The following is a 72,089-nucleotide window of genomic DNA, read 5'->3' as shown; positions in this document are numbered from 1 at the left end:
GGCGGGCAACAGCTGGTTCCTACTTCCTGGGTAGGGCATCTCTCTTTACTTCCCAATGATAAATGGAGACCCCTAAATGCATTTAATCAGTGCTTTATCACCACATTCTCAGCCGAGATGTTGGCCTGCATATACAGCCCCAGAGACGGACAGACTTGCACCTAAGACCTGCTATAATCCATGTGAATAATCAATATTTGCTGGTGCAATGATCTCACTCTGGGAAATAATGCTTCTGAGCTAATTGAGCTAATGAGAATATATTAGCTATTGGTCTAGTGAAAGTGATGGCAGAGTAATCTAATTCCTACTGGCTCCTGGATAACCTTCAATTTAAAGGTAATGACATTAAGAAATGTTAAACTGAGTATGCTCAAGTGTACATGATATGTACTCATTAGGCAGTGCAAACGGCCATCAGTAAGTCATAATGATTCTGTAGAACACAGGGCCCATGGACAGAATCCAGACATTTTTGTGGACTTGCGTTGAAAAGAGAATACCTCGATTTTCCCTAATTTCTAATGAAATTTGGCATTTTCTTTCTTCATGGATATAGGCACCTACTTACAATGATATGCAAGGTACCTGTGACTTAGTCATTAATAGAAACTACTGATATTTTCGTATCACATTAAGTTTGTTTCCTATATCCCAAGATACTGTTTATATTCAACACTGCTTTGAAAATATGATAATGAGATCCACAAATAGATCTTGTTATTTCATACATTAATAAAGAGTATGTTGTTATATCAGTAATTAGCTTTTTTTAACATTTTGATATTAGTAGTTAAATATAACTGGTTTCCTTTGTATTCCTTTTGGGTTTTTTAAGCTTTAAGAAACATTATTGCGAGAAAGCATCATGGACTTTGCCTGACTGCAAGGGGGTTTATGCACAAAATGATTAGGGACCCTTTCTTAGGAAGAGGAACCTTTTGTTCCTGGTGAAAACTTTGCTATTTGCAATACAAAGTCTTTCTGTTTTTCTGACACCGGGGATCCTACCCTTCCCTTTCTATGGGGGAGAACTTGGAGTGGCTCTGCTGTCAGTTTACACAGTGAGATCTTACACCATATGTAACTCTAGAGGCTGGAGAGATGACATTCTGCCAAAATGGTTGGGAAACATGGAGAAACAGAGAGCTGGTGGCTGGACCATCTTACAAGGAGAAGTGACTTCTGTAAAATTGTATCATGTTGCAGACTGCTGCCTTTCCTCTGTGGCTATTCTGCTTCTCAACTCATGTCATATTAACAAAGTCTTAGACAAATAAACTAGCAAAATATAGGGGTGCATGGGCTGGTCTTTCTTCTTGCTGTCTGGTTTGGTTGAGGGATGGCAGTAGAGAAGGAAAGGAAGAAGGGATGGTCGGGGCCGAACTGTCATTTCATCTCCCAATATAAGCCCTCCTTGGTAGTGTGACATCGGTTAAGTAACACATCCTCTCTAGACTGTGATTTCATCATATTAAAATGAGAGGCCGGTTCTGATTCTGCGTGGGTCCTGGGTGCTGGTAAAGATGGAGCAGTCCTTTAGGGCTCAGGATTTTGCTCATGTGGCTCTGCCTCTCTGACCACCCAGACATAACGCCAAGAGGAATGGAGAGAATGGCTCGAACTCAACTTCCCGGGAGCCTCTCGAAAGCTGATCTAGAATACCACAGGGTCTGCTGGGTGTCGAGGGAGCACAGGGAGGCTCTTTGGCATTAGCTTCCTGGGGTCTTCAAAGGTGAAAAGTTGAACAATGTCACCAGTGAGGCAGTGCAGATTCCACTTCACAAGGACCTTTGGAAAGCAGACTCCTCCGTGAGCGTGCTCTTGGATGGCTGGTCTGTGTCTGTCAGTGAGGGAGTAGGCTTTTTGGGCCCAAGAGTAAGCCTGGTTCAAATGGTCATGATTTTCCCTAGTGCTTACTTTACTTTCTGTAGCCTGTCTCCTTTTACGTTTATTTTTTATTTTTTTACATTATTTCTGCCGATTTTAAAAATTGCTTCTTCTCGTGCACTTAGCTCTGAGGATGAAAATAAGCCTTTCAGATCAGGTTTTTGTGGCCGAAGCTGGGGAAGTAGAGAGAGTTACAAAGGAAAAATGCACAACGTTTGAAGTATAATGTCCTGGTTTATTTGGGTTTAATTGTGAAAGTGTGTGGTTTCTCAAGCTGCATATCAATTTATCACAATATGAAAATGCTTATGGTATAATACTTCGTGGAGACACCTTGACTCAGGAAGCAGAGGTCGCAGTGGTCTGAGCAAATAGCTTCAGTTACTTTCTGAAGCTGAAACCCACTCCTCTTGCTAGCAGCTACCTCTCTGTTATTGAATTCCAGGAGAAGAAACTGCTTTTGAGCTCTTAGACCGCCTTTAATGCAGCAAAAGATTAGCGTATTAGAAGTTCCCCAGCTCTACAGGATTTCACCTAGGAACATTTTGTTTGTTCTTAAAGCATCAAGGCCTTAATGTAGCAGAATTTCTAGTTGATTGCAATTTTCATATACTCTATCTTTAGGGAAAAAAAAGGTAAATGCCAATGAAGTACCTATTGGTACTTTGTTCAAGAAACCATCTTTCAGATCATGATTTGAGATTAGTGAAAAATATGTTTAGTCTCCTGTACCTGCTATCTTCTGACTATACTTTATGACTATGATTAACATTCAAAAATGACTGAAGGCAAAGCAAAACCTCAAATCATTAGAGATCCAGAAAGGTTTAAGAATAGCAAAGTTTGAAGCTCAATTTTTCTTGCTGAACAACCCTCATTATCAAATCTGATATTGAATATGCTGATTGATTTAACTTTTATTATCCTTCAGAAAAAGAGCCAAATCCTGTTAAGCTAGGTGCCTGAATGGAACAGCATCTGACCTCCCATTTAGCAGGAAAGACAGTATATTTAAGGCATATTTTGGAGGCTATAATATAAATTTAGACTTAGTCACCAGGGTAGCTAAGGAATTAATATCCACTTCATTCTTAATTTATTTGGTTTGAGTATTCTGCAGAACAGAAGAAAATTATGCTTAGGAAATACCCAACAGGATAAAGGAAAGACCTTTAACATAGTTTTTCAGCTTCAGAATGACAAAGTATCTAGAAACGAAATAAGAAAGTGAAACAAACTTTTTAGGATTTTTAGGTTCTGACCTTTATTCTTTGGGGCGGGGGGGAAGCAATGGTGGGTTGAGGACTCTTTTGATTTTCGGTTCATGTAATTCCCGTGATCATTGATAGGATTTCTGGAATATAACATTTTAATCCTTAGATCTGGAATGGCCCAAGAGTGGTATGAAATTTGTTTGCTGTTTCATTTTACTGGAGAATCTACAAGAATATTATTTACAGCTCTGGATTCCCCCCACCCCATCCATGTAGCATCTCTTTCAGCCTCAGTACTTTATGTCTATAGCAGGATGAGTCATAAAATCAAAAGCAAAATGTTCTTGTTTGCATCCCTGGACAGAGGAGCCAGTGTATTGCTCCGTGAAATGAGACAGTAAACCTAATACTTCTATGCCAAATGTACAAAAGTATATACTTTTGTAAATGTACTTGAAGATTTCAGTCTGGTGGTTTAATAGAATCTTAAGTACATGAACAATAGGAAGAGAGACATGAGAGGCAGAAATTAAAATGAATAGTTGCAACTCCATCTTATAGAATGTGTAACTTTAATCAGCTCTAATCTCACGTTCCGACCCCTTGTCTGTATGCCAGTCACTCAGAAAACTGAGCTGGGGTTTTATTCCACAGTATCTTGACCATGTCCCCTGCTCTGTGTGCTGTCCTTCTGTGTCTTAATGATGTGCAGTCATTTTTGCCTTCTTTGGAGATCAGCAATTTCCTACCCTCCTAAATCAGATGAGGACAGCCAAATGCAGCTTTTAAAAAAATGCTCATTTCCTACCCATTGACAAATGTTTATCAGTGGGCCAGATGTATGTGCTGAGAACATAAAGTGAACAAAATGGACACAATTCCTCATAGAACTTATGATCTACTTGAGAAACAGACTATGCAAAATGATGTTATTTCAAATTGATAGAAGAACTGCAGTGGAAAATTAGAAAGTACAATCTTTGAAGGATATAACTGATGTTAGTTTGGGAAGTCAGGACAAATCTTTCTGAGAATGACATGAAGATGATGTGAAGGGTGAGTAATGATTAGCTGGGGAGTGAGTTGGAGAGAAGTTTGTTCCAGGCAGATAGATACACAAGTATGAAGACCCGGGGCGGGGGGGGGGGGGGAGGGGGAAGAGGGGAGGGATAAGAATTGGGAACATTTGAGAAAGGAAAAGTGACCAGTGTGGGCGGACTTTGGTGTTCGTGTGGGAGTGGGGATGATGGGATAAGGTTTGAGCTACAGGAAGGGGTCAGATCATACAAGGTGTGTGGTCTGTTTTAAGGACTTGGCTTTAATCTTAAAAATGACAGGCCATTGCAAACTTTTAAGCAAGGGAACTACACAATTGGATTTAAGTGGCCAAGACCACCTTGGCTTCGGTGTGGAAAATCAATTGGAGGAGGCAAGAATGGGAAATGGAGTATTATTGCTTTAGCCTAAGACAAGATAATAGTGGTTTGGACTCCTGGGATAGCATGAAGATCGACAGGAGTTAGTAGATTCAGGTATATTTTATCAGTAAGGTAGATGGGACTTGGAAATGCCTTGGAAGAGGGGATGAGAAAGAATGGAGTGACAAGTATGACTTCTAGAATTTTGGCTAGTGCAATTAGGTGGCTGGAAAAGATGCCATTTGTTGAAATAGAGAAGGCTGAAGTTGGAACAGTTGGAGGGGGAAATCAAAATTTAATTTTAATATGGTTGAAATATATTTGAGACGTTCAAGTGGTAAGGAATTAGATAAAGAGGTCTCTGTTTAGAGAGATAAGTGGAAAATTGATTAGTACATAGATGCCACTTAAAGCCATGTGAAGGTATAAGATTTTACTGATACATAACATATGGTAAGAAAGAAGAAGCCCCAGGACTGAGCCATGAAACTCTAAAACCTAAAGGCCACATAGAGGAAGTTCTGTTGTTTAATGAGCCTAAGAAGGTACAAGTAGGAGAAATACAAAAACATTCAGGAGAATATGATGTCGTTGAAGGGCCGAAGAGAGTACTTCAATAGGAAAAGAGGTCAGTTTGGTTGGATGTGGTTGGTAGTTTAGTTAGATGATAACTTAATGATTTTGAGGTCCTTGGTGGCTTTAGTAAGAACAACTTTAGAAGCAGAGGCAGGATTTAGATTAGAGTAAATGGGCAATGAGGAAGCGGATATGAATGTGTAGAAAACCTTTTAGGGAAAGGTTGGCTGTGAAGAGAAGCAGAGAGAGGAGTGGTCTTTGGTGAGGGATGCAGGTCAATGGAGGACTTTTTAAAAAGTGGGAGATACTAGAGTCTGTTTGAGTACTGACAGGATTGAGAAAGAAAGAGGAGGTGTTTGAGGATGCAGGAGAGAGGGATTTAATGATGGGGTGGGGTAGCCTCCTCAAGAAGGTGAGAAGGGGTGGGTAGATCAAGAGTGAGTCCTGCCAAAATGCCATAGTTAAGAGTTGGGATTTTGCTAGGCAGGGGTTATAGAAGGGGGAAGGGGGAGTGCAGATATTTGCCCAGGAGTAATTTTAGTGATAGACCAATGATTTTGATCTGGGTAAGGAAGGAAGTGAGGGCGAGCAGGTCTTCACGAATAGAGAGAAATGGAGAAATCTATGGATTTAAAGACTTGATGAAGAAAATGAGTGCATTGGCCAAGACTTCCTACACAGGACATTGGCTTCCTCCATGCATACTAGGTCTTTCTCTTTAAACGGCCCTACATCCTTATTTGCATTGTGTATTACAAAATATCTTTAGAACTCTTCCACAAAAATTCTCATGCTTACAGACTAAAGTAGAAGAGTAAAACAAATAAGCATATCTTAAATTTCACTTAGTCTTGCCTCCTGTCTTAACCTACTTCTTTGTGGCCTGAGGAGCACTGATCATGTGTTTGTTGGAGAAAAATGTTTATTGGAACGTCAGGATCTGTTCACTTAATTCTGCTTCGAGTTAGGTGCTTGAATTTATGCGGTTCCCCTACGAATAAATTGTGTGTAAAAAAAAGAAATCACATTTTTTTTTTTTGCCTTTCCTCTACAGACCCTCTAGACACAAGTGTATTTCCTGACTAGATCAAACTAAGCCTTAATTATTAAAGTTTTTTCTTGTTGATGTCTTTTCAAGCTAGATCTTTGCACTTCATGCTTATACTTAGTTATTTGTTGAGTACCCATCAAATGACTGGCAATGTGCTAGAACATTTAAAAACTAATGTACTCTGGGGCAGGCATGCAAATCACGATTTCTTGTGGTAAATGCTTACATTAAGCAGTTATAGAGGACTAGGAGAATACCAAGGAAGGGAGCAATTGATTTGATTTTGGTAAAGGAGTTAGAAAAGGCAGCACCAGGGAAGGTGTGTTTGAGAAGGGCCCTTAAGGGTGAGTGGGATTAGGTGGCAAAGGCATGAATGAGAATGATCATGTTTGCAACCGGGAGAGTAGTCTGTTGTGGTTTGAGACTAAGTTGTGTGGATCCAGCTCTAGGATTTCAGTTTGGAAAGTCATGGTTGACCAAATTCTGAAGAGATTTAGGGTTGACCTAACAATTTGCCTATTATTCTATAGGATAGAAAGCTTTTACAGATTTTAAAATAGAGGACTGCTTTGATCAGTTCTATTTTTCTTGCTCTACTTCTGTTTTCCTTCTAGTCTTAATATATTTCGGTTAAGCAACAACTTTTCACCCCAGCCAAAATTATGTCTCACAACTGACACCACTACACTCCAGATGCCTCAACTTGCTCTGCTGATGTTGCCAGCTCTAATGTCTCCACTGACCCTTTTGCTTCTGTTGCCTGAGAAAGTGGACCTTGTCAGAACTGTGCCACCTAGGCCTGAAATGATTTTCTACCAGCCTTGCTTCTTTGAGTCAAAGTCCAGAGTGGGTGGGTCTGAATGGCTAGGGTTGGCCGTGTGACCACACCCTAGCTGCTAGATAGCTTGGGATGATGAATGTCCTGCTTTTCCAGGTTCCATACTGGGAGGCCATCTTTGCCTTGCATCAAGATTCCTAAAGGTAGAGATTCTACAGACATAAGTAAAGTTACAAATAATGATTAGCCTTTAATCAGCTAAAAAGGAAAAAAAAATGTTCATAGACCATGCTTTATGGATGAGGAAAGAAACTTATGTAAGGCCACAGTGGAGTAAAGCAGTAAAGGCAGGACCTGGACAGGAGTCTGACTCCAGAGTGCATGCTCTGAGCCACTATGTCCTGTAATTAGGCTGTAGAGCGATAAAGACTCTTTGATGGAGTGTGCACATGGATGATAGTGATGTACTGAGAGAGTAAGGAGGTCTTTGTGAAACAGAGTAAAGGGCCTGCAGGAGTCAGGCACATTGGTTTGTTGGTACCATAACATCACTAGAGTGGGGGGCAGGTTGGTATAGCCACAGTCTGGAACCCAACAGGGATGGCACTTCATCAGTTTAGAGCCTGTACTTCTTGGCCAACTTGAACAAGCAGCATGGCTGATGTCTGAGACTGACTTCTTGTATCTGTGGTTTCTGTTGATCTATTTCTCCTAGATCTTCGCCCTTTCAAGCCTCCCATATGGAACCCTAACTCCCTGCTCCTCCTGTGACTGGCTTTTCTGTGTTCTTCCTTTCGTCACTGAGAATTGAAACTCCAGTGAATCTTCAGAGGGCCTTTTCTGGGAGGAAAATCATCAGTGTCAGTCAGATCTACACACACCAGATGCAAAAGCAAGGGTAATAAAAGTGTGTAATTTCAGCTAAAGCCAAATCTGGTCATAAGATGCTTCTAAGAAGTTATTCCCTTTTCAAGTAAATTTTGAATTTTTTGGATCTTTCAATGAGAGTAAGTAAATCGAAAGGCTTCTTGTAAACACCAGTCAAAATGTTGCAATAAGTCATCTTCTAAGCTACATAAACAATCAGGCCCAATTACATAATTTCTATTTTTTTTTAATCTAGAAAAACAAAACCAAACCAAAAGGAGATCCTTGTGATAAGTCCTTATACTTCATCCATTTACAAAGTGTTGGTTTCTTAGTGACTCTAAGTTTGGAGGATATGATATCACTTTCTCTGGGAATCAGCATTTCCAAAGCATCTTTCTTCTCTTGTTTTTACCTTGTGGCATTATCCAGCTACCAATATCAGGATTTCATAGAGAGTTCTTTATCTACCTAGAAGTCCTTAGATTCTTAGTAGGACTTCCAGTTAAATTTTGTAAATGTAAGGCTATTGTTGAATGCTCCGCGGTAATAAATATTCCTTCCATTTGCAGTTGTCCTCGTGGAAATGAAAAGGCTCCTGGCACTTGAGGGAAATACATATCTAGACATTATATACTCATGAAATCCTTGGTCTTTTCCATCATGCCACTTATTCGTGTTGCTCACGAATCTGATACACCCTTTTCCTTTTCTTTCAGCCACTGCCAATATTTATCTTTCATTTCTTCTGTTTCCCACAATTACCCACCTCTAAACATTATCAAAACTATCCTCAGGCATCTAAACTTTAAATGAGATTGTGACTTTTCCATTTGGGCCTTGTTCCATTAAACAAATATGTGGGTGCTACATGATTTTGCAGCAGATACTGTTTATGTGGGAGTTGGATTTGTACTGTTTACAGTTAAGGAGGAAAAATTCAACACTTTATTGGACATGTACTAGCATGTGGGTGAGGTTGAAGAAAATAATTGAGTGTTGAAATCAAACACATGCCTGGGAAAATATTCCTTTCTGATGGGCCAGGCAGGAAAGGCCAACAGCTGGCACACATGGAGAAATTTAAGGATTGCACCTTCTTTTTTACAATATTCCTTCAGGACACTCAGCCCCCTAACTGGAACTGATTGCCCCAGATGAATTCAAGGCAAACTTCTATTCCAGAAGCAAGACATGTCACCACAGAACAAAAACCACATATCTTTATTTCATTGTGTAGTAGCTTTCCCATGGTACTAAAGGCCACTCATCTATCTACCATTTATCACCAAATCTCATCATGAATGGTAGTTATGTTCTGTATAGTTGCTATGAACACTGAATTAGTGAATGGTGAACCATTGCTCCTAGGGAAAATGTAGGGTTGGGTTCCATGCCCATCAACTCATTATTACATACTCTGTCCCGATGTGTGTTTCTATTTAAAGACACCTCATTTAATAGGTATTGTTGATTCACTGACGTTGAACTCACGGCCAGCAGCGCTGTAACTCATCCTGGGTGATGCTTGTTTAACACACTTATTTTCTTTATAAGGCACATCCCGGCCTTCTTGCACTTAGGAATCAGAGACAGCACTTAGCCACGATGCTTGGGGGCTATTTAAAAACAGTGAAGTCATCAATGAAAAGCACAAAAATGTAAAAAAAAAAATAGGCCACAAAATATAATGCAAAAAGATCCGTCTATACCATGAGAACCAAAGCACGAAGGCAGAGCACTGCCTTGTTAAACCACAGCTGGGGACATGTATGTTGGGTGACTCAAATTTTTTTGCTGCTTTCAGCATGTGCATGAATAACTGAAAGTACCCCAAGTATTGATTTTTGAGGTAACAAATAAATTTTAGTGAGCAGGCAAATTTGGAAGTACAGAATCTGCAAATAATTAAGATTGACTGTATCCATCCATCCATTGATCTATCCATCCATCCATCCATCCCTTTATTTTCAGGACATAAAGTACACTGAGAATTTCTAGTCACTTTATTTGGGAGTAATCTATATTGCAAATGTGACTGTGTTATCCTGGCCTTAAGACTATTGAAAATAGGCATTTCTGAGATCAAAGACTTGCAGGTCTTATTGACTGCTATCCTTCTAGCCATAAAAGAGAGCCTGGAACAGTGTAGATGCTAAAAAAATATTTATTGAGAGAATCAGAGTGTTTTGCAAATGGCACTTGTTGCATAGAGTAGCCTGTTTTTCTTTCTCTCATACTGACCTCAGGTAGAAACATCTCAGAAACCAAAAATCTCTCTACCATGTAGGTTATTTTTTGTACACAATCTTCAAAGAAGAGGATTAAAGTAGAATAACCTAATAAATACGAATCTATGGAATCAATGGACCTCACTTTAGCCGTCAACTTAGATAGATGAAAATCTGTCTCCCAATTTTCTCCCATCTCCTACTTCTACAAATTAAGAATCCACAACTTTCCTAAGAATTTATATCAGTATTTAAGAGTCCTGCCACCTGAAAATTTTTCTTTTTTGATGAGAGCTTTATATCTTAATATATGTTAAATTTTCCCTCTTTGTCTCTCTTTGTGTCTTTGTTTCTCTTCCTTTCCTCCTTGAATTCTTCTTCTCCCCACTCTCCCTCTCTTGTGCCAGGGTAAACAATAGCTCTATATATCAAAATCTCTTAGGATAACAGGGCTATAGTGTTCACTTTCCCAGGTGAAACTGTGTGTCAGAGGGTTTTTGTTTTTGTTTTTGTTTTTGCTCAATATTTATTTAGAACTGAATTGTGTTTAGTTCTTGTAAGCATTTATTTTTATTATTTTTTAATTTTTAATTTTTTTTTTTTTTTTGCCATGAACCAGTAGGTTGGAAATATTACCTCTGGGAGAGTGCCTTTGGAACTCTGTGTGTCGATCAAGTTGTTTAACGCAACATATGCCCAGAATTGTATAAAAAGCAAATAAATGTCCAAAAAATAAAAATGAAGGAGATTATATTTTTAGCATGCAGGATAAGTTATGGCATATGAAAGTAATTTATAGAGTATGAGATTGTAGGACATTGTACAATTTAAAAGAAGAATTAGATTTATAAGTACAGTAGTTCTCCCACTCCTTGGTCACAGGTTCAGTTACCTGTGGTTGACTGCAGTCCAGAGAAGACAGATGATCCTCCTTTGTATTGTCAGAAGGTCAGTAGTAGCCCAACGCTATGTCGCAATGCCTGTCATTTACCATACTTCATCTCATCACATGGGCATTTTGTCATCTCATATCCTCACAAGGAGGAGGGTAACTACAGTTTGGTAAGATAGTGAAGAGAGAAAGAAAGAGACCATAATCATATGACTGTTTACAGTATATTGTTATAATTCTATTTTATTATTATTCATTGCGGGTCACTCATTCAGGTTAAGCATCTGCCTTCGGGCCAGGTCATGGTCCCAGGGTCCTGTGATGGAGCCCCATGCCAGGCTCTCTGCTCAGCGGGGAGTCTGCTTCTCCCTCTCCCTCTGCTTGTGCTCTCTCTCTTTCTCAAATAAGTAAATAAAATATTTTTTTAAAAACTCCTCAGATATGGAAAGAGGTAATTATGGGGCTGAAATGAATTGCCAGGGAAGCTGCTGGGACTTAGTTGTATACACAAAGTTGTTCTAAATAGATTTCTTTTCTCGCCCTAGAGTTGAGTCCTTTATAACCCTGGAGGCAACATACTGCCTGGTATAGGGTGCTAATTGAATATCATTTTTAAAAGCTTGTTAAAGATTTTTATTTATTTATTTGAGGAGGGGAGGAGCTAACACCCTACTGAGCAGGGGCTTGATCTCAGGATCCTGGGACCATGACCTGACCTGAAGGCAGATGTTTAACTGACTGAGCCACCCAGGAGCCCCTGAACATCATTATAAACTTGGATGCTTGTGTTTGGGAAGTGTATGTGGTAGGGTTGTGGGGGCAAAGTTACTGAGAATATTATAATAGCTGCCATTTATTGAGTCTTTAAACCATTTTCAGGTATCATGATGTTATATTTTCCTGTTCTTATTTAATATTCAAAACTCTTTGAGGTGATATTATCTATTTTAATTATGAGCAAAATTCATCTTGGAGAAGATAATCTGCCCAAGATCATAGAGCTGGTTAATAGGGCAAATTGAAGTTCAACTTCCTTTCAGTCTTTTTCTGTGTCTTATATAAATATATTTTTTCATTATATTTTTTTTATATCTAGGTATATAAGAATATATGTATATAAAATATACATGGACAAAAAGTATAGGGACATATTTCTTTGTATACCTATACACACATAATTGGGATCATGTGCCATATAATAATTTTATGGTCTATGTTACCAAACAGGATATTTAAAATTCCTCAAAATCAACATGCTTAATGATTACTTAATGCTTTATGGAATATATGTTCTGTAATTCACCTATTTTTGGATATTTAAACAATTTCAAATTTCGTCAGTATTACAAATAATAGTGTGGTGAACCTTGTAGTTTTAAGAGTAACTGAATCCCACCTTATTTCCTCATAAGGGATACTTAAAAGTATAATTACTGGGTATAAACACAACTTTTAAGGCTCTGTATACTTACATCAAGTCATCATGTATTCCCAATACATGCACTTAATTTTCAAATAGGGGAGTGCCGGTATCAATCTCTGCATACAGTATTATTATTAAAAATCCCTTGCAATTTTTGGTTAAAATAGCATATTGGTATTTCACACTAGCAAGACAGAGTTAAACTTTCTTTTTATGTTTTTCACTTCATTCCGTCTTCCACAGCATCATGTCCATCATTTTGCTTCTTTTAGTTGGCTTCTATAACATGACTAAATTTTAACTGCATTCTTAGTATCTCTACTTTTTTGCCAAGTATTATGTGGCTTTGAAATTACCAAGCCAACATTTATGCCCATTTTTGTGGCATAGGGACATTGGATGCCATGTGGTTTATGGGAACAGCTCTGGATAAGTTACATTAGTCTTTGCCTGTCCCAGCCTCACCTAGCTGGTCCTGGTAGCCTCAGCCCTTCTAGAGCCATGGAACCAGTGGACACAAATGGATATGGTGTCTGTAGCTGCATTCCTATTAGATATAGGGTTTGAGAATAATGGTAGGCTGTCCAAGTGTCTGGAGGCTATTGTAGTCTTGGTCTAGCAATGGCTTATACTGAGGCCTTCCTATCCATGTGTGGCCAGGCAATCCCAGCCGGACTTCTGAATAGAATCCTGGCCTCTGTTCTCTCTACCGTATTTCCTCCATGTGGAAGGTGTTCTGGGGTTTACCCTGGATCCCTTGTCAATAGGTCAGGAGCCTCTCCTTGACTTGGCTTCCATCTGTCTAATCTCTAGTGGCTAACCCTGCTCCCTAACAAGAACTACCGCCTTGCAGAACCCATTCCTGCTTGAGATGGATTCGAGTTTGGCTCCTATCCTTTGGACTTCTCATTTTCTACTCTGTTCTTCTTCCTCCACTATAGGATCCCATACATTTTCTTTCTCTTTACTCCTCTCCTTCCCTACAGCTCTCTCCTCTTTTCCCATTGCAAGATTGGGTGTGTCTACACATCCAGCACAGTACAGAGCTGTGCTGCTGCTGGGGATTCAGATCTGAGCTTCAGGCTACAGTTTCTAAAAGTGTGATCTGGCCGAGGTATTTAGATTTTCTGCATCACAACTTGTTAGTCTGTAAAGTGGACTTTTATTTAAATCAATTACTTAAAGCAACATTTACTGAGTACGTACATTGGGGTAAGTGACCTTTGGTCTTTGACTTCGAGAATCACACCTCTTGCAGTCAGCCAATTCTTTCTACATAATGACAGTACATCTCCCATTTGACTTATTTTATCTTACTTATAATTTGTCCCATATGTTCAAGAATACTCCAACATTCCTTTAGAATTATATCCTATTTTACTAATAGCAGTGAAATTTCAATTCAGTGGAGAATATCTATAATTCATTATCGCAATGTAACATCCTGCTCCTCCCCACAATATCAGGCTGAGAGGACCTAAATGTTTCCAGAAATGTGGCTGGCTTATTAAGCTGACTTTTAAAAAATCAAATATAACTGTTAGAATATAAACGTTATTTTGGCTAGAAATTCTAAATGTCTCCTATAAGTATATAACATTGTAAAATAAGTTAAATTCTTCTTGATTCAAGCAATGAAGAAAATAATCTCTGGCCTACATGTTGCTTTAATTCAAGTGTGTGTGCACGTGTGTGTGTGTTTTAATAGACTTCAAGCTGTATTTAGCATTATTCCCACATTGCCGACGGAATATTTGTGCTTCATTATTTGTAGGGAAAAACATATTATATCCAGTGGGCTGAAATGGGGAATAATAAGCAGTAAAACCATGCTGAATAGAGTCCAGTGTTCAACTTCGATATTCTGAATATTCTCTGGCTTAAAGAAAAAGAATATGGATCAAATGTAGGCACATTTTTTCCCCTAATATATATGTGTATATGTCTATGTAAGTGTGTGTTAATATCAATGTGTGTATATACTGTTTTGTTTTTTGTTTGTTTGTTTGTTTTCTGGAGCAGCCTACCTCTATCGTACTAGAGGCTCAAACCTTATACTTCTTTTGAAATGACTGAGCAAAAACGAGGCTGATTTATAAACCTGCCAATATCCTGGCATCCTAGAGTGTGATGCTTTTCTAATCTGGAGATTGATGACCTTTCAAAGTGATTCTATACACCATGCCTGGTTCAATTTTTGTTTCAGAAAATAAAGAACCTAGTTATTTTTTTTTCCTGATACTGCTTTTCAATCTTTTTATGGGATTCCTATATTGATTTGCATTTTCAAATGTTTTTCCATCTGAATCTCCTGCCATTCTGAATGATTCCAAAGGCCTTATTAAGATGGAAACCTCTGTGAAGTTTGAAGAAATTACTTTTTATTTACAAATTTCAAACAAAGCATTACTATAATGAACAGTCAAGTCCTAATAGTGCATTTGTACATTAATCTTTAATACTTTTATAGGAAACTTAGAGCTTAAAAAAAAAATAAAAAAAAAGACCACATACTCCAAGTCAGAGCGTATTGTCTCAAGTCTGGAGGCCTCCTTCATCCAGATACCAGTCCAGACCCACCTTCCTCTCTATTCCTTGCTTGCTCTCTTCTCCTTGGTTTAGCATCCAGTGATATTGAGGAGGAGGGGCAAGGATGGGGTGACTGGGGGTGGGAGAGGAAGAGACAGTTAGTTGGCCAACAATCATTTATTGGATGCCTGTTCTGTGATAGACACTACTCTGGATCCTGGAGATGCAGCAGTGAATGAAAGAGACAATCCCTGCTTTCCAGCAGCGGACTTCTTCTCCTCTTAACCAGAATAGTGGGGGCAAGATGCAGGAGATCAGTAGCACGAAAACTTTGTTGCTCCTAATCTCATTTTAATTTTGAGTGGAAGATGATACTTAGCATTTCTTGCATGTCTCTACTCTGAGGCAGATTTCTAGAGGCTTTCCCTATATGTAATAACTGAACACATTCAACATAAAAATTGTAACTGAGCTAAAAAAATCAGTCCATCTCTTTGAGGGACTCTCTTCTCTCCAGTAATAGTGGTGGCAGTGTGCTCACGTTACCTTAAAAGTTTCTCTTGTCTTCTTGTTCATTCTGGAAAAACCAAGCTTTTGCCTTGTGTCTTCCAAGAAATTCATGGAATCTACTCCTTACCTCATACAACATGTCTTCTAAAAATATAAATGAATGAATACGTGTTTAACATTTAGTGTTACCATGAAAGTTAGTGAGGTTTGGTTTTAATGTCAAGAATATAAAATTCAAGGCTTTAATAAAAGTTCCACGTATATGTATCCTTATTTTTTTCAGCATGTAATTGAATGCCATGGGGTATGGTAGTGGAGACTTCTGTTAACAAATTTAGTTTGAGTGGATTATTTCAAACAGCTTAAATATGCAAAAATAATTTTTCTACTAATCATATGTACAGTAGTTATTTTTACAAAGGACAGCATGATGGCTTTTATTAACAATCTCTATCCATGAAAGAATGTCTACGTATCTTACCAGTAAAAGATCATCACATTTATTGTGGATGTTTCAACTTAAGGCATGTTGAGACCAAAGAAAGAAATGTAATTTATAAATAGAATTGAAATTAGAACATGTTTTCTTTCTGAATTTCTAGAAATTGTTTTTGGTAATTGACGACTATCTTAGTCCATTCAGGCTGCCATTAACAAGACCCTGCAAGCATTTATTTCTCACAGTTCTAAAGGCTGAGAAGTCTAAGATCAAACACCAGTATGGTTCCTTCTGCTGAGGACCCTTTTCCTGTTTCATGGCTTGTGACTTCTCTTGCCATCCTCACACGGTAGGAGGGGCAAGGGATCTCTGTAGTTTCTCTTTTACAAGGGTACCAATCCCGTTCCTGAGGGCTTTATCCTCAGGTGCTAGTGACCTCGGCACCTCCCAAAGATTCTACCTCTTAATACCATCATGTTGGGTACTAGGATTTCAACATAAGAATTGGGGGGGGGGCGGGTACAAACATTCAGAGCATGTCAGCAGCTATATTGCTTAACCAGTAGACAGTCATTTCTTTGTAGTAGATAAGGTGGGATCCTGCATGGAATCTGAGAATGGGCTAAGGTGATATCTTACCATTTCCTCTGACTGGATGATTGTCTACCCTCCCAGTCATGACCCTGATATTGGGAGTAATAGGAAAGTAATCCAAGGATAATGACAGCATAAGGGTCTCTTTTGGCTTTTGGTGAAATAAATTCACCATTCTAATCTTACAACAGAACCATCAGATGATAAAACAGATGTTAGGCAATAATGTCATTTTTGTAACGTTTTAAATTGGATGCTAACGTGAGGTTCATTTCAATGGGGAATTCATGTCATGTTGCAGATCTTTTGAAAAAAGGCATTATAACTCAATTCCTACAGATGCTCATTAAAAGTATTTTGAAATTAGAGCATTATATGATTGTGAGATCCTTGGGCTCCCTGCAGACTTGCATTGAAATTGTGTATCTTTATTACTCTGTGTTTATTGTATGTGAACGTTTTCTAGCAGAGCTTGAACTTCATGCTCACACTGAAATGTTTACACTTAAGCAGGAAGGTTTGTTGGCAGTGTAAAACCACACTAAAAGGAGTGGTACCATTATTTTAAAAATGAGCTTTTACAGTATAAGGACCAAAACGTGAAGTGACTTCTACCCGAGGCAAACCTTTGGAGGTCTATGAACCATCTTGATACATTTATGTGTAGACAGCAAACTCCCAATAAAGCTTGCTGAGCCATTGACAGTATGTGGGGCACTTTGCACCTAATAGTGTTCAGTAGTGTTCCATCAGCGATCTTCTCCCCAGTCAACTCCCCAAAAGACAAGCATATGAAACAGTCCTTCTCATAAAACATTTATAATCCAGGTGAAAAGTTCCAAAAAACCAATAATTTAAGAACATATTTTAAGTTAATTGGCCATCAAAGGAAGATAATATAGGACACATGGATTTCAATCTCTGAGACACGAGAGGGTATAATTCATTTAGTCTTGGGTAAGTGGCCATCACTGAACAAAATGAAATGGATAAGGTTAAAAACAAAGCTAATGAAAAACCTCCTCATTTTTTGGCTTCTTTGTGTCAAGTCCTGAGGCAGTTACTTCACAAGCATTTCATTAAATCTTTATAAGAATTCAAATAAGCACAGTTATCCTATTTTATAGATGATGATACTGAGGGTTGGAGAAGTAATTGTTGAATATCAAACATCTAGAAGGTAGCAGAGCTGCAATTTGATTTAATGTCTGTTTCAAATTAATATACTCTGCTGTTTTTCTAGAGTGTAATGAGATGTTTGTTTATTGAGACTTAAAATGTTTACAATTGGGGTGGCGGAGGAGCTACAAATTGCTAGAGTTAGGGATTCTTGCCAATCAATGAACACCCTATGAGTTAGAATCATAAGTCATCTTTGTAAGCTCTCTGAGGCCCAGAAAAATAACTATTTTTTGAGAGTTTTGTTTTAGTATTACAGGCAGATCTTTGAGCATTCAGGTAATGATGTAGGTGATTGACTAAGGAGTTATGAGGGCTACAAAGAGGAAGTAGAGGCAATAATAGAGACATTTCTGCCTTTCTGTTAGACTATGACTTTGACAAGGAGAGTTTTTAAAAAAACATGTTTGATGGAATACTATTCATTGAGGACAAATCTTGCCAGTCCAAGGTACTAAAGGAATCCAATGTATCTTTAAATTTTCCATGTATAAAACATTAGGTTGGGAGGCATGGAAAGTAAAAAAGAGAATTTTAAATGCATTTAGGATGATTCTGGAAAGATAAGTACTACTTTGACCATGTGTGTATCTTTTGCCTTTTGCTATAACTGGTTGAGTCAATAAAATTCTCAAAAAAATTAGTCATTGTCCAAGTGTAGTTTTAGAACTTTTAAAAGAAGGGGTGTGGACGAAGGCCTAAAGTATACTTATTTTTGGCACAAAATGCTTCCAGGTGGTTAGTATTATTGATTGCAATGGAGTTCCCATTTTCAGAATACCAATAATGGAATTCCTAGAGGAAGACAAAGGCTAGGATTCCAATCTCTTAGACACGTGAGCTCTAGTAGTGGCTGAGGAAAGTGGTCATTATTCTTTGCATGATTGTGGTTGCTGAGAATCAAAGTTCATTCCAAGCTAGTCTGTCCCAAGTTGACATACTGAACTTGGGAGGTTTTAGAGAAAAAAAGAAAGAAGCTGGGAAAATGCTGGAGGCATTTCAGCTTTTATTGAATGATAGACTAATCACATGCAAATTTGTATTTAAAAAAAATCACAAACTTGAGGACTCCTCATAATAAGATTGCAGTCCTATTCCTTTTGAATGATGTAAGTATATTTCCACTTAAAATAATAATAATCTGTTCCCAACAGCCTCTTTCATATATTAACCTCTATCAATGTTACCTTTGAATAGTTCTACAACCTCCCATGGTGCAAATGTCTCTGTTTAACTAACACTCTTTATTTTATTACATTCAAAATGTACTTGTGAAAATGAAAGTGCTTTGTATTGCTATTATAGCTCCAACAATGTGATTATTTAGCACTTTTCAGAGACTGATTTCCTCGTTAGTATTTATACAGCCCCATGTACCTGCTACGAGCATTAGAAAGGTGCAAACAGCATTGGAAGGTTGGAATTTTTTAGCATGTTTTAGAGCAAGAATGACAAGGCCTAACAGAGGAGAACAAAAAGTAACGTTTCTATAAAGTGACATTTTTAGGCTCTTATTGACAAACCCTCTGAACATATGTGAAACATTATCAAAATAATCACCCACTACCTCTGAAAACCAAATTTTGGTTGAAGAAGTCAAGGCAAAAAAAAAAAAAAAAAGAAGAAGAAGAAGATGAAATCAAGGCCCATCCATTTTGAAGGCTCAGTGTTGCCTGATGTTTTAGCAGAATATCCAAATGCTCATAGAACACCAAACATAAATGTGTTTAGATGAGGACAGATTTCCTAGGTACTAGCCATGGATCCATCCTTAAAAATTTCCAGCTCCAAAGCTTGTGAGTTTATTTCAAACTTAAATATTTCCTAAAAGAAGAAATTGCTTCCCAACTGAGTTACCACTATAGAAATTTCTGCCTTAGATTTTCCTGGAAAGCTGAATCAAAGGTAACCAAGAATGACCTGGCTATAGTAGTGTCTACAACCTGGGATCCTTGATCAAAACCTGATGAAACTGTATGGGTTCACATTTCCAACTTTCTCTGTATTTAGAGAGCAAGGCAGGCTGAAAAGTCCCTCTGTGGAATGCATTTTGCACCCCATTTGCCATATATATTTTCTAGCCTGGAGAACATGACTTGAGGCCCTGCTGGCACTTGACCCAGTGGTAATTTGAGACCAGCAGAGTATTTTGGTGAAGGTAGGCCTTCACAAGGAGAACTACAATCTCTGGCATCATGATTCCGAGCTTTTCTTGCTGTTTGACTCTGAAATACAGTCAGAGAATGGTTAACAAACTATAATGCATCAATGTAATGGAATATTCCATAGTCTTTATCAATCGTAACTAGGAAGAAAGTGGAGAAACTTACCACTCTATAAAATAATTGAAAAATCACGTTACAAATTGACACAAAAACCATGGTGTAATACCTTTCTAAGTATGTATAGGAACTGAAAAGTAATAGGCAAAATTAAGAATAGAGGTAAAGTTGGTTAATTTGGGGATTTTTTCTCTTTTTTTTGCAAAGAGTTATTTATGATAGTTTCATTTTTTTCCTTCAATATGTAATTTTTATACAAACAACCCAAGTTGCTTGGTGTAACTTGAGGAACCTCAAAAAAGATGAGTTTCTAAAATGTGTGTGCCTGAGAACAGCATTGCAGCTAAGATATTTGTAGGTAAGATATTGGGTAAAACTCATAGAGTTAACTTGGTTTCAAGTGATTACCTTTTACGTACATTGCTGTAATCAACCATTTTTAAGGAAGAGAACTGAATTAAGTAATACCTTCCTTCCTGAACCATCATAATGATCTTCCTTTCCCTGAAGAAAAGTAGCCAGATACCTTTACTATGGGAATTTAAGCATAACAAGGGAGCACTGGAAAATACTATTAACATTTGCCGGCAGCTGGCAAATGAATAAATTGGCTATATTCTGTGGCCTTTCTGAAAGTATTTTCTCCAAAGAAAAGTTAGATGGACTACAATTAAGTTAAAACCTTAGTATAGGATTTCAGGATTGGAAGTGACCTTAGAGATCACCTGTTCAAGTAGTTTTACAAATTCTAGAATCCCAGTGGAACCCCAAAATAGGACCCAGCTATAAGAAGAGCTACTCTTTTTGAAGCAGGGGAGCTATTCCAACTCCGCTCCACCAGATTGACTATTGAGACTGTCTCTGACCTCCTATGTAATCCTGGTACTTCTAGGTCCTGACATGGGATGACAATGGCCTGAGCTCCATTTCTAGATGGAAATCCGGTTCTCCTGACACCCATCCAATGGTCTATTAAACCAATGGTTTTCAGACCTCTGGAAGATCCCTAGAACACAGCAAATTGGTCTCTGCGGCTGACAGAGGAAAGCAGGACTGGAAGAGGGAGATGGGGCAAGGATCAGCTCCTTTATCCCATCTGACCAGAGCAACTCCACTTTTACCTTTTTAAATAATGAGATTAATTTTAATATTCTTCTGTGGAAATGTATTCCATTGCCAAAAAAGAAAAGAGGAAGGAAGAGAGGGAGGAAGGCAGGCTCACATAGGACTATTTTTCTTTATATTCCCTTTTCTAAATAGTCTAATCTTAAAGTGCCTCTATCTTTTTATCTCCTATTTCAGGGCTGAAGATGGAGAAATACACACATACACACAAAAGCATTTTAGAAAAAAATCACAAAGCAATGGAAGCTGGGTGGTGAAGCAAAATTCCTGACTAGAAAGTGGATGCTTAGCAACCAGGACCACATGTTTCTGGCCTGGCCACATGGATTGATTTTCTTTTTTAAAACTCTGATAATAGCTGGAGACTCTCCTGTGGTCTGGATCAGTGATTCCCTGTGTCTTTGTGAGGTTATTTTGTTTGACAGGCAATAGTCCACTTGCCTTGACTTCACTTCTAGGTAGGGAGGGCATTTTGGATCACTTGCCAAGTGGACCACAAGCTGTGGGTAGCTGTTCTGGAAGGCAGAAGTCCATAACCAACAGCTTTCTTAAATGGAGAAAGATGGGCTGCTGATGGGCAGAAAAGACTCTGACTCCATAGTTCAAAGATATGGTGAAAAGAATTAGATGTTGAAGGTGATTTATGGGAAGAGGGGGGAAAGTGAGGTGTTCAGCTACGAGATGCAGAGGAAGGCATGCCTGTACCGCTCTAATGGGAAAGCAATGTTTTATGTGTTTAGACTCCACTCCAAATAAAATCATTGGTGATTTTCCTAAGATCAGAGAGCTGACATCTTACTGTATTTGGGAAACCAACACCATGAAAACAATAGTGATACCACAGCTCACATGTATGTGTTACTCCCATTGACCTCTAAGGAGTATGATGAAAGTTATTATTTTTTTTTCAGATCTGTAAATTTGGAGAATCTAATTCAGTAGAAGAATTTAAAAAGTGTTATAGTAAACACTAGTAAAGTAGAGAAGTTTGGTTAGGTTTGCGGATAGTATATCATGCCAATGAAAATTCCTTGTGTGTTTGTGACTGTCTTGCATGTTTGTTTATATGTTTGATGACTTGACTGTTCATCTGACTTAGCAGAGGAAATCTTGCACCCTTTTAGACTTCATAAGGGTTTAAACATACTAAGGAATCCCCCAAAATGGCCATTCTATCATTCAAAGCCATCCAGAGAATAGGCTTTATTTTGACCAGCTTTTGAGTGGTTGGAGACCGCATGGAAGGTGGTTCGGAAATGAAATTTCTCCATTTCCTATCTCCCTGTTTCCCTTTTTGCCAGGCAGTCTTCTCTAGCCCCACATTTATCAGGACCTATGCTCTTTCCCTCTCCTGGGGTGTTCTGGGGGGCATCTCCCTGGATTAGGAGCAGTTTTGCTTCCCATGGTGCCTAGGGAGCTCCACTTCCTCCTGCATTGTGCAAAGTTGTTGCCCTTCAGTCATTTGGCTTCTTGGCTCGCTTTGTGTGTGGGGGTGTGTTTTTCCTGTTTTCTAACTTGCATTTTGTTTGGTGGGGTGGGAATATCTTTGTCCAGATGGTCCCCATCCCAGGACATTTTGCAGAGTATCTGTGAGCCAGAAACCACCGGGGATTTTTTTTCTTTTGACTCAAGAAGGTCCCTCAGTTTGCTTCATGTTGCCAATTCTTCTTGTAAATCTCAAGGCATGTTCCTTTTGCAAAACAACTCTCTGAAAACACACACACATGCACGCACACAAATAGTTTTATTGGTTAAAAAATTAGTCTGTGGTAAATTCTTGCTAAAAAGTGGTAAATTTTCTCTCTTCAAAGAGGCTGGCAAACTTTCCCCTTTCATGACTTTGCATTTTAAGCAAAATCCTTGACCCCCTAAAATGCTCTTAGAGCACATGCCCTGTGTGGACACCCTACAGAAGCTGATCCCCAAGACACAATGTCTAACCACCTCCTATCATCTCCTCCCAGAACAAACCTGAATCCTTTTGAAACAAATCACGTGGAATAATCCAGATTGCAAATGAAAGCCCTACGGTCCATTGGAGGCAGCGTAATTTGTGTTTATTATGCTCTTTCAAGTGATGGCTGTATTCCCCTTTGTCTCGTTTTCTTGTTGCACAGTAGACATCTGCTCATGCCTGAAATGCCTTAGAAGAACTTGATCCCTTTGGGCTTGAAGAGGTAAGGGTGGAACAGGGGCAGCTTCATCTAAATAGTGCTTGAAAACCTTAGTCAGATAACCTTTTGCAGAACAATCTTCTCCCCTTCTTGAGCATAGCACACCCTCCTCCCCATTGTCTTCCAGTATGCAAGATCCATCTATGTAAAGGATGTTGTGTTGGATGACTACTCCTGATGAGGGTTTTTAAACGCTTTAACATGTGGCATCATTGTTATAGCTGTCATTGCTGTCTTGGAATTTATTCTCAGCTCTGAGAAAGGCTTTTAGCCATGTGTCAGGCAGCACGTCAGCAGAAATTGCCAACAGGCACAATTTATACTCAGCCTTTTGGGGCTGAAGGAGTACTGCCTCAGGCTGCTTGAGATCTGAAAGAGGCTAGAACCACATGCTGGCTGTCTATGACCTACGTCTGCCCTTAGTCAGGAAAATAATTTTATTTGTAGGATTACAGACATTTTCAAGGGTGTATTCCTAAACTGCTTTCCCTGATGGAGGATAAGAAAGTGGCCTGGCTCTCTCATCCCATTGTCCTATTCCTCTCTGTATTTGCGCTTACCTTTCCCCCCAGAATACAATGGCATTAAGGAAAAAGTCAATCCCATTCTAGTAGCCCAACTCTAACCTAAAGTGGGACAGAATTGCTAATGTTTGTCTATTGGGATGTTTATTATTGTAAGATAGTTTGTAAATAGGGAAGTGGATTAAGAAACATGGTGCATCTCATTCAGTGCATTGGTTCTTCTTCAATGGAATACTCCACACGTATGAAACAGATTCTTCATTCCATGTTAATAAAAATTTGGTAAGCAAAACAAGTTATCAAACTAAATGTTCATTAACGGATGAATGGATTAATAAAACATGGCAAGTCTGTACAATGGAATATTATTTGGCCAAAAATGGAATAAAGTACTGATATCGATACTTGCTATGATATGGATGAGCCTTGAAAACATTGTGTTAATTGAAAGAAGACAAACACAAAAAGTCACATACTACTATTATTCCATTTATATGAAATGCCCATAAAAGACAAATACACAGAGACACAAACTAGTGATTTCCAGGGCCTAGGCGAAGGAGGGAATTGGGAGTGAGTGCTAATGGATATTAAGTTTTGTTTTGGAGTGGTGAAAATTTTCTGCAATTGGATGGCTGCAAACTCTAAATATACAAAACAAAACAAAACAAAAAACTATATTGTGCACCTTAAAATTATATTGTATACTATGTAAATTATATCTCAATAAAGCTGTTATTTTAACAAAGTCTAAAAGTACAAAAAAAAGAAAAACAAGTTACCTAACTCCATGCACTTATAATCTTATTTTTGTAAAAAAAGTGATATATATTAATATATTTATTTAAACCTATATATTAACAAAAAAGAATTAAGTATATTATACACACACACACATATATATACATATGTGTATACATATTTACCAAAATGATACAGTTACCACTATGGATGAAATTATAAGAATTTTGCATTTTCCAATTCTTTGTATTTAGCATATTTTTTCTACTTAGAAAATTATGCTGGTTAGTTTTATAAAACTTTGAAGATGAATGTCACTATAAATGTGAGAAAGATGGGATAAATGATGGCTGCTTTAGACATGATGGCTGCTATTTAGGCATGTTTTAAAATGCTTATCTTTTTCTTTTTTTTTCTTTTTTTAAGATTTTTAATTTATTTATTCATGAGAGACACATAGAGGCAGAGACACAGGCAGAGGGAGGAGCAGGCTTTATGCAGGGAGCCTGATGCAGGACTCCATCCCTGGACTGAGGTCACGCCCTGAGCCAAAGGCAGACACTCAACCGCTGAGCCACCCAGGTGTCCCAGTTTCTTTTTCTTAAAGCAGCACTGTGGGCCTAGAAATGGAGCACCAAATGGGAGTCTTAAAATATGGTATTATGTACCAGAAAGGTTAATTTCTCATTCCTCTACTTCATTTCCTCCCACTTAGAAAATAATATCACATTAATCTATTCTTTTAACTTTTTTTTTTTTTTTCTGAAAGAGAGAAAGGGAGGGAGAGAGAGAGCAAGATCTTGAGTGGGGGAGGAGCAGAGAGAGAAGGAGAGAGAACTTTAAGCAGTCTCCACACCCAACTCTGGGCTTAAATCTCATGATGCTGCGATCATGGCCTGAGCTGAAATCAAGAGTTGGATGCTTAACTGTGCCACGGAGGCACCCCTAGTATCCCATTAAGCATATTGTTTTGAGTTTATGACAGATAACATGGGATAGAAAGTAATTTAACATTTATCGAGTGCACTTGGTTGCCAGGAACTCTGAAAGAGCACCACACTCTCAATTACATGAACAAATGTTCTCTGTGCCTGGAGTTAGGTACATTCAAGACTTTCGTTCCAGTCTATCAGAGAGAACTTAGTCAAATAGTCATACCTAGCTGCAAGAGAGGCAGCAAAGCAGTTTCTAACTGGCTGGTCTAGGGCCTCTCAAGAGTTATGATAGTTTAGAAGAAAGGAAGAATGGATTTTGGGAGAAACTAGCAGAGTTCCATACCAGTTATTTGGAGAGAATATCTTTCAAATGTAGCAAAACTACATGTATTCATGAAGCAAAATATCTTGAGCCAAAGAATAACTCTGAATTACTATGGGAGGAAGTATAATTATTGGAGCTCTTTAGATTATGTAAACAACCCTTTGATTTGATGGTGGATGGATATTCATCTGCTCACAGGCAGGTTACTAAAGTTAATGACCCATAGAACTCATTTTGAGCCACATGATCATTAGTGCGCTTGGTTCTTTGTTCTTTTTTATTTTAAACAACTCGTGTTCTTGTTTACCTTTGAATCTAATTTTTGCCAAGTTGTGTCATATCAGGGTGGCTTTTCTATACAAAAAACTTATATTAACTAAAGTCCAGTTATAATTCCTGTATTAGTTATGCTAGTTGTTGTAACGAATAAATTCTCAAATTTCAGTAACTGAATGGGATAAAACTTATTTCTTGTTCAAGCAATAGTGTAATATGAATGTTCAAATAAGCAGCTTTCAATGTGGTGAGCTAGGGACCCAGGATCCTTCCTTCTTTTGACTCTACTACCAACTTTTAGATTTCTGTAGCCTTAACTTCTAGCTGGTGAATGAGGAGAAAAAGAACCTGAAGGATAGAATGGAAAGTTTTTATGTCCCTGGCCTGGAAGTGGACTATAAAACTTTCACCTACTGCCTATTGGCCAGACAATAGCCACATGACCACACCTAACCAAAGGGAGCCTGGGAAATGTGGTCCAGTTGCAGTCTTACTTAGGAAGAAAGAAAAGAGAGTTGGGGAACAATTAACCAGTTTCTGTCACAACTCTTTATCTCAAAGGAGATAAAGTCTCAACTCCTTATCAAGGACTACAAGGTCATTTATGATTTGTTCCTGTTTACCTCTGGAACTGCATCTTGTTTCTTGAACTCTATTCCATTTCAAGTCACTAAATCATAGAGATCCTGAGGTGTTGATAGTTCAGGTAATAATATTGTTTGCCAGTAGAACAGTAACTAGCAATTATTCAAATCTTTTGATCTTCTTATCTTTAGTCTCCTGAGACCAACTAGCTTTTATCAACACTTTTCCCACCAAAAAAAAAAAAAAAAAGAATAAAAGGATTACGGGCACTACTGCTTAACTACTTGATGTTCTGTGGGATAAGTTGGGGGGGGGCTTTTTGTTTGTTTTACTTTTTGTTTTTTGCATCTAATAAATCTTAAAGACTAGGAGAGAAGGAGTTTCCTCTTACACATCTCAGATAATTTGTTAGTTTTCTGAAGGGCTTTCTGATCTTTATTCTCTCATTCTTCCGGATGGAGGATTGTTTAACTGAAGTTACCTAAGATACCGGTTCCCAAATGTAGATGTATTTAAGAATCACTTGGGCAGTTTGTAGAAAAGATGATTTCAAGGCCCCATCAGAGAATCTGATTCAACAAGACTGGTATGGCATCAAAGAGTACATATTTTTATGGTTCTATGGTAATGGTCCATGGACTGTGATCTGAGAAATATTAAACTAGGAGATTAGAAAGTATAGAGGAGTGGACAAGAACACCACTCAGACAAATTTATTCAGCTCTATAACTGAATAGTGTTGCAATCTGGGGCAAGTTTCTTAAACTCTGTTAGTGGCTGGGTGGGGACCAATGAAATGTTATTAGAAGCTCCTGTTAATGGTCCATTTGCTTTGTTTCTAGAGGCCCCTTCCTGCCTCTTCAGTAGTCTTACGCCACACTGTAGCTGGATTCCCATTCTTGCCAGCTACAGTATGTTTCTCAAGAAGGGGTAATGCCCTCATATATGAGGCCTAAGAAATTGGCTTTCAGAACCAGGAGAGAGTTTAGGCTCAGAGAAGGAAGGAGTCAGGGGCCTAGTCATTTTCTTAAGTTTTCCCTTTTAAACCCAAGTCCTTAGCTACTTACAGATAGGGAGATGCCGGTGTCATAGCTGCTAAAAATTCAACACAATCATGGACTGCACTAAAGAGAAGTTAAAATTCATATAAATAATGGGGAAGGTTCTATTCTATTCTGTGGTGGCCACAGCCTATCTGGAATTGTGTTCCCTCATGGAAACTCACTCCCCACCTAACCAAGAGCTTTGACAATCTGGAGCACATTCAGAGGTGAGTGAACAAAATGGCATGAGGTCTGGAACTGTGTCCCATGAGAGGACATTCAGTCAAATTGGGAAGTTTAATTTTGCCAGAGAGAAGACTTGGCGGTAGTTCAGGGTGATGGTTCAAGAAGGACACAATGATTAATTAAAAATTTGCCAGGAGACAAAAAAATGTAAGAAGATCTAGATTTATTATTTGATGCCTTTTAGAGTAGAATGAGGACAGAGGTGGGAGACAGATCAGGGTTAAAATGTTTCCAAGCCCAGACATATCCTGTTGTGGAAAAAGTAGAGGCTGGTGACCAGTTCCAGAGGTGGTTGTGAGCCATCTTTCTCTTTTAGGACATATAGGATTTCCACCTACCATGACTCCACCACTGCCAGCTAGGGCCTTGTCCAGAGGACTGAGAATGCTGCAGTTCAGTAGACAGAAGAAGAGTAGGAAAAGCATCAAGAAAACCAGTTCTCTAGTAGATCTTGGCCTTTTCAGTAAAACCCACCTCATGGGGAGAGTGGCAAAGCATAACATGGGTCTAAGGTAGATCCTGACTTGCTTATCTGGCCATTTAGCCACAAGGAAACAGGACAACAGACAGCAAGATGGCCAGGTTCCTAGGGAGATCCAGCTCAGCTCATGTTATATCGAATGGCAGAGGCCAGAGCAAGGTCACCAAATCAGCTCAGGTCTTAACTACCCAAAGGCATAGAAGCTGGTGGCATGTTTTATATTTTATATTTATACGTATATAATTTTATATTTTTAATGCACCGTGGTTTTGTCAGCAACCTGAAATCTGCCCAATAATATTAGTGCTCCTTTTTCTTGGTTTGTGAGTGGGGGTGGGTAGGGAGGGCTTAGGATCTTTCCATTCCCTGCTGAAATATTCATTCTATGTGGAATGGGGTAATTTCTAAAAGGACATCTATGATGTGCTGGTTTGGTCTTTGGGCCCCAGAGAGAACCTGTGGCTTTTTTCAACAACGTTGGCTGAACCAGGATGGAGGAGAGCTGAACTGTGGGTGATCTCGCTGTCATACTGGGCTACAGAGCCAGAAGGAAAGGAGGCAGGGAGACCAACCGCAGCTGGCTTTAGGTGCATGCTCTTGTCTTCAGGGAGTTGGTCCTGCAGTGTCTCTAGGTCTGTAATAAACTTTCTGTCTCTCATTTCTTGTGACCGCAGTTGAGGTTATCCGTTCTGAATGCCAGAAACAAACAGGCTGTTAGAGTTTTCAGAGATGATAGATCATCTTCTTTTAGCCTCTGCAGCTTTACAGATCACAAAATTGAGTCCCAGGAAGGTCAAGGAACTTGTCAAAGGTCAGAGAGCTGGTTACTGGAAAAGCTCAGACTGTAGTGTATATTGTACAACACAGAGGTTAAGACTGATGAAGAACACGGTTTCTGGAGACAGCCAGCCTGTATTCAAGTTGCCAGTGACAGCTCTTCCCCAAATAAGAAACTTAAGAAAGTTCATTAACTCCTCCATTCCTCGGTTTCGTCATATGTGACTGAGGGTAATAGTGGCACCCACTTCATAGGTTGTCATGAAGCTTAAATCAGGTAAATCATATAAAAGACCTTTAGGGCAATACCTGACATTCAGTAAAACTTGATGAGGTAACCTATTACCATTAATTTGAGATCACAGTCCTTTCACTCTGGACACAGGATTTGATTTAGTCCATGGTAAATGGTGATTCCTTCTGTGTAAAAACATGTCATGACTCTTAAACTGTGTTCAGCCTCTCCACTGACCACAACCTAGACCCGGCCCCTTATCGCTCACCTGGATTACTGCAGGAGCTCCCTCCTTGGTCTTCCTGTCTCCTTTCCCATTTTTTGTTCTAATCATTAATTGTTGCCTAACAAACTGCACTGAAACGTTTGCTCAGTTTTGTGAGTTCAGGAATTCAGAATTGCTCAGCCCGATGGCTTGTCTCTACTCCTTGCATTGTCACCTGGGGCCGTTTGACTGAAGCCAGAGGGTCTTCTTTCAAGATGGTTCACTCACAGGGCTGGTAAGTTGACGCTGGCTCTTGGCTCTGAGCTTATCCAGGGCTCTCTCATCTGGGGGCCTCACTTCCCCTCCAACGGGCCTTTCCTTGAGGCTTTCCACAACATGGTGCCTGGGTTGCACGAATGAGTGTTCCAAGACACCAGAGGTAGAAGCTGCCAGTTTCCGAATGCCTTGGTCCTGACAACTGGCAAAGCATCACTTTCATTACATTCTATTAGTCCAAACAATTACAGAGCCAGCCCAGTTTCAAGGAGGGGAAAGATAGATCCTACCCTTCAGTGAGAGGAGTGTCAAAAATTTGTAACTGTCTTTTATATTCCATGTCCTTCTATAACCAATTATCTTCAGAATATCACAAGCCAACATTAAAAAATATAAATCAAATCAAAGCCCATTGCTTTACAACTCTTATAGGTCTATCCACCACACTCAGATGGTACGTACCAGACCCTTGGTTGACTTTCTAACCTCATTTCCTTTTCCAATTGTATTCTCTGACACGCTACCTAACACAGTACTGTGTTTTCTACACCCTTGCCCTGTATGATTTTTCTTTATGCACTTATCATTACCTGACATATTTTATTTTTATTGATTTGTCTAACTCAGCCCCTAGAGTATGAATCCATGAGGGCAGAGGCTTTAGTCAATGAGCTATTGCCATTGCATGGAACAGTGTCAATAGCAGTGCTCCATCAATATTTGTTGAATTAATGAATGGTACATTGTGTATTGTTTTCTTTGACGTAAGAAGATAAAAAAAAAAAAAAAAAAAAAAAAAAACACTTCTGTTTTTGTGTACTTGACTTTCTGCCATACTTTCCCTCTCTCCCTGGAGAGAGAATAGCCTTGGTGTCAGTTGAGTTTATTTACCCATGCAACATGAGGAAGGAAAGCAAGTTGAAAGACAAAAGGCTGGGGATCCCTGGGTGGCTTAGCGGTTTAACGCCTGCCTTCGGCCCAGGGTGTGATCCTGGAGACCTAGGATCGAGTCCCATGTCGGGCTCCCTGCATGGAGCCTGCTTCTCCCTCTGCCTGTGTCTCTGCCTCTGCGCCCCCCCCTCCCCGCCTCTCTCTCTCTCTCTGTGTCTCTCATGAATAAATAAAAAATTAAAAAAAAAATAAGACACAAGGCTTTTGGCAGGGGAAAAGACTGAAAATCAGTTGGCTAATATTAATTACAAGTCTCACTATTGACTCACGTATTTAGCCACATATATGTACTAAGAAAGAAATGATACAATCTGTGCTCTCAAAGAGTTTAGAATTAGGGCAATGTGTTGTGATGATGACTCAAGGTGGCAGAAAGTCTAAATGAAGTTATCAATGGCAGTGAAATTAGACAAACTTGAACACCTTTCTCTAGGCATGTGATCTAATATCCACTTGCTTAACTTCTTTGAACCTTGAGGTTTTTTCATCTGTGAAGTATAAATACTAATATTCTCTAGACATCTCTGTGAGAATGAAATGTGTCACTCTATTTGTGGTAGGATTAAAATACATCTGCAAATTCTTTGTTACTCCTGTTGAGAGGTAGGGTTCTATGTACCCTACCCTTGAATTTGGATGGATTGTGTTTGCTTGGGCCAAAAGAGTATAGCAGAAGTGATGCTATGTGACCTCCAGAGCGAGGTCATAAATGGCCAGAATTCCCACCTAAGAAGTCTGACTACTACCCTGATGGCATCATACTACGTGGCCATATGTAGGCCTTCTGGCTAAGCCTAGTTGTTGCCCCCCTCCCAATGTGGGCAACAGCTATGTGAGTGAAGAAGTCATCCTAGTGTGGATCCTCCAGCTACTCCAGCCCTCAGTTACGGAGTCATTCCCCACCAGGAAGTCACTTGGGCCAAGGCCCCATACAAGATGAACAGAGAAGAACTATCCCACTATGTGCTTTCCCAGTCCACATAGCTTTCATGAGCCTAATAAATGATGGCAGTTGTTTCAGGTCACTATGCTTGGGGGATGGTTTGTTACTCAGTGGTAGATAACTGGAACAGAATGGGGACCACCTTACATAGTCCTTTGTATAACATAGGTAATCTAAGTATGTCCATCTCCCCCTTTCCTTCTAAATTCAGTAGGATGTTAGTGAAGGGGGACATGCCTGTGGACTCTGTGGAGTGATGGGTTTTGACTTGGATTTTATAGGTAGGACAATATTTCAATAGGGAGATGAAAGGGTGTCATAGAAAGACATTCCAGGCAGGGAATGTAGGTGGGAGGAAGCGTGATTATGGCCAGAGACTTCAGATGACTCACTGTTAGAAGTATGTAGTGGTCAGCTCCAGCTCCTCAGACATAAGATAAAACTGCTCAGAAGGAGGCTTCCTCACTGGCTACCTCCTTTATGCCAAGAAGTGAAATGCAGTGATGAGACCCTCCCCCCAAGGCCCTGCTGCCCTGTAGGCCTAGTAGACATCAGAGGGATGCTGGGATCCTTGGTCCTCATGCTGTCCCTTTGTCTCTGACTTGGTGAATTCTCTGTGCCTGCTTCTCTCTGCTCTCTTCTCTGGTCTAAATCTCAGGCTTTCTTCTTACACCACTTGCTTCATCTTCATTCTCTTTGCTGACCGCTTGAGACTCCTCCCTCTCTCCAACGGCCCAACATTTCTTCCATCTATTTCCTCTGTAGATGTAGAAATAAAGATGCAGTTTTGCCACTTTTCATACTTCAATGAAACATGGACATCTTTTAATAAGGGGGTGTCTCTGAGTGTTTGTATTTATCATTCATGCTTATCTATTTTTTCAGGAGGAGAATTTATATTTAAAGTTTATTAAACAACAGCCTTTTCAAGAGTGAGGACCATGACTTTTAGGTAAATTATGGATCATATTTGGACAGCTCTCAAGTGTACCTACACTAAATAAATAATGAGATACTGCGGAAGAATATTCAATTCTTAGTGTACGGGAAATCCTTTTCATTTCCATGGGGCAACAGAATGGCTAGGAGTACTGCCACCACCATGTTTTGCTAGAATCTGAGAGTGGTATTGAGTACCCCAACCTTTTCCCCCTTCTCTGCTAAGGTGGAATCAAGAGTCTGAGATCTCCTTTGGAACAGACCTCAGCACAACCTGAGGGCAGAATTTTTTATCATAGCCTGATTAGTATTATTAGTCATTTTACTAGATCAATTTCAAGGCTCTCCTCGGCTCACATGGACAAAATTTTCATACTTTATTTTCCCAACCTGATGATTTCTATCTAGAAATAGGACAGAAAGATTTTTCTTGGTGTGTCGAATCATTAAAATCTCAGCCACCGGGCTGCCCCTCAGGAACTTTTTTAAATAAAGATTTTATTGTTAAGTAGTCTCCACCCCCAACATGGGGCTTGAAGCTACAACTCTGAGATCAAGAGTTGCATGCTTTACCAACTGAGCCAAGCAGGTGCCCCCAAATCTCAGTAACCCTTATGTTCTAAGAATAGACTAACGTGTGCCACCGGACAGCCAACTCTGTTTTTTAAAAATAATGCTTCTCTAAACTCAGTTGTTACTTCCTCTACCCTTGGATAAATCTTGGCTAAGCTCAGACTTTATCTTCTTATTGTCCGATAATAAAATGTCTTTAGTCATTTTAATTAGAAAAAAAATTACAAACAGACCAAAAAACTAGATTCAGTTCTTTTTCTTAGTCCTAATTTAGAGTAATGATCAAATGTAAGAACTTCACTCAAAGGTAAAACTTTAGGCCTATGCAAGTAGAAAGCTAGTAGTGGGCAAGCAGTGTCGGTAAGAGGTACCAGAATGACTTCTTTTACATTTCTCCAAGTTACATTCTTTCCCCTTCTTCCCCAGCTCGCTGACCATGGTTTTTGACCTTCTTCCCCACAATGTCAGCTTGAAGTTGGGGGATGACTGTGATAGACAAAAGTCATAGAGGGAGGATGACTAGAATATTCTCAGCTAGTGTTTGAGCCTTGTGAGGTACTTTGGGGTTTTTGGAGCACTCTCCGTCAACAACGAATGCATCACTGAGGATCTTTTGCCTGCTGTGTTCCCTCACAAGTGAGGTACATTCTGTCTGGTTGTCTATGTTACCTTCCTCAGCTGTAGGCATCTGGTGATCTATCTGCAGCACATTGAGGTCTGAAGGGTCTTCATGTTAGTTCTCTATTGCCATGAAATAAACTACTAAAAATTTAGTGGCTTAAAACAAAGTAAATTTATTATCTCACAATTTCTGTAGATGAAAAGTCTAGGCATAGCCTAATTGAGTTTATCCCTCAGGGTCTCACTAGGCTGAAATCGAGGGGTTGGCTAGAGTGGTGATCTCAAATGCTGCTGGAGGTCCTCTTCCAATTGCACACAGTTCTTGTTAACATTTATTTCCTTGTATCTCTAGAACTCGTGGAGGCTGCATCCTCCAGGCCAGCAGGAGAATGTCTCTCTGACACTTAGTCGTCTTTTAAAGGCTCATCTGCTTAGATCAGGATAACTCAGGAACCTCTCTCCTTTGATCAACTCAGAGGATTAGTAGCCTAATCATGGCAGTGATATCCTATCATATTCCTGGGTCTTGCTCAATGGAGGCGATTACACAAGGAGAGGGGATCAGATAGGAGTGGACACAAGAGAGTGGAATCTTGAAGGCTTAGAATTCTGTGCATGATATCTCTCTTGGGAGGAGTCTGCAATTCCTCCACCCCCTCCATCATCTTTCCTGTGGCCCATGTCTGCGATTCTCTTTCTGTAGGAATACAGTTACTTTCCAGCTACCACTCTCAACTCTTCTTCCACAGGCCAAGTAGGCAGCTCTGGCCCATTCTATTTCTCACGTATGGTCCAGTTTCCATCCACTATGTCACTCATTGTCCAGGAGACCTCTAACAAGCTCATCCAGTTATCGCCTTGAAGTGTCTCTCACTAGTACTGAGGTGAGGGTAGAAATTTCCAACCTTCCATTCTCCCAGCCTTATCAAATGATTTCTTTATATGCTCATGAGCGGCTGAGGAGACAAGGTCACAGAACAATTTAATAACTCATTTTAAAATCCTGCTTAGGTTGTTTGGCATCTCATTTTGAAAATTAGGAATAATTGGTACCTCTCTAGTAGGCTTAGTTAAAATTAAGACCAAAAGACTTCCGTAACATTCTGGTATTTGGAGCTTATTCTCACTTTTATTGGGTTCTTAATATGCTTCATCTTCCACTAAGTACATCAAAAAAGGGAAAACTGAGGCCTAGAGGCTAAATTACTTGTTCAGGACCATATAACTGATAAATAGTAGAGTTGCAATTTGAAGCTAGGTCTGATCCTATAGCCCACGTCTTAACCATTGTCTGTACAGACTTCCTAATATTCTTCTTCCCAACTTCGAATCCCTGAATAAAAACACATGGGTACATTGGGTCAAGTTGCCTAATGCTAATTAGACTGCTGAACTTATTATCATGTGGATTCTATCTCTACCTTTTTGTGTTATATGGTTATGAACCTGTGTCTTGATAACTGCTGTTACAGTTAGGGCTGCTGCTTTCCTTCTGCTCTGGGTAAAACATCCCCAATGTTCTGATCAATTCATTTCAAACAATTGCAGATCTGGCCCTTTGTCAACTACCAGAGCAAAGAAGGCTTACCAAATTCAGAGTCTGAGAATACAGTTCGGTCAATAGGCATAGACAACCAAGCGAGTACCTTGTTTACATCTCGGGCAATATCTTTCAAGTATCTGGATTTATGTGGCAGTCCTGGAGTGGGTCACAAGTGGAAATTTTGGGAAATTCCATCCCATGCATGAAGAACTAATTGTGTTCTGTTGATTTGTTTGTATTCCCTCTGTCACAACTAAAGAGACCACAATTGGATGTGGATATTTATTGAATATATTTCATAACTGCCTTTTTCTAAGCGTCTGGTTGCCTTATGTTGATACAGAACACTCACCACCTTGCTACTCAGCTGTTTTTTGGTCACAGGCAGAGTCAACCACCAAAGAGGGCCAAACCTCAGGACCGCGGGAGACTCAGCCATTCTCTGTGCTGAAAAATGTGTTTTAGTAACAATAAGCCCCCTTCAGGCATTTTTAGTGGGCCAGCTCTCCTTGGCTTGGGCCAGAGTGGCAGAGAGCAGAATGATTGCATTTCGTGTGGAAGGATTTCTGAAGTAGCTTTCACCCAGTGGGGATGGAAAGTTTGGGAATGGTACCAGAATAAGAATAAAGACCGAATGTGCAGGCGGGAAGGCAGACGTTAATAGATTGCTGGTTGTTCAGCAGGATGCTGAGTGCTGTTTCTGAGCTAGAGTTTTGAAATCTTTAGGTCTATATCAAAGATGTGTTGTTCTTGATTAGCCATATAAACTACTTCTTTTGTAGCTTATTCATAGTGAAAAGTTAATCTCAGGCTGCCTGCCATTGTTATCAAATGGAATATGCTCAGAGAATGGAAATTAATTTCAATAGTTGACCAAATAAAACCCAATTAAGAAGATAAATTTGCTCCGAGGAAAACATGTGCCATACATTCCAGAACAATGCAGAAATGACTTACTTTGGGTGGTTTGGCTTTATTCCTATGTTGCCTTCTCCATATTTCTGTTCCCTAATTAGGGAAACAGAGGAGACCAAAGGGGAGAATGCCTTTCCTTATGTTAAGCTTGAAAAGGTCATTGCAGGCCCATGAATTTAAGTCCACGGAGAGAGCAAAGTGTTGGAGAAACTCTGAGCTTGGATGGGATTTTGTGGTTAGGTGTGATGCAACCAGGAATGAGTGTTAGAAGTTATGTTCTCCAGATGGCTTCATCGTGTCTCAGACCAGGCCAGAGATATCATGCAATTCCCTTGAGCTGCTCGTGTTAAATATGTCTGGGATAGAAAACACAACTGAGTAAGAAACTGTGGAGGAAGAGCCAAGTTCTGGGAAATTCCTTTTCATGCAGCTGGTCTCAGACCTTTGTGGAGGATTTCAGTGGGCTCCCTGGAACAGGATTCCTGGGGAGGGAATGATTGTCCTTATTAAATAGAAGTCCTTATTGGTACACTATTGACAAAAGAAAGAGAAGGAATCTCTCCTATTTGGGGAATCTACAATGTATCCTGAATTTAGTTCATAGATGATTAAATGAGATAAGTTATGAAGTAGTTTTTATTCCATTTTATTTCCGTCTGTCAGCCTGTCTATTCATCTGCATACAAAGAGAGGGGGTTAATTTGTCCTTAGGAGCACCTGATTCTAGGAGTATTTAGCCTTTCCCTTTCATGAGTCTTGTTTCAGTCTGCAACTACAGAATGAGGAAATTGAGCCAAGCAGAGGTAAAAGCGAACTATCCAGGAAATGAGTGGAAAGATTCAAAATGAAGCAAATCTTTCAAGTCCCATGGTCTCTCTAATACTGCATCATTGTAATAATGTCTTTATAAAAGTAATAATTAATATATATTTAGTACTTATAGCCTTAACTCTCAAAACTTTTCATCTTATTTCCATAATAAATAAGGTGGGTATAAACGACCTGAGGAGAAGTTGAGTGATTTCCCTAAAATCCTCCAGAAATTTGAGATCAGAATCAGAACCAGAGCTGAGGGACCCAGTGATTATTTCACGGAATTGTACTTCAGTTCTTACTTTACTTGGGAAATCTGAAGATTAGCTACCCAAGTTGTTAGAGTCCTGCGTGGCAATTTCTTATCTCAGCTCTTACTTAAGCTAGTGCAATGCTGTCTTGGAGTGACCTGGGGAGCATTTACTGGACTAGCTTGTCCTTTTTAAATTTTTTTTTTTCCCATAAAAGCTGTGTATTCCCCATTGCAGAGCTTCATTCTAGTCATCATGTTACGTGGACAGACGACAGATTTCTGGTCAGAACTGTTGTATCCTGCTGTGTAGACCGTAGACTGTACTCACAGACTCTGATGCATATAGTACCTCTGGGGTTGTACAGAACGGCAGCTGTGCTGTTCTGATCGTAAGCTGCCAAGAAAGACCAGTAGTTGGGGTGTTGGGAGGACATTTTCCTCCTTAGGTCTCCATACCATAGATTGATCCTCGTCTAATACATCCATCAATCCCTTAAACCCCCAGGCTCTCCTCAGATTCAGAATTATTCTGGGCAGTGGACAGAGGTGCCTTACCTTGTTGAAAACACTAAGACACTTTAGTCCTTTGGATAAAAGAGGGACCTTCCAGCACAACATCCCATGTTGGTCTAGTGACAGTAATGATCGTCTGTCAGCCTGTCTGTCTATTCATCTGCATACAAAGAGAGGGGATTAATTTGTCCTTAGGAGCACCTGATTGTAAGAGTGTTTAGCCTTTCCCTTTCATGAGTCTTGTTTCAGTCTGCAACTACATTTGTTTATGTTCAAGTCTCTTGAATAAACATTGGAAAAACTTTTATGGGCCTGCTCACACTGTTTTGTTGATGTAAAATGGTGTAAAATCATGAGGGACCTTTGGAATTTGTGAAGGGCAGCATTTGCATTTCCAGGAAATTTGAAAATAGGTAGGGCAAAAGAAAAGGATTTTGTGCCCAAATTCCTCCTCTATACTTAGCTTTTCTCTCATTTAATTTCTAAGCAATAACAGCAGGGATGGCTGGCGACTTTGTGTGTTTAGATTAAAAACACTATCGCATGCTAATAATCACTGTTGTTTGATGCAGCAGATTAAGCTGTATTATCATTAAGGATTAATCTTTGCAGGCTTTGAAGTTTATGAAATAGATAATTTTCTCTTCTAGAAAATATTGAGAATAAAACACTCTGGCTCTCTAAGCTTAAAAAATTCTTAGCCTGGTCAGAAGTGACAATTTATCTGTAATCAAAAGGCAATAATTGTGCCTTGAGTCAGTGGCCGCATTTGTGCTTTTGTGAATAAGAAACAGATTTAATTGATTAAGAACTGAATGTAAGTATATATTCTCTCATGATAGCTTTTCCAGAGCTTTCTGCTGCCCGGGGTTCCAAAAGATGAGCGCATCACTATTTGTTTGCAGGAGATGTAAGAATTGATCTTATATTCTTAAACCTAAACTGTTGGAGAGACAGACAGACTACACTTCCCTGTCCCTCTTCTGGAATTCCATCTCTTATAACATCCTCACTGTGTATCTTGGAAGAGGTCCCTTTCCCTGTGCATCCCTTCATGTTTTGCTATCATTCGGAAGGACAAATTCTGCAGGGTCTGGTTAGGGCAGCAGGGCCAGACCTAAACAGTCCACTGCAGGCTATGATTTTTGATCTTTTTTGGAATTACAAACACCAGATCTTTTGACTTCACGGCACCCACCGACTCGTCTTAAAAGTGCTGTGTGGAACTTATAAAATTAAAGTGAATCAACACTGTTAGTTTTTCAGAATTTGGGACAGTAGAGAACTGGGGTTGGACTTCATTGCTCCAGACACTATGGGATGGTAATAGCGGCCCTCGTTGATTGAGTTCTTATGTGCTTGGCATTGGGCAAAGGGATCTTTAGCCTCATATTCCCTACCACCCTGTGAGGTAGTCTTGTTAGGAGCGCTACTGTAGAGAAGATAAACTCCAGGCAGAAAGAAGTAAGGTCCATCGACAGGGTCACCCAGCAGGTAGTGGTCCTGGACGTTGAATGTGGGGAAGGGAAAGATGAATTGGTCCCACTTCAGGCAGGGAAAGGGTTTGCTGTGTTTGAGGCCTCTAACAGAGAGCTTGTCTCATGATCTCTTGTGGTGGCTTTTTGGGAGGTCATCAGATAATACGCTTCCGGTGGTAGTTCTGTTTTTCTAATGACATCGAGGCTGCTGAGACCAAGCGCAGCTACCCAAACAGCACTTTTGGAAGGTATGGAAGGTATTGGACTCATCAGGAAAGTGCTCATCGTTTTGTAGTTGTGCTTAGACACAAGGGAACAACCAAACACAGGCTGATTCTCAAAAGGCTTCTGGGTAGATTATAACGTGTCAGTGGGGTAGTCTGACAGCACCTTACAAGCCTAGAACTTTCCCAAGCTGCAGCTCCTGTTGGAAGTTCACCTTATTTGCTGTAATCACTCAGGCTCCTAGCCTGATCACATCCCCGAAATGTGACTGAATTTCCCAGCAGGGGGCCATGCACGTTCTTCTGGTGTGGAGCATCACGCCTGGAGACAGTCCTGATATCAGACATCACAGAATTGTTCAACCCACTGCAGTGAGAATTTCCTGAGTGCCTATCCCGAACAGAGATGCAGAGCAGATTACAGAAACAAGGAAGACTTCATCTTTGCCCTGAAAGGGGGTAATAATCCAGCTGGGGTTTGGGATACACATACCAAAGACTTTTTTGCAAAAAACAGAGCCATCACATTTCAATTATCAGGCTTGTCTAGCATTGAAGTCATTCTTCTCTGAATGTTGAATTTATAGTTGGTGATTCATTCGCTGTGGAGAAAGAGATGGTGCTTATATGGATACTTTCATTTTTAGTCCAGTCATTTGTTTATTTAATCGATGGAGGCTCTTTTCCTCAGAAGTTTATAGCAGAGAAAAATATTAGCGTTGTCAGATGATCACCTGTCTTGTGTTCACTTCACGTTGTCGTAATTTTAGGCACTTGTTTTTCCAACCCTTTGGATCCTGTCACTCTCCTGTTTAATGCCTTCAAGGTCTGCCACTGTTCTTGGGATAAAGTCCAAGAATGACAAGGTAACCACCACCACCTTCTCTGTTTGCTCAGGATACTCACCTTTTTTTTTTTTTTTTTCCATCAAATGCATATCTGCTGCTGACGGGGGACCAGCACTGTTCAAATTATTTTTATGTTAATAAGCTCTTTTCAGCCTCATAATAATCCTATAGGGCTGTTAGCGGGTTCCTTATTCCCCTTTTGCCAGTGGGGAAACAGTAGCACAAATTGGGCAACGAGCTTAAGGTCAGGCAGCAAATAGGACCTAGAACCTCAGAGGCTGTGAGCATGACCCAGCCACGGCACTTCTCTGTTGCTTTCAGGGCTTTGCCATCCTCTTACTCATTTCAGGGACTTCACAGATAAGCTCCTTCTGCCAGGAATCCAAGGGCCTGCTTACTCCCATCCCCACCAGCACCACCTCTTTCTCCTCCCAGTCTGCCTGCCTCTTATAATCACCCTTTCAGCTGTCCATTTAAATAGCACTTTTCCCTAACCATTACCCCAAACTGAGTTACTGACCGTATTACTCACTCCAAAAGCACCCGGTATTTTTCTCTTATTGCACAAAGCACATTGAGATTAAATGATTATTTGAATAATGAAGACATTTTTCTTTTTCACTAGATTGCTATGTAACTTGAGAGTTAGGGCCCATGTCTGTCTGTGCCTTCAGCACCTGAGTACTTAGGCCACCGTAGGCACTAAATTAATATATACCACAATTAAGAAGTTAAATTAATCATCAGAACTGGGGACAGACAAGCAAGGAGACATTGTGAGGTTGTGGAATGAACACAGATACCTGGAAGGCTGCAGTCCTGCCTCCCTCACCAACTGGGACTGGCTGCGCAGCAGTGGGCAAGCCCCCTACTCTCCTAGCCTCCCGTTCCTCATTTGTAAATAGGGACATAAACAGCTGCATATCTATCCTAAAAGGTACTGGGAGGACCAATGAAAGGGGAGAGAAGGGCTCATGAGGCCACTCTGTCTTACCTTTTGGTTGGTTGTCATAATTGTTTCACGTTTATTGAAATGGCCTACTGGTCTCCATTTATTTGCTTTCTGAAGCCTGGTTAAATGAAAGGTGCATAAGAAAAATAAATCAGGGTATTCTAATTTGTATGAAATACCTAGGACAGAGAAACATGTTGAACCATACCAGGAGTGCGCAGCGCGGGGTGGGGTGGGGGAGATGCAAACTGGGAAATCCTCTGGCTCAGATGACCTGGAGCCTTCACCAGGCAAACTGTAAGGAAACAAAGAGGTGCTGGTGGTGCCGGTAAGGACCGTAGATTAAAATGACTCAAAAACTATATCAATTTTTAAAATAAGCCTGATAAAACTCGTGCGCAGGGATGTACATTTGGGTTGATAAACCCCACAAAAAAGTGCAAGGAAAGAATTAACATAAAAGTTAGGATATTGGTTATGCATTTGGGGAGAGGGCACGTGGAAGGGCCTCTGGGGTCGCTGGCAATATTCTATTTCTGGACCTGAGTGGTGATACAAGAGTTTTGTCTTCTAATAAGTCATCACGCTCTATATTTGTTCGTGTACTTTTCCGTATCTCTTCTTCAGTTTTTTGAACATAACAAACTAAAACATTACAAATAAATAACTCAGCCAACCAACAGATAATAACTACGTAGAGCTATAAATACGAAATTAAAGAGATGGTTGGAAACTCACAAACATCAATTAAGTATATATCCTGGTGGTGATCTCAATCAGGAGTGGGCAAACTTTGGGAAACGACCAGACAATACATATTTTAGGCTTTGTGGGCCAGAAGGTCTCGGTCTCAACTATTCAACTCTGCCATTGTAGGCAAAAGCAGCCCCAGATAATATGTAAACAAATACGCAGGACAGTGTTCCAATAAAAGTTAATTTATAGAAACAGTCCGAGGACTGGATTTGGCCTAAGGGTGCTGGTTTCCTGACCCCTAATTAAAAATTTTAAACCTGAATGTTGCCTGGCGTGTCTTCCCAGTGTCTACTAGATGAAAATCAGCCCAGCCTGTAATCCAAACCTTCCTTCAAAGTACTTACTAGAGGGGGCTACCTACTAATTCTAATGCTGCTTTATCTTTCAAAAAGCTTTGAAAATTTTGTCTTTTGGAATTGCCTTCAGAGATGAGGTAGCAGAGACGGCATGTCTGTGCCTTTTAAGTTGAATCTGAATTTTGGAAATACGTGTACTAGTCATTCAGAGCCAAAGCTGATGAATAAGGTGGGTGACAAACCGGGTCATGGTGTCTTCCCTCAAAAACATTTCAAGGCTCATTGCAAACCAGAGCCCCGTATTCGGCTGCTGTTCACCTTTTGTGTGAACACGCATTCAAATCTTTCAGATGGTTTCATGTTCAATTTGATAGTCCCCTTGGCTTTAAGGATGAGTTCTCCTTCAAATAATCCAGAGAAGCGAATTCAGCATCGTTTGTATTTGTGATTTGGGCATATATTTTTATTGTAGTCATTCTATTTTGGGTTTTTTTTTTTCTGGAATCTTTTGTGGTTTATTTTCTGGTCATGCTGGAAACTCCATGTTTCATCACTATTACAGCTCTTAAAAACAGGGTGTTGTTATTAATTTTCCCTGATTGATAAAAACACATGCTGTCATCTCTGAGTGGTACAATCTTTGCAACAAATTGACTCATTTTTCCCTACAGTCAACCTATTGCTCTATTTGCTATAACTTAGTCCAAATTCTCCATATTTGAATGACCCCCAAATCTCTTACCTTTTAGCCATTTTTCATAAGTCCTATGTACAAGTCACTTAAATTAATACCATGTACATCTTCTCTGTGAAAATCTCTTTCTCTTGGTATTACTTATCCTCATGACATTTTGGGAGGGATAATTTCTAGTGGCTCACTTTAAGACTTAATTTCACCCTATATTTGACCTTATTAGTTTTCATTTAAAAATCCACAATATGCAACAATATGTACCAGAGCTCCTGGGCCAGCCACCAGCCATGTAATACTTCGAGAGTGTGTCTCTAAGCTGAAACAAGTTATCCTTGCCATCGTTTCTCCCTCTTTGCTTTCAGAAGCCTTATGAAATAAACATTCTCACTGCTTCAGAGTCCCATCCTAGCACTGCATCATGACAGTTGGAAGGAACTTGACATAATTAGCCTTTCATGTGGAGCGATTGGATTTGTTCTCTAAACTGGAGTTTACTGGTAGAGGTTATAACAACTAAGTTCTCGAGTTCTGATAGGACAGAGGCAATAATTGACTCCTCATTTGTGGATTGATTACAAAAATGATGCTAGTCGTTCATGGCTTTCTGTTCCCACACCCTTTGCAATGTGACCTTTTTAGCTCTTCCCATCAAGATTTGGGTTCTATCATCTCATCTTTCATTTTTTTGAGCTGGATGTGTCCTTGCTTTGGCTCATAGAAGGCAGTGGTAGGGATGGTGTGTAACTTTTGGGACTAGACCTTTGCAAGCATTGCATGCTTCTCTTTGCTTTCTTGGTGCCCTGTGATTACTGGCTGGGGGAGAAAAGGTTAAGTGTCCAGTCACGGTGGCCCTAGCCAACAGTCAGTCAACTGCCAGACATACGAATTAGGCTGTCTTACACTAGCCTAACCAACCAAACTGCCAGCTGTCCAGACAAATGAGTGAAACTGGCTTAGATCAGTAAATCCACCCAGCTGACCTATGGATTTGTGAACAATAACAAATGCTTATTGCTTTAAGTCACTGAGTTTTGGGGCAGTTTGTTATACAGCAATAGCTAACTCATATACCATTGTGGTTTTAGGACCTAGCACGAATGCCTGGCTATCACAGTATAAACACATACTACATATTTTTTTGGGTAAAGGCCGTAAATTGCTAACTGAAAATCAGAGCTCTCGAAGGATGGATGAACCTCTTTAGGAGACAGTGTGTTTCCAACATGCTCTATGTCCTGGCTTCTCAGGATCTTTTTTGGATCATAATTCTATCATGCATCCTTCAGTGATTGTGTCCTTGCCTCACGTCAAGTGTGGCTTCAGTGTGCAAGGGCCTATCCATATTTAGAAATACCATTTAACACTACTTAGGCTCATCTCAGATTTTCTCAGGGCCCTGTGATGGCGGTGAGCATGAGAGGTAAAAGCAGCTGAACTGGACTGGTGGAAAGATCAGCAAATGAGAATCAGGAGACCAGGAATCCTGTCCCAGCTCTTATAATAACCGTCCATGTAATATTGTGCAGGTATTTTTATTTTAACACTATTACGCATTTTAAATTTTTCTTCTAGTCTCTTATAACTCTTATTTGTAAATTGAAAAAGGTAACATTTACCTAACATATAACATGAGAATTTTATAAAAATATAAAGAAAAAGCAGATGAGATATATTTTTATCAAAGGCAGTGTGCATCCATAACATTTATTTTAATTTAAATACCAGCTATTATTAGCTTGAGACCAGTGTCGTCATGTTGTCAAGCATATTGTCAATTTTAATTATAATTCCTCCTTGTGTGGAGTACGTTCCCTCAGGACCTTGTATAACATTTTGGGGAGGGAGTGTGTGTGTGTCATAAGCTCTTATTAAAACCATTTTATATCTTTATATAAATTTCTCTTGCTTTCTTAACATCAACGAAGTATTACTTACAAGAGTAAAATCTGTTCTAGAGTTAACAAAAATATTTCTTTAAGAAAATATATAGAGTAGGATATAAAGTGCTTTTTAATGTCATTAGCCCTAGCTGCTTTGTTTATTTATTTTATTTTAAACTATTTTATTTTATTTTATTTTATTTTATTTATTTTATTGTTTATTTTATTTATTTATATTAAACACATATATGTATATTTTAAAAAGATTTATTTATTTATTCACGAGACAGAGAGAGAGAGGCAGAGACACAGGCAGAGAGAGAAGCAGGCTCCATGCAGGGAGCCCCATGTGGGACTCGACCCCGGGACTCCAGGATCACGCCCTGAGCCAAGGGAGACGCTCAACTGCTGAGCCACCCAGGCATCCCTAACTGCTTTAATAAAGAGTTTTATTTTGATAAGAGGTATTGATTAGAGAATTGATTAGCTGAATCTTAGGCTTTTTCATCAAACCACAACTTCTTAACAAAGGTACCACCCCTCGTAGGAAGGGCAGTATTTGGGGGCTGTCAATGTGACCTCCCCCAAAATAACTTCTTGAGTGTCAGACTCAAGAACCTTGATCTATAAAGTGGAAATTGTGCATCTCCTAGAACCTATGATTATGAATACTTCTGATATAACAGTTTCCCTGACTGAATAGTTTAGGTTGTGCAAATTGCCACATAGATTCATTTTACCATGATATATGGAGACGCTCAGAAGAATGGGAAGTTTCTTTATCATGTTTGTGAGTTAATTATTATTATTTTTTTACTGCTATTCTTGGAACTGAGTTTTAGATTGGGGGGTGGGAGTAGGGAGGGCTGGCTTCAGGGCGTCTGATTTTTGGTTAAGTAAGCTAACCATGTGCAAAAATAAACCTGGCTCACACACTGCTTTTCTAAATAATTCTTTGCCAGCACCAGGCCTCAAATTAACACCTCTCTCCATATCTTGCATTTCGTTCATGTGCATCCTGAGTTTTCAGTGATAGTGAACCACCTTGGTCTTCAGTGTGATTCTAACAAACACATCTTGGGAGGATTTTTACAGAAGTTTAGACCCTAGTCCTAGAGGGAAAGAGGTGATGTAAGGTTTCTTTGGATGCTCCATGATAATCCTTGCGTGGCAACCGACTGCCATGGATAAGAGATCTGGAAGCAGCTCTTTTCTTACATAACATCATTCTTCCAGAGGCTCCCAAGGTACCAAGATCCCCTTCCCTTCCAGAAGGATCATGCTTTTATTTCTTCCCAGTTCTGGAGTCAGGGAGGAGAGAAATGGAAGGCAAAGGACAGAGCCCACATTTCCTCTTCTGAGTTCCTAAGAAAGCCATCATTTCAGTGATATTATAAGAAAGGATTAAAACATAGATCAGTCATTTTTTGCTAAGCGGGCCAAAAAAGTGTATATAGGATTATTTATTCATGGGTACAAAGAAGTCATCTAAATATTTTAAGCACAAATTAAAATTTTAAAAATGCATGAAAAGAGATTACAGTGTTTAAACTAACCTTAACTCATATGTAGTCACAGGTATAAACCTGCTTTTGAGGATAAATGGTGCCATTATCTTTCTATAAGTTTGCCCTTCCTGATGAAATTATAAATACAAAGGCAATTTTGTGGATATATGAGGTGTCCTATTTTACCTTACTATGAATTTCCATATAATTTTGCTTTGGATTGTACATGCTGAACAATTCTAAGAAACTCAGCACAGTGATCATTAGGGTCAATGGTGCCCGCCTGATGTAACTGAAGGGGGTGCTGCAAGAGACTTGGGTTCCAAATTCTCTCATCTGCCAACCCTACTATGGTAACTGGCATGGCTTTGCGGGGTGCTTTTTTGGGGAGCAAGGAACCAAAGGTCCCAGAGTAAATTTTGCCAGGGGAAAGAGAAGCATGAAGGCTGCCTTAGCATGAAGTAGTTTATTATAATACAAGGAGTTTGGTCAGTGGAATCAAGCAGAGTTCAAGTCCTGGCTTTACGATTGCTCCCTATGTGATGAAGAACCGGTTATTCATCTTTCAGAGCCCAAGATTCCTCATCATAAAGTGGCCATATTCTTCTGTACCAGAAGGTGTTTGGAGAGTAAAACAAATGTATGTGGTGCATAGAAAATGCTCAGCAAATGTTCTCTTTCCCTTCTGAGAACAGGGTCCACGGAAAGGAGCTGGACATGTCAATTGTTTTAGGGGAAGGGTCAGGAAATCAGGAGGGTCAGGAAATCAGGAGGCTCAGAGAAGGCTTTGAAGACCTTGTCAGTGAAACACCATGTGGGGCAGCTCTGACTATGGGATGACCCTCTGTCCACCGCCCTGCCCCCCCCCCAACTCACTGGGTATGGGGAATGAATGCAGCCAGAGGGTGTGGGTGGCTCTGACCTCCGACTTGGCTTATCTCCCAGTGGCTCCGGTGATGGCCTGTATTTCCTATAGCTCCTCATTCCCCACAACAAGGGAATAATGCCAACGGGTGTATCACTGGATATCTTCTAAAAGTCCAGTAACAAAATAATAATGCAATTTGCATATTGTTACTTTGTACTTCTTCATCCCTGAGATTCTCCAAGGTTTATCTTTTTTTTTTTTTTTTTTTTTTTAAATGTCCGACTTTCCCTTTCTTAGCCTGCAAGATCTTTGAGTGCCAGAGTATTCTATTCCTTTGGCTTCTTTCCAGTCTTTGGAGCAAGAACTCCGTCAACATTGGCAATTTCCTGCATGCCTCCGAGCTACCTCTGGGAGGCAAAGATTCCAGAGCCAGGTGCTTTTCCCTTTTACATTTCTTTTCTATTATCTTCCTCTACATACGTGTGTGTGTGTGTGTGTGTGTGTGTGTGTGTGTGTGTGGAGACCTACCCCCAATGTGTTCCAGTCACTAAAATGACATGAAAAATCCAGTGAAGAAGACGACCCCGTTGAGGCCCTTCAGCAGCGAGTGTATTTGGGGAGATAGTTTCTAAAGTGCTGACGATCTCAGAGCACCGTGTGCACAGGAAGCTGTGGGAGCCTGTGAAGAGGCGTTCAAGTCAGTCTGGGTTTTTCTAGAAAAGCTTCCTGAATGGGATGATGCTTAAGTTGAATCCTCAAGGACCAGTGGGTTTTACCCAGGAGAGAAAGGAAACAGGCAGTGTAAAGACACAGAGAGAAGCGAGAACACTAATTTTTCCTCTCAGAACTATTAATTGTTGGGAAGTGTTGGCTGGATCATGAGGGAGGCAGGAAATGACATGTAAGGGGCATTTAGCAGCTCCCTCCCACAGACCCTCCCACCCCCAGCCTTGCTGAGCCTTGTTGAGGGCTCTACCCTGACTGATACGGAGTTGGTGGGGATGATGTGGGACACAGGACAAAGTAATGGTGATGTTGAACAGGAAATGACACAATCAGGTGTGGATCGTAGTACAGATCAGGGTCTCAACAGATTGAAGCAGGAAAACCCATTACTGGGCTTTGACCTGGTGTTTCCCTGACAGAGAAGAAGACCTGCGAACATAAGATGTATCTAGAAACCCCTCCGTGTGAGTCACATTAGGCCTCCTAGGGTAAGCAACATCGTCGCTGTTCTTACCAGTTAGGTGGGAGGATCATTAGGAGGCTGATGAGAGTTATGCCTCCACAGTTATGGTTCACTTATTCATTTATTCAATGAAAAAATATTCATTGGGGAGCTAAAGTGTTTAGGTTCTACGTTAGGTCCTTCAGAGTTTTTAAAAAATGTTGCTTACCTATGGTGTTCTTCTTCAGCTAAATTCTTTAAGCTCTAGGTTCATTTGTCCATGCCCTTATTTGCCTGCAATATTCATTCTTCTATCCAGCACCTAGGTACGGTCCGGCACAAAGTATCTTCGTACCTAATGTTTGCTGAATGAATTAGCTATTAAACATAACCCTGCTCTGCAGTGGGAAAAGCAAAGGAGCAGTGGTGACTGAGGTAGTGTGGAAGCAGGGAGCGCCCATGCACCGTTTCCCCTCTCAGGAGCATGCAGTGGCCTCCTCCGCCCTCCCTCTAGGAACCCCTGAGGAAAGGAATAGCAGGTGGAAATCAGCAGAGCCTCCAGAGCACCCTTGACTAGAGATGTGTCTAGTTGAGTAAACCTAAAGGAAGGAATCAGTAAAAAATAATAACCAAGAAGTGGTTTGGGAACGTGGCAGTGAGCTACACCTGTGTCTGGAGAACTGCCTTTTTAATTATTTATTTATTTTTTATTTTATTTTATTTTATTTTATTTTATTTTATTTTATTTTATATTTTATATTTTATTTATTTTATTTTATTTATTTTTGAGAACTGCCTTTGTTGAGTGGAGAACTAAGTTGAGACATTTCTCTTGTAGAGGTAGAAGAAGTATGATTTTTAACTCTTGAATGTTTCCTTCCCACCCTCCCTCCCTCCCTCTTCTCTTTCTTTCCTTCCTTCCTTCTTGCTACATCTTAACATCTATATAGCTTATCCCAGGGGGTCAATGGGAAAAGTGATATTCTGGGGCATGAGAAATTGTGTTGGCTCTACATCTCTGTGGGTTCAGGGTCTGGACGTTCTTGTGCTATTGAGGCATGTCCATCCCCTGCTCGAATGTAAGATCAAACACCAGGAAGAGAGCTGCTCTGAAACCTGGCTGCGTGGAAGCGACCTTTCTGGACAGGCAGGAAGTTTTAGCCAGGCAGGACACCAGAAAGAAAAAAAACCATTGAAGGACGTAGGAGGGATGAAAAGTATTCAATATTTTGGTGATTAGAAGAACACAACATGGAGAAGAAGGATGAATGATATTCAACTCTGTATCCCGGGGGTTCTGAGAATCAGCTTGGCTTATCCCTCTCAGGGGGTGAACCTGGATTCCTCTGTGAGAACTCGCCCTCGCTGCGTACGGAGCAACGGAGAGGACTAACAGCAGGTAGGTTTTAGGACTCCCGTTACTGGTCTAACAGGATGGGAGATGGTGCATGCAGGGCCTGCAATGGTTAAACAGAAAACTGCACTGTCTCCCATGATTTGCACTAAACACGTTAATGAATGAAAGTATTTAAAGCTGTGTTTGGCTTGTGGTGGGTCTTTAGTAAGTGTGGATTCTTTTCGTTATCACTTTTCCTTCGCAGGCTCTGGGATGTGAGGTAGAGCCCTAGAGACTCCACGGCCCCATCTTCTCTCTGCTGGTGGGCTCCACCAGCACGGCCTGCCTTGTACTTCTCCTTCCCCAAATCTCTCCCTTTTCTGCAAAAATCAGGATCAGAAATCTCCAGAACCCCTGAACATAGATGCCATTTTCACTTGTCCTTCTATGGTAGTGACCCTTGTCTTGAAAGAGAAGAGAAAACCTGGAAAGGCGTCAGCTAGGCCCCCGAGACACTGTCAACGGCTGAGCTTTCTCGACTGCAGCTCACAAGAGCAGAATGACAACAGGCTGGGCACGCACCAGAACACCAAGAAGAGGGAAGAGTAAAGTAAAAAGGCAGCAAGGTACCGGTCTGATGAAGAAGGACCTGCCAGTGAAATTTGAGCAGGAGGAGGAGAAAGTCCTGTTAGCTAGACATTAGGAAGCCCGTCAGGATGGCACAGGATGCACGGTGGGGAGGGAGGTGTTCAGGAATTTACTGAAGAAAACAACAGGGAGATGTCCGAGAACTATATTTACGAGCTCAGATTCTATACAGATTATGAAGGAATAAGTCCAGTCAACCTGGAGTTTTTAACACTGGAACCAAATCCAATGTCACAGAAAACACTGGGACGTTACGGGCTAGAATCAAGAACGACATGCAAAGGTTTGTCTTGTTCAAAGGAAATCAGTGAAATAGAAATGATGGACATGCCCCAGAGCCTCGGTTATTTCTGGACACGTACACAACTGAAGCGTAAATGCTCGGTGCAGAACAAACCCGAACATAACAGAGTAAATAGGAGTGATTTGGGGGGAGGGGGAGGGCACGTTGTAAGTCCCCAGGCCAGGTGCTAGGAGGCTGATGCTAACGTGCAGAGCCGGCACGGGGTCCACGCATGGCAAGGCCATGGGCACATTCCGCTGTCCAGGTGTCTGTTGACCTTTCCTTCTGCTAAAAGCTGAGAAGTGGATAACCCGCTCTGGGGACGATGCCATTTATTGGAAGTCATGAACTGTAAGACTGTGAATCTGGTGCTGACCCTCTGGGAAAAAAATTGAGAAACTTTGGTTCAATTAAAAAAAAAAAAGTACCTAATAAAATGAGCCAGGCGTTAGATGGGACTAGGAAGATGGGCAAAACAGACACGAAGCTGGCCTTCTAGTGGAGGATCCGGATGCATGACTGGTTCCATGTCTGGTTCTTTCCATTGCAGTCATGATGGAAAGAGATAGGGGGGCGATGGGGTACAGTGGTGTAGAGTAGGAGAACCCTCTGAGGCTGAGGGGCAGGGGGGCCTAGGGAAGACCTCCTGGGGAAAGAGCATCTATGGTGCTATTGGAAGCACCCACTTGGCAAGAAGGCCCTGAGCTGGGCCCTGGCGGGACCCTGGGGTGGGGCTGTGTGACAGTAGGGACTGAGGAGGAGACCGGGAGACAAGGCCCCTCACAGGTTTCTAGACCTATGTCCTTGCCGTCCATCTCTTTAAAGGAGTGAGGCCCTGTGGTCACGGGAGCTCCAGAAGATAACTCAGGGGCATCCCAGGGGCCTCTGGCCTGATGGTGGGCCTCCACCTGGAAGAACAAATAGGGTGAGCGGGGATTCGAGTGGCTGCCAGGAGCAGAGCTAGGACTAGGTGTGCACGTCCTGGGGACAGGGGCCGGAGGGGAGGTCCTGGCATCAGTTCCCCCATTGCCCGGGGAAGGGGCAGACAGCGGCTCTCCTAATCCCTGCGACAGGGCCCAGGGCAGAGCAGTGAGCACCCTTTGGGACTACGCTGTCAGAGGGGAGCTCTGACACTTGGGGCGCTGGCCAGTGTGGGGGGCGGTGCGTAGGGAAGGCCTCCCAGGGGAAATCCTGTCGGTGCTAGTTCATGTCAGACTTTGTGGGTTGGGCCCCCGACACAGAGCTGAGAAGGCCCACCCCGTCATGTCAAGAGGTGGAGAAAAATAGGGTGCTGTGGGAAAAAGTTCTTGCACCTGCTGTGCTTTCAATCTTCACCTCTTGGCCAACACCCCCCAGCTCCCCCAAGTCCCTGTCCAACCCTCCCAAGAGTATCTTACTCTGGTGCACCGGGACTGGGCTGCTCCTGCACCGCCTGCTTACAGGATCTCCTAGACCCTCAGCTTTGCTTCCCCAGAAGATGCTCTTTTCTGCCTTTTAGGGTTCTCCAGTGACCTGGCCCTCAACCTCTCATTGCAACTCTGTTCTTAATCCTGTGTCAGCCCCTCGCACCGAGGTTGCTCTGCTTTCTCACTCTAGACCCCCCTCTGCACAGTGCATGTTGCTTCCTTTACTCCCCCTCGCTGCCCTTTACCCACTCAGCCCCCCGCTTCCTAACAGGCTCCCCACCTCACTCACTGGGAAGAGATGACCCACAAGTGCTGGAAGAGTCATTTGCAAGCCGTGGGAGCATTTGGGGGGCCTCGGGAGACCAAGCATCAGGGGCGAGCAGGTGTTCTTCAGGAGGAGAAGGACTGGGAGGGACTTTCCATCAGGAGAGCGACCCAAAGCTACTCTCCTACATCCTGTCCACCCCGGAGTAGATTGCTCACTCTTCAGGTGGCAGAGGAGGAGCATTACCAGGCTGAGTGTCGGATCAAGACCTGTGAGACCCCAGTTGCTTGATCCTCCTCATATCTCCTATCCCAGTTTAATACTGAGCATAAATATATCCGCCATCCTGACCCCTACAAGGACAGAATTCTGAATATGAGGTACGACGGGACTGGGATTTTGCTTCTCCAAAGAGAACCATAGAGATAGACGTTTTTATCTAAATTAATCCATCAAGTGACCATTAACTAGGGTCACGTGGTGTTGCACACTAGGGCTTTGCATTATTGATTTCTTTAAACAAGCCCTTGGTGGAAAGGCCACTTGGGAAAGAGAATTATTCATAAAACTGGACAATGAAATTGCTCCAGGCCACACCCTGCTTTTTCTGGAGAGTCTTGGAGAGAACATGCTTCTCCTCCCTGCTGCCCTGGCCCGGGAAATCTCAGTGTGATGGTCAGCGAGGGTCTCCACCCCTCAGCCTCCTGATCAGACACTGCCAACTGGGCCTAACTGGAGAGAATCCTAGTCTCCAAGGTGAGCCTGTGTAATTTTTCTCGTTGGAGTCTTTTACTTTACACTTTGGCAAATGTTTTCATATCTGAATTGTCAAACTGAAAGGAATGAAGAAAGGAAGTGCTGTTGAGGTGTCATTTATCGAGGAGGCTTCTAGAGTGAAAGTGGGCTCCTGGGACTGACATCGAAACACTGGCGCTTGGAATATTCGAGCTACCCAGACTGATGTGGCTCAGCTTCACCAGTCAAAGGAGAGATTTCAGAAAGCACGAGGCCTAGGAGCCTGCTTATCCCGGGACGTGAACGTGCCCCTGGGTGCATATACCCACCTCTTTGGAGTTCCGAAACAGTGCAAGGTACCAGGAGCATCTCTGGGCACATCTGGAACAGACAGGTGACCAGCAGCCCTAGGAGTTCCGAAAAGAGATTCGGGCTGCAGGCCAGTCAACCTGCTACCGTAATGAGCCACATGACTTCGGACAGGGCTTAGGCTCTATGCCTCGTATTAATCACCTATAAAGTGTTGTGAGTGGACCCACCAGAATCTTTTCTTGTGGGCTACTCTAGAATTCTCTATATGATTTGCTTCTAGATATCCTATAGTAGCTTTGCACTAAATCTGCTTTAGAAAGTTAACTAGGTGCAAAAGGAAGCTCAGGACTATATAGATAATTTAAAATAAATAATTACTATTAGATTCAGAGGTCTGGATCCTACTGTCCTGGGTCAGAGAGGAGATTGTGTATATATATATATATATATATATATATATATATATATATATATATTATATAATACATATAATATAAATTGTTTAGTTGCTGATGTAAATGATGGGATGGGATCTCATGTTTGTTAAATAAAAAAGAATATGCAAGGAGTACAAAAATATCTCCTTGAAAGGGTTTGATGGGAGATATTTTCCAAAATTTGGATTATGGGAAGCACATGGTGTAGTGGTGGTTGAGGGCTGAGTTGTGTCCCACTAAAAAAAGATGTGTTGAAGTTCTAACCTTCAGTATTGACAAATGGGATCTTTTTTGGAAATAGGGTCTTTGCAGATTTAATCAGCGTAAGATGAAATCATTAGGCTGGGCCTACTCCAATATGACTCGTGTCCTTAGCCAAGAGAGAAAATTTGAACACAGATGCACTGAGAGAAAACTATGTGAAGACAGAGCCAGAGGTTGGAGTAATCTAGCTATAAGCCAAGAAAGACCAAAGGTTGTCTGCTGTCACCAGAAGCTACAAGAGAGGCAGAGAACAGATTCTTCCTCACAGCCCTTGGAAGGGCCGCCACCAGGGTTTTGCACTAGAAGTTAGAACTTGAAAGAATACATTTCTATAGTTTAAGCCACCTAGTTTGTGGTACTTGTCATGGCAGCTCTAGGAAGCTAATCCAGGTGAGAAGTGTATAGGCTCCAAGGTCAGAGATTTTAAGTTAAAAAACGGTCACTTGACTAACTCGTTATGTGGCAGCAAGCGCCTTCATCTCTCGGAGACTCCGTGTTCTCCTCTGCTGGGAATGCTCTGAAGATGAAGTGAGGTAACCCTTGAAAAGAGGCCATAAGTAGATTGTGATCAACGCGAAACGTGATCGTCTCCGTGTGTTTGCCTCCGAACCAGAGACCGTTTCTTAAGGCCCTTGAAGACGGGGACCGGACTGCCTAGCATCTCACCTAGCACTGAGTGTTGCGTGTGGTGGCTGCTCGATAAATATTGGCTCCCACTGGTAACACAGGTACAAATTAATCTTGTCAAAGCCCAGCTGAGTATAAGTGACCCTGGAAGTGTCCTCCTCTTAGCTCTCCTCTCAGCTCCTCCTGGTTTCTTCCGGGTAATAATACTCCGACATGGAGCTGAGGAAAGTAAGAGGGGGCACAGGTCGGGGTGAGATCTGCATGCCGTCATGGTTGCATGCCGTCAGCTGTCCTTGGAGAAGAGATCTCCCCTACCCCCCTATGGTGTTTTAGTCTCCTCTGTAAAATGGAGAAGGGGATGGATTTGCCTCCCTTGGTGCGCTCCCTGGGGGGGCAGAGCTGACCACGCCTGGTTCTCCCCTCTCAAGGTCTGCTCCCCACCCTCTCAAGCCCCACTTCTAAGGAGCCCCACTGTTTCCAACACTGGCTGCCTGAAGAATACACCTTAAGGAGAGTTATAGCTAACAGTCTCAACAATTTACACTCAGGCACCATGTGCACAAAATAATCAGGTCAATAAAAGCAACATCAAGGGCCTGGCTTAACCTTGATAATTTCAACTAATGTGGAAACTGTGGCCTTGGCAGCCCAAGACTTTATTGATGTGGGAATCACTGGATTTGGGGGGCACATCTTATAAAATACATGCTTTGGCTGGGGCCACCCCTTGGCAGTAGATGTCATGGGGGGAGGCCAATTTCAAAGTCCAGGCTTCACTGTCAGTTGGCAAACATTTAAAGCGTGTTGAGAACTGTAGAGGGCGAGCCTCGCTGAGAGCCCTGGGGAGAGTGGGGCTGGGAAGAGTGATAGATGAGGTGTGTTTAGTGAGGATCGTACAAATTGTTTCCTTTTAACAAGACATAAACCTTACTGAAAACATCATCTGTTTTTGGCTTGCTAATTACACTCTTGCCTTTCCTCACTTAGCTGAAGCTTTGACGGCCCTAGATTTCCTAAAGGCCTTGTTAGGAAAAATAAGATTAGGGTTTAATGAAAGGAAAATACGACATATTACCTTTTAGGATCTCTAGGGGGTGCCCCATATTTATGTGCATTCATTCGTTCATTCACTTGCTCGCTTTTGTTGGGCCCCTACTCCGTCCAGGCGCGCTGCTAGGCCCCATGCGTTAGTTACATGGTGGCTACAACTAATTAAGATTTCCCATAGTCATTTTCGAACGTCCTTGTGCCTCCATCCTAGCCCTAGAGCTAGCATAGAGCCTGGAATGAGACCAGTCCTGCCCCTCATGGGCTCGCCATCTAGGTGGAGGAAGAAGATAGACTGCTTCACTGCCTTCCCAGGGGCTATATTAGTAACAGCATGACCAGAACAATAAAAGTCCTAGAAATAACACGAGGGATAATAGGTCACACTGATTGTTTACTACGTGCAGTCTCATAAGTGATTTAAGTAGATCATGTCTTTTAATCCTCACTTAGACATCAGGAAAAAGTTGCTGATACTCTATAGATGAATAGTTGAGTCCCTTCTACAGATGGGAAGGCAAGGAAGTTAAATAGCTTACTGGGGCACATATACGGAGGAGGTGACAAGCCTGGGATTCCCACCCAGGTGGTCTGACTCCAGAACCTGCCCTCATAATCGATTCTCTACGCTGCACACGTCGACTCCATTTTAACAGTGGCACCAACTGCAGCTTTATGTACAGAAAGGTAGATTATTCACTTTTATAGGAGGATTTCATGAAATGTTTCTGTAAATAGCAAATGCTCTCGGCACATTGAAAATAAGGTTCAGTTGGCAAAAGGTTGATTTATGCATTTATCTTCGGGAACATATCTATTCTGTAATAGGAAGTTCAACTGATGTAAAATTATAATCAGCTTACATGCATAGCAGAGGGAGGTACGGGTGAGACAGTGGACGGCCCTGTTCCTCTACTGTACCCATGAAAACATTTTTATTGATAGTTTGGTCGTACAGAAAAAATATAATGAAGAAAACCGAAATGTAAATTATCTGCAAATGTGCAGGCAACCCCTACTGATTTTGAAATGTACTCTTATAGGTCTATTACTTTTATTTTAAAAACAATACAAAAAAAGTATACGAAGAAAAAGAAAAGATCTCGTTTCTATCTTAAGCCCCCACCATGGAGAATTGATTCTTGCTTATCCTTGAGGAAACTGTGTGGAGTTGAATGTCTCTTGAGGAAGCTAGGAGGAGCAATGGGTCACTTTCTGTTGTGTGCTGAGTCCCCTGCGGGGGGGGGGGGGGGGTATGAAGTCACAGAAAAAAATATCACTTTGGGGCATTAAGTGTAGGCGGAAGTGGAAAGATTGTCAAGATCCAACCGTTGGGGCTCCTGTTCTTTCCCAGGTGTCTCTTCCTGAATCTCACGGTGATTTGAACCCTCTGGACCCTTCCTTGCCTTCCATGTTCCAGGCATTCTCGCTCACCACCATCCGGTGGAAACAGGATTCACATGCCTCTACTAGTTCCCTTACCCTATTTCCTCATTTTTATCCTTACAACTCTGAGGGGAAGATTTACACTAAAATCCAAGGCATGTTCTCCTCCTACACATACTCCTTCCTGTTTTCTCTACTTTCCCCCCCTCTCCCTGTGCTTCGTTTTCACTCTCCTCCTCTCCCCCTCGCTCACCTTTAAACATCTCTGTGCATTTCCACTAAATGTTAGGCCCTTGCCATTTTGTGTGCACGCGAACGGGTGTACTTGACAGTATGTAATGATGGAGTCTGCGTGCATGTGTCTTCCTGACAGTAGTCTCTTGCTCGCGTGATTCTGTTTAAGTCCTTAGCAGCATGTACAAATCCTCTGTGGGAGCTATCTAGAGTCCAGAAGAGTCCTCCCTCTCATCCTACAGGCCATCACTGAGTGCTTCTTTCATCAATACACCATTGCTAGGCGTGAAATGGGCTATTTAGGATTTTAAGAGCCAAATGTAAATGTGCTTAATGAGCCTCGGGGGAGCTGTGGCATGGCCAGGGAAAAAAGGCTTTTAGCAGCAGATGCAGACAAAAGTATTGGATTTCATTCTCTGGGTCTCCTGAAAAGTCAAAGACAAAGAAAATGGAGATCTTGGCCCCCGATGGGGTAGGAGTCCGTCAAAATCTAAAACCCAAGCAACTGGAGTCTCTTGACATTTTTTTTCTCTTTGGTAAAGAATTCAACAAATGGTGGGGGGCAGATGGAGTATAAGGATTGGTTCTAGTAGTATCAAGCCCCGTCAGGGACCTAACGGAGCTCAGGGATGGAGGAGAAATCTTTGCAGTAGTTTTAAGATTCTGAGCAGTGATTTTAAAAATTTTTAGATTTTTAGATGAGTTTAGAAAAACTCATCTGAGTGAGTATTCCAAATCTGCCTGAAATCTCTTTTTGGCTCTGTCAAAACAACATTCTTTGTCTCTTTACTAGTAAATATGAAGGCTAGTTCAGGCATCTCAGTGCATTAGAAATCTGTTGAATGTCTCAAATTTACTCTGCTGTAGCTCGGGGCTGGAGTCTGGGAGACTTCCTGCCTCTGACAACTGTTTTATGCCTACCCGGGGTTGGGCCAGCTCTTCTTCAGTGTGTTAAAAGTGGTGTGTTTCTGAATATAACAATGCTGATACTTGATCCTGGCAGAAAAAGAAGTGAAAAATAACTCATAAAAATTTTTTTTTTTTTATGGCTTTAGGCAAGTCAGTAACTCTGGGCAATCGTATGGTTTACATTCTGCAACAGCTGAGCTTCCAGCATTCTCATCCTCTGGGAGGAGGAGAAAGGCGGGGTCACCCACACTGTTTGCCTTGATACCCACGCTCCTACACTCTGGTTTGGAAACTTGAAGCTGGCTGTGTCCACGCTCAGCCTACACTGTGCCACTCTCAGCATTCCTCCTGCCTGGCTTCATTCACTTCCCCGATCTATTTGTATACCTGGGGGTCTTCCATTGCTGATAGGCTCTGGGAAGACAGGGGTGCCGTCTCCTTATCTCTCGAGCACCGAACACAGAATTTTGCCCATGGAAACTACTAGGAAGACATCTGCTAAATAGTAATAAATTTTTTTTTTTAAGTCGTGCATTTTGGTCCTTTTGATAAGTCCGTCTTCTCTTGACAAGTCTGGCTGCATTAAAATTCTTACCACTACTATGGTGATGTCTCACTTAAATTTTATGTGCTTATGAGCTTAAATCCTATGATTTTTTAAAAATGTTTAACTAGAGGAACATGGGATTGCGTGCCCCAAAATAAACCACCTAAACTCTTAGTGTCTCAATTTTTCTGTCTTTTTAAACGAATGAGAAGAGTTATTAGAAGATACAGAAATGTAAGATTGAGAGCATCGCGGCGCTGGCTCACCGGCTGTGTGATCTCTGACAACTTACCTGAACTTGCTGAGCTTCAGTTTCCTTACCTGTAGGTTTGGGATAAGGCCTAAGTTACAGGGTTGTGGTGAAGAATGAGTGAAATTCAAGGAGATGACACACAGATAGCTTTGAAATCGCACTTGTACTTGCTAATGAACCCCACTGAGGAGGACTGACTGCTTTCAGGGAAACCTGCAGAGATCTGAGACTCCAAAGGGATACCCTTTGGGGTTATAGAGGGAGAGCGGATCTCTGGGGCCTGGCACAAAGGGCCAGATAGCTTACTGCCAGTCTGTACCTTGAGGTGAAACAGTCTCAGAGGCTGCCGGAGGGACAGGTGGTGTGGGCCTGGAGCGATGATGGCCTTGCTCAGTCCCAAGTGCCCTCAGAAGCAGGGAGCAATGGACCTAGAGAGACTGTGTAGGCTGAGACAGAGGGTGTCTCAGCACCAACAACTCTGCCCAGGTGGCCGGTGATCCCCAAGGGACTCATGATGCCTTGGAACTCTGAAAGACCCTGCGACTTGGCCCAATACTGGGGAGCCCTTAGAATGGCTCAAGTTGTATTTCCCACCATGCAGGCAGGAGGGGGATGTGGAGTTAAATTGTTTTATGGAAAATAAAAGAGTTGTGCTATTTCTTATATATGACCTATGTCATTAAAAATATTAAATCTGCCACAGATTTTCACTTAGATGTTGGCTCTGTTTCACACTATTAGCTTTGAGGAGAGATGAATTTTAAAAATAATATAACATTAGGTCCATTTAGATTACACATTTGGCAACTTTATAAAGTAGTCTCTTTGATTTTTAAATAATTTTAATAGCCTGATTCTCTGTAAATTATGACTTTTACCCTCTGCCATGACATGGCCACCTCAAATCGTGTGTAACGTCAGACAGATTAAAATACATAATGATATGAATAAATAGTGGATCATTGACATAAAAGCACCTAATATAGCGCCCTACATAATTATAGATCTTCAATAAATATTTGGGAAATGAATGAATTAATGGGTAGATTTTGATAAATCCTTAGAATTACTGACAAAAATGTAAATTTTATTCATCTTAGCTTTATTGCTAATAAACTTTATTTACTAGCAGCAGTAGTAAATTAGTCATTGGTGACAAAACTCTATTAACCAGAATATATTATTAATCAAGATAGATATACCATTTCCTGGCTATGCTGAATAATAGAGAATTTATAGAATTAGGTGACACTGTTGGTGGGTATCTGATACCTCACAAGCTGAGGGCAATATTGCCCTTAAATAAAATTGAGAAGTGAGCAGAGTTTGTTCATCTTACTCCTATTTCTTCTCTCCCATGTAGCTCTCTGCCTCTTGGTGAGGGCTTCACCTTTCATCCTGGGTGTCACCTTGGGTGATAAGGACCCTTTGCTATAGCAGCCCATATCTTGCTTTTTCTCTGTTCCACTCTGTAGTTGTCTTTTTTTAAAAAAGTATTATTTTTAGAGAGTCTAGAGAATGTGTGGGTGAGGAGTGGCAGAGGGAGAGAAAGAATCTCAAGCAGACTCCATGCGCAATCTGGAGCTGGGTGTGGGGCTCCATCTCATGACCCTGAGATGGTGACTTAAGTGGAAATCAAGAGTCAGATGCTTAACTGACTGTGCCACCCAAGTGCTCCTCTAACTGCCTTGACAAAAGATTTATGTACAAAGATGCTCTTGGCTGTTTTCACTATAATGATGGAAAACTGAAACTAAGCTGGATATCCAGATAAGTTATGAGATATTTGCAAATGGTTAACATGCTACTGTTACAGATGATGTTTTAAAAAATCATTTAATAACCCGAGAAAATGTCAATGTCACCAAGCCAAATGAGAAAATAGGATATAGTTTAGACATGTGGTTCTGTGGGCCCATTAGAGTAGATTTTGGGCAATACAGGGGAATTACTGGATTACAGGTGCCTCCGAACACCCTTGGCCAAGAATTTTTCTCTTAGAGTGAATCAAAAGAATATCTATGGGTGGGGCAAAGAATTTTTTTGGAAAATAGCTTTGGATTTCTTTTAACCCAGAGGTAAATGATTGATCAAGAAAATAGATTATAAACTTCTGCGGCAGTAACTATGGTTATCTCTGGTTATCTCTTGGTAGAGATTGTGGGTTATTTTAATTTTCTTTTTGGAAACTTTATTTTCTAATTTCTCAGCAATGAGCATGCATACGTTTTAGAATCAGAAAAAAATAACAGAAATTCTCTAATTTTGTTCGTATGCCTAGCCCTCATTGGCCTGTGTGTCTAGAATTAGACTACGTTTTATTCATATGCAAATTATAATGACTTTGCCCCACCAATGTAGGAACGTAGGCTCCTCTAATTGCTCCCCAGATATTTAGAAGAAGTCTTCTAGTACTTTCTTCCTTTCTGACTTCTCTGTCAATCCATAGTATAGAGGCAGGTGCTCTTACGGTGCAGGGTAACTGGTCTTTCCAGGTGACATTGCTGACCTCCACCATGGCCTCAGTCAGGGGAGAGGAGTGCTGGTCCTTCCTTTACCCCTTTCCTCAGTGTGTTCTAGGATCATTCTTCAAATTCCCCATGAAACATAGCTGAAAACAAGTTGGAAATTTTCATAAGGCTTTACTAAAGCCAGGGAGCAATGAGAAGGAAATACATTCTAGATACTAGCATGTAGCTGTGACTACATGGGATTGCCCTCAGAGTCCACAGACCAGGACCAGGACCACCCTCAAAATCCCCTCCCGACTGCATTACTGCCCACCCTCCCAGCCTCTCCTCTCTCATACCTCCTGGAATGCTCTGAGTTCTCTAGGGCATTCAGTTCCCATCTGCAGGTATCCCAAAATGACCAAAGAGCTTCTCTTTCTTCAGACTAAGTAAGGTTCATTTCCTCAGGCCTTATTTCTGGTCTCAGATAGTATCTTCCATCTTCCTGACAAAGATGATTCCCAAGTGCTCTCTTGGGAAGAAACTCAAGCCCCACCCCTCAGGTGAGTGTGACCAGGTCCTCAAATTCCAACAGAAAAACAACTATAAACTAAATCTAAAATCTACATGTTACATTAGTTCTTTCTGCTGGTTTCAGTCAAACAATTCTACACAAAGGGCCTCAAAAATCCAGTCTACGTTTCCCTGAGATTTCCCAGTCCAGTTTTTTTTTTTTTTTTTTTTTTTTCACGGTGTCTCATCCATCATGAGATCAAGACCGGGCTGGTGTGACCTTTCTCTCACTTTGTCCAACTTGTCTCCTTTGAGTAGTCAAGAAAACACACCCATACATGTGCATGGTCACATCTTCACGTGAACAGCGACAGGTTGTCTGCATCAAACAGTACAGTAAGAGAAACATTCCCTGAAAGGAACAAACCTGGCTATAAAGCTGTACACCATGGTTTATATTACTAAACAGAACACTTATTTTCTCAGTTGAAAACACCTGCACTCAGTTTACTTCACAGTTTTCCCCAGGGACAATGATGGGTGGGGACTTCCTTTATATTCATGTCACTTGAAGGGGCCACTTGAAGCAATTATCCCAAATCAAAGGAACAGTCTATCCTAAAGGTGAATTCAGTCCTTTTACTTTGAAAGAAAATTGCCTTGTTTTGAAATGGCAGTTTTCCAGCCAAGTTTTTTTTTTTTTTTTTTTTTTTTTAAAGAGAGCAAATTGCATCTGGACACTCTTTTGCACAGTGTGATAATTATTTATGCCTTAAAGTTGACTCTTCATGTGCCATGTTTCTACAGGGCTTGCTTTCGGCTGCATCTAGCCCCAAAAATGAATGATCAGGAATGCAGGAATAATTGATAATGGCTATTCTCTTTCTCTTGTCTGGTGTCATTAGCAATTTGCAAGCTGCCTTTGGAGCTTTAATTTAGTAGAGTGAATGCTGTGATTTCTAAGACCAAGATAGCTTTTTAGGCACTGAGACGGAAGTGGGGTTTTGTGGGAGCTCTGCTCACAGCATTAGTCTTCGCCACCAGGACAGTCAACTGAGTGGCTGGAAATGCAGCGTCTGAGTCAGCATTCCTCAGCTCTGCTCAAATCTCCATAGGGTTTCCATGTTTTAGGAGCAGGAACAAAAAGCAGAAAGAATGGAGGACAGAAGGCCCAATGAAGAGATACTGTAGGTGTGGTGATAAGTTTTGAGAAAGGGGAGCGAAGATAACTTTAAATTAGTTTCCATTATAATGAAGTTGATTACGGAGTGAGTTTGTGACTGCAGGTATATAAAGGCAGAGCCAGAAAGAAGGATTGGGTATTGCTGCAAGAATGATATTAAGAAACTAGCAACAAGTCTTGATAATAAATGTGATTTGGTATCAAAGGGGGGTGTGACATGCCACCCACAGCCCTAGACCCTACCACAGTCCAGCCAATATCCTCTGAAGTTTGATACCTACCCCCTCCTTTCTTGTGTCCTTTGTTCAACTTTACCTCTTATTTCTCTTTTAAAAATACCATCCACTCTTATTGCAGACAGCTTATAACTTCCCATATTCCTCCCCCTACCCCCCACCGACTTCTTTACAGGTAGGTAATGCCCCCCACTCTTGTCTATTGAGGGCACCTCCTTCAAGACCCAATGCACACTTCGTTTCCTGCATGAGGCTGCCCTTGAATATCCGTTCTGAAGGTCACATTACATGCATTTTAGCAATTAATTATACACAGCAAACACTCCTTCCTCTGGGTGCTTATAACCCCTTTAATGTGTACCAGTCATTTGTCATCTGCAGTTTTTGCATTATTAGTTTCTGTTTTACATCCATTTAGTCATTCAATAAATATTTACTGAATGTTTGCTTTACCAGGCACTCTGCCTGGCACTGGTAACGAGAAGAGTGAAGGCATTGTCTGATCTCAATGAATTCTCGTGTCCGTGGAGAAAACAGATGCGAGTAGCACTCTCTGATCTGGTGAAGAACGGAGTTCTTGCTGTAGGCTCTCAGAAGAAGAAGAAGAAATATCTAATTCCAGCAGAAAAGGCTTCATGGAGACTGGGTTACATCTTAAAGAAGGCACTGCAATTTTCCGGGCAGCGAAGGAGGGAAGGATATTTCAGGCAGAGGGAGCAAGACGTGCAGAGGCAGAGTTGTAAGAGGGCGTGATGTTGTCGGTGACTGCTGAACTGAGTGGTGGAGCTTCAGCATATGTTGTGTGCATGTGGTTTGGAGGGTGGGAAAGAAGATTACAATGATAGCTGGGGGCCGGCTTGTCAGGGTCCTTATCTGCCATGTGGAGCTAAGCAGTTTGTACATTTAGCTTTCAGAGCGCTGAAATATATAAGAAAAGTACTGACATATTCAGATTTATTTCATGGGAAGAGAATTTTGGCACATATATGGATTATGGACAGAGTGGAGAGAGACAGGTGGCAGGGAGGCCAGTTACGAGACTAAACTGTAGCTGTGAGATGCAGAAGAAAGGCTGGATTCTGGGAAATAAGAAAAAAAAAAAAGAGAAGAACCTTCTGGAGATATGATAATAAATTCAGTTAAGCTGTATATGCCAGGAGAAGATGTCCAGTAGGCAAGTTCAAATGAGGACTTGATCTTAGGAAAGAAGACTCTGCCTTGGATGGAGAACTGGGTACCCATTGGCTTAGAGGCGTGACAGTAGAGGATAGAGAAGCTCATGCTAGGGATCGTAAGTAGCCAGAAGGCAAGGAGGCTGAGAGGACATTCGAGGAAAGTGAGGGACAACTGGTAGAACAAGATCTCAGAACAGGCAGGAAGCAGGGCATCCAACCCCGTAATCAGTAATCCTGAGATCAAAGAGATGCTCCCTAAGAGGTGTATGTACTATATTTGAAGGGAAAGCTGAGAACCGACGAGCTAGAGGACTGGATGTAAGCAGTTTGAGAGTAGAGACTATCTCTTTGCTTCTATTTTAATCCTTTATTCCTCATGCAACGTTGCCTTACACAGAATAAGTCCATAATAAATGGGAGTTGATTTGTAAGAGTTTACTTTTTTGGCGTGATACGCACCTGTTTATCTTTCTACACTTCATCTGTTTCCTTGCAATGTTTATGAGATCTGATTCATGGTGATTATTTAACAAATAATTGCTGTTAAATAGTTTTCTGGTTTGATTTTCTTGCTTCCCGGGGGGTGGTCTACTAGACACTCACCCCTCAAGATGTCATCCATAGAGTTGTAGCCCCGGCATCACGCGGGAGCTGGAGTGCAGAATGGCCCCTCCACTCGAGATCTCCTGAATCAGAATCTGCCTTATAACGAGATTCCCTTGTGATCTGAGTGTGCATTACGGCCTGAGAAGCACTGGACTATAGACATCTTTAGGAACCCTTTCCTGTTCAGAACTCTGCATTTTCTCATTCTTTGCTTCTTCATTAGACCGTCATGAGGGACCCCACAAGATCATTTTGGTGTTTCTAGGAACTGTTGTTGCTCCATGACAAAGTTTGATAAGTTAAATTTTATCAAACTGTAGATGAGCCTGTACTCCTTCATCTGAGGTTCTTCATGTCATTATGAAAAAGTAAAAGATTTAGAATATATTCATTTTATAACCACACAAAGAAAATCAACACTGATATAAAAATATTATGTTGCCTAGGCCCCCGAGGGTTTGTGTTAGGTATAACTTAGAGTTTCTCTGCTGTGCATCTGCTTCGTTGCCGTTTTCTCTCCCACTGATATAATTTCAAGATCGCCAATTCCATCTTTTATGGTGTGAGGAGGAAATCAAAAGCAGGAGAGAAGGGCAAACTGCCCCCTGAAGAGTTGGAATTCCAAATAGAAGAGGAAACAAAAATATCCGGAAGGGATAGACCTAGGGCTGCATGCACTTTCTGTTCTCCTTGCTCTTTATGCAAGAGCGTTTGGCTCAGTTTCCACTGGGCACTGTGGCTGCAAGGTTTTTGCTTGTTCCTTTGACTCTTTTGCTTTGCTTCACACTTTTAAAATATTTGCAACCCTAGAAGAACTTGTGTAATTCTGGGTATGAATGAATGAGTGTAAACGATCTTCTGAAAGCAGTTTGTTAGAAATAATAGATTAAGTGACTTACTCTCATTTTAGTATTTCATCTGGTACTTTGCTTTGTGTTATCACTATGTAATGGTAATGGCTAGATTTGCGTATAAGAAAAATGGAAAAAAATTGTCTTTTGTCAAAATTGTGGCTTATGTGTCTAGAATCTCAACAGAAACCAAATTGTATATGTATCTGACAACGTCCAATGTGGCTGGCCCTTCTATTTTATTCTATTTTATTGATGTCTCTTGCTTTCAACAGAGGACCAGAATTTCCTCTTATTGGATTAAAATATGTCTTGAAAAGTAAAAGAAAATTACGCTGAGTGTGGAATTTCAAACCTGAGTGCAAAACATCTGAACACTGGGTGTTCATCTTTCTAACAAGCTAAGCAGATGGATGGGAAGTGATGTTTGCTGTTTATTTCCTCAACATATCAATATGTGAGGATGTGGTGCAAAATATGGTTTTCCTGCAAATGAGCAAATCCATGCCAGAAGAGTACAAGCGACATAGTTTGTACTCTGGAAGAACTTTAGAAATTGGAGGGCCACTACTGACTTAAAATCTGTCCAATTCTTTTTACTCATCAAAATCTTAGAACTGCTGTGGCCAGGGTTGAAAAGATGCAATTGTTTCTGCTACTCATCCAACCATTTCAAGAGCACTTAAAGGATTCTTTCAGGCAAGAAACACAAGGACAAATGAAATCTATCTGCATTCATGGCCTTTGAATTTTTTTAAAAAAGAAACAACCATAAATGTAAGCCACCAAAAGATTCAGTGCATGTTAAGTGATTTTTTTTTTTTCAGGATTTTAGTGGGCATTTTTGTGACCGATGACCTTTCTTTGGCTGTCAATCAGTTAAGAATTAGGCCACAGTCATGGTTTAATAGTCAACTGGCATTATTTGAGAATAGTTATGGAATTAGTCATAGCAGCATAGTAATGATTTTTGTAGGAGTATCACACTGAAAAATGGGGAGTTATCAGAAAGGGAGAAGTAGCTAAATAGCATGTAAAACCTTAAGAGTTGTCTACTTTTTATTTTATCATAAATAAAATGTTCTTAGTTTTTGTTTTCGTTTTTTGTTTTTGGTTAAATTCTTGGTGCTAGGCCAAAACCTTATTTTCCTCCCTGGTTAATTATTGTTTCTCAATGGCTTTTGTTTCTATGGTATTGATCATGGGTTGCCTACATTTCCTGAAAAATAATAAAAATTCCTCCAGGCCAAGTTATCTTATCATCCCAAGGAGAATAATGAAGTGGATTAAATGTTGAAAGATTCACATTCCTATAGCTTGAGGTTAGACATTTATAGTCATCATCTTGCTACTAGTGACCTATAAAAATTTAATCTATGCCTGGAGCTGGGAAAACCAGATGCCTTAGATGCCCATTGTATAGCTTATTCTTGGTTATAGGTTTCCATCATCTTGGTGCCCCTGGGGTAGGAGAGGGATATTCTAAGCAACTTATACTAGGAGAAATATTTTTATCTCAGTTCTTGAGTTGAGAGCAACACCTTTGAACTGAGAGGTGGCACTGTAAAACTTTGCCCTAAGAACTAGTGTTGGGCTTAAGCTGATACCCAGGGAAGCCTGACCCTGGGGCTGAGGAAAGAGCCTGGTGCTTTCAGGCCCAATGTGATCCCTTCTTGTTAAAAAGCAGAGAGAAGATTCTTTGTTTCTCAGAGAGTTCGTGGGATTACGTTATGCTGTTGCAGTGGATGAAACAGAGGTATCTAGTCTTTATAAAGGTTTAAATTTCTCCCCAAATTTTATTTTGTGGCTCTTGCTCGCTCTCCTCTGTGTTACCAGTCTATGTGAAAGCACTGCATTCCACAAAGATATTCTGTGAAGTGAGTATGAAGATGTGTCCTGGAATGGATAGAAGACTGTAATGGGTAGAGGACTGAATTACTTGTTAGAAAATTTGGGTTCCAGACCCCTGGTAGTTTTTGGCCAAGTCACTCAATTTCTCGACATTCATTTTTGACATTTGTAATAATGGAGATTCAACTAGCTGCTCCGTCTATAGGCCTGTCTCTTGTTGTTTAAATTATGTGGCTTCTCGGGATCCCTGGGTGGTGCAGCGGTTTGGCGCCTGCCTTTGGCCCAGGGCGCGATCCTGGAGACCCGGGATCGAATCCCACGTCGGGCTCCCGGTGCATGGAGCCTGCTTCTCCCTCTGCCTGTGTCTCTGCCTCTCTCTCTCTCTCTCTCTCTATCATAGGTAAATAAAAATTAAAAAAAAAATTATGTGGCTTCTCCAACACGTGAAACCCAGAATCATTTTTCCCAGACCAGAGTTCAACTTTACTCTTGATAGAACTGGTTTTCAATGAAGCTAGCAGAATAGAGGCAAAAGCCATGGACGTTCAACAAATACATGAAGCGGTGAAATTTACAAGATAAGAAAACAAACCAGGAAACTGGGGGGATGTTCAGCCATGCAAGCTGGGGAACTGGCAAGGCTAGTCAATCCTCTGGAATTCCTTTCCAGAGATTACCAGAGGCACACGTTATAGGCAGGGAGGAAGAGGCTAGTGCTTGCATGGACAAATCTTGCCCAGGACCTTCTAACTCCCTCATCCCGTAGCTCCCTGATGTGTGTCTTTCCATCTGACCACATTGTGAAGTGCAAAATGCAATAATAAAGTCAGGCCATAGGGTTTAACAATAGTAAGTAGGCAAGAGTTTCTCAGTATTTCATGACCTTAAAAAATAAACCATTGAACTTTTTGCTGAAAAACATTAACAGGAAGTTAATGCAACAGAGACCCTTATCTCTGATCCTTAGAGAAAAGTTATGCAATGGTTTGGCATTTTCTGCTTGACCCAGAGCCACGTCCAGGCAAATCAATCTTAGTTTTCAATATCATACCATCAAAAGGGAAATAGTAAAGGAAGGCATAAGGGCCAATGAAGGGAAACGAGCACTGGGGACTGGGTGGAGGGTCTATTTAAGTTTTAATTATTTTCCTTTTGCTCTGCATTTCATTGTGTCCCTGATGTCAGAAGAGCCAGCTTCACTATTGCCATCATCCTGGCTCACTGTCCTAGTTTCTGATTTCTGCTGGGAGATAGCACTTGGTTGGGTGATTCATCTGTATTTCCTTTTCTAGCGTTCTGATCTGCTCACTTCTTGGTTCTGGATGTGTTCTTAATTTCACTGAGTCCCTGCTCTAGCCCCATGTAACCCTCAGTGATTGGCCCTGACCTACCTCTGCAGAAAGAGGGATCTGGACACTATGTGGTCACATGACTGATGAGATGGTGTATGAACAAGCCCCAGTTCCGCTGAATAGGTGAGAATCCTCACAGGTGAAATGGCAGTGACAGGTCCTGTATTTCTTTCAGCAATCCAAAGTCCTCCTCAGTCACCAGCTGCTTCAGCACAGCGCAACAGGCCAACTGTGCTAAAACAACCATGACAGTAACAACAGAAAAAAAAAAAAAAAAACACCTTAAATTAAAGCCTTAATAATCTCCCCTGCACATTAGGATTCATGAAAACTAAATCAGGTTGACACAGATTAGGAAATGAAAAAATGTGAGTCTCCTTCCTCTCTAAAAGGGAAACACTTTAAAAATGCCTTTAAGCCTCTCACATCAGGACAGTCACGTATGGAAGTTAAATTCAGAGAGCAAGCCCTTCAATGGCATTTACCTGACTTATGGTGGAAAAGGCCTTTTCTTTTATTGTCAGGGGAGGAGAAAGCCTGCTGGTGGGTGCTGCGACGTGCTCATGCTTGCGTCAACAGTATTCTTCACCCACGGCTTGTGGAACTCCTACTAAGTTTCTGCCGAGTATGTGCAGTTACTGTTGGTGCTGCTGTTAATATGGAGTCAGTAATGTTCACCTTTAATCCCATTTCACAGCTGAGTCCTACTGTTGGATGCTTGATTACTTCTCCAAGTCGGGGGATTTCTACAAGTCCTTCGACAAGTGTTCAGGACAAGGTTCAGGATTTCTGGCTCTGCCAAAAGTTATGTCTGAGATGGATCCAGCCAGAAGACTTTGGATGCCGGTTTTGACATCTAACAGCACTGCAAGCTCTCGGTAACTCTTGGAGTTCAGTGAGGATCAGGAGAGAAAGTAGAAATAAGCTTGATAGAAAAGGAAGAGAGCCTGATGGAGAAATCTGACTGTTTAACGGTCTTTCATTATAGATTTCATGTTTTAAATCATTTGGTCTTTCAAACTAACTTCTCTATTTAAAGTGTTAATTAATCCCTTTATTCTGTGTGGCCATCAAAGACCTATATAATTGATGTCTGAACACCCTGAGATGTAGATCATGTTTTCTTTCTCTAAACCAGGATAGTTAGCCAAGTATTTATAGGATACAAAGTATCCTTAAAAAAAAATTTAACTCGTTATGTCAAAATTGACTGTTAGTGTTTTTGAAATATTAGAGTTTCCCAAACTTTATTACAGGTTGGTAGATCTTTCAGGACCTCAATACCTCTCTATATCTATTCACATATCTATTCATATATGTATGGACTTATATAGTACAAAGCTCTTTCTTAAAATAAATCATAATACAAAACCTCCATATGTAAAGTAGTTAAAAATATTGCTGAAATGGCTGAAGAGCACTCTAATTTTGCCTGCTACAGCTGCCTCTTAATGGCTCTGAAGGTACCTCAACAAAATTCTTGGGGTCTGAGGAACGCAATTCGAGCTCCACTGGACTGAGAGACAAAAAGTGAAGTAGGGAATTTTAATAACTCCTTGATGTGATATGCTCGTCTCCTTCTCACACGCGGATAGTAGGTAACTGGGCCAGTAGTAAATGGGTCAAAAGATAAAGAGAGTTTCCCTTTGCTGATCCACCTGTGAATCATTCATATGTTACTCATGAACAAAGAGGATTTGACTCCCATTCCCCCTCCTATTTGTGGAGGATTCTGGTCTGTGATCATACTGGACAGAACTGGGCCAGATCATTGTGTGAAGAAAACCTCAATGTACTTGTTCTTAGAGTCCTGTATTTTCCTAAAACACAGGGACTGTGGAATGAAAAAGAAATATGAGAGACCTACATGGACTCCCAGTGTCTTATTTTGCCAAGAAAGGATACTTCTAAGAGCATCCAGGGGGCACCCTGGGTGGCTCAGGGATCAAGGCCTGCAACGGGCTTCCCATAGGGAACCTGCTGCCTGTGTGTCTCTGCCTCTCTCTCTGTGTCTCTCATGAATAAGTAAATAAATAAAATCTTAAAAAAAAATAAGAACAGCCATTAAAGTTATTTAAGAAGCTTCATACTTCATAGAAGAAGAGACTTTTTTCTTCCAAGTTTTTACTTAAATTCAAATTACTTAACGTAAGAGTGTTAACATTATTGGTTTCGGGAGTAGAATTTAGGGATTTATCACTTACATATTACACATCATCATCACATGTGTGATGTGCCTATCATTAATGCACAAGCACCCTCCTTAATGAAGAAGGGACATTTTAACAACAAAATATTAGGAAGACCACAATCTCAGAATGATTCAAGAGTCAATATCGACAATTAATTGAATAGAGGAAAGAATACTTTTCTTTTTGGAGTAAGACTTGAAAGTGAATCCCAGCTCTGACAATTATTACTTACGTGAGAGGGGCTGTATAGTATTTCTGAGCCTCATCTATAAAATGTCAATGGAAACAGGTAGCCCACATGATTTTTCAGAATTCAACCAATGAGTAGACTTTTTTTTTTTTTTTACATTCATATGCTGTTTGGTACATAGTAGGTGCTCAATAAATATCCATTCCCTCCCTGCCACAGCCCTTTCTCCCCTTCTCCTTTTACT

The 72,089-nt window shown here is 40.9% G+C and overlaps 1 long non-coding RNA gene across 1 annotated transcript; it reads left to right on the top strand.

Moving 5' to 3' along the window:
• Positions 1 to 18,450: 18,450 nt before the first annotated feature.
• LOC144291993 (uncharacterized) lies at positions 18,451 to 59,137 on the top strand. Its single transcript, XR_013359539.1, has 3 exons — positions 18,451 to 18,700; positions 47,687 to 47,822; positions 58,593 to 59,137. It is a non-coding gene; the product is annotated as an uncharacterized LOC144291993 (long non-coding RNA).
• Positions 59,138 to 72,089: the final 12,952 nt, after the last annotated feature.

The sequence above is a fragment of the Canis aureus genome, chromosome 20, assembly GCF_053574225.1.
Source record: "Canis aureus isolate CA01 chromosome 20, VMU_Caureus_v.1.0, whole genome shotgun sequence".
NCBI lineage: Eukaryota > Metazoa > Chordata > Mammalia > Carnivora > Canidae > Canis > Canis aureus.
This window is presented reverse-complemented; position numbering and strand designations above follow the sequence as displayed.